The sequence below is a fragment of the Triticum dicoccoides genome, chromosome 7A, assembly GCF_002162155.2.
Source record: "Triticum dicoccoides isolate Atlit2015 ecotype Zavitan chromosome 7A, WEW_v2.0, whole genome shotgun sequence".
In the NCBI taxonomy this organism is placed as follows: domain Eukaryota; kingdom Viridiplantae; phylum Streptophyta; class Magnoliopsida; order Poales; family Poaceae; genus Triticum; species Triticum dicoccoides.
In genome coordinates, this window is record NC_041392.1 from 423,781,735 (window position 1) to 423,853,823 (window position 72,089).

Below are 72,089 nucleotides of genomic sequence, written 5' to 3' on the forward strand. Positions count from 1 at the left end.
TTGTACAAGTTATCCTGACCAAAGGTGGTCTTCGGCTGCCAAAAGCAATGGTGATGACGCCGTCTTGGGCTCCACGGTGACCTCCGTCCTGCCGCTCTGCAGGCCTTGGTCTCGTTGCACTGGAATGGTAACCTTTGCCCGATGCCTTGGCCTGTGCTTGATCCCTTTGCACCGAATGGGAAACAAGGACACTCCGCAGGCCGACGCCCGCCTGGCACCCGCCTAATCTCGATCGTCATGGCTTGCGTCACGGGCTCCTCACGAGGCACCCCTACCTTGATCTCTCCGCCTCCTCGCGAGCCTGCCTGATGAGGCTGCTCCCGAGGAAGCCTCCTATCGTCCGCCCCGCAAGGTTTGGCCCTTGCGAGGGTCTTGAGCTTGAGCTGATGAAGCTGGGCCGCACTGGGCCACCACTCGAGCCACGCCGCAGGCCGCAGGCAGGCAAGTGTAGGGACACCCGTTCCCAGAACGCCAACAGTAGCCCCAGGGCACGAGGCACGCCCAGGCTTGGCTTAGCAGGGAAGCGAAGGGGCAAGCGCGAAGCGCCGCGGGCCCCAATAGCCTGTGACCTTGGGTGCCGCATGGCGATTGATTGGATATGGGCGTCTGCGCTTCCCCACGATGCCTCAGCAACCGTCCATCTGACAAAGAGGTGCCCGGGCCAGGCTTACTTGCTTTGTTCTCATTCACCTTGCCCTAGATCCCCTTTCTCGCTCTTCTCCTTCCTTCTCCCGAAATCCTCCAGATCTGTCTCAATCCTTCCCATCTGGCACGCCATGGCGCCTCGCAAGTCCCCAACCGAGCCCTGGTACTCGCCGGCTCTGGACCCCCCGAACCTGTCATAGAATAACCTTGCCCTCACGCGCCTGATGACGGTCGCGCAGGGCAGCAAGGGGGCGACTGTGCTCAAGACCAGGTCCGACCAGCCTGAGGGCAAGGGGAGCACCTTCTATCCGTTCTTTGTGAGCGCCATCATCGCTGGTCTGGTGCCTCCTTGCTGTTCTCTGCCAATACAACTTGCAAGCTCTGCATCTCCGCCCCAACTCTGTTCTTCTCCTGGCGATTTTCCCTTACTATTGCGAGGCTCCCGTTGGGGTGAAGCCCTTGGTGGCCTTGTTGCGCCACTATTTTTCCCTCCGGTGTTCTCGTGCCCATGTCTCCGCATGCGCGAGCTTTATCACATACTCCAACTCCAATGCTATCTCGAGGCCTGGGAAGAGAATCGAAGGCTTCCGGAGCAAGTGGGTCATGGTGGACGTCGGGCGCCTCCACCCCCGACTGGTGTTGCCTACGGGGCAGCCCAAGGCCGTTGACGCGTGGTCCCACGCGGGGCTCGTCGACCCCCGTGCGAAGGCGGTACTGAAGAGGATGAACGCGGACCTGAGGCCAGGCAACTTGGGGGCGGCGAAGCTGACCAGGGCTACACTCCTGAGGGAGTTCTTGGAGCACCGGGTGGCTCCACTCTAGGAGCACTCTCTCCCATTGTGGAGGCTTTGGGAAGCGGACGCCGCCCTGCGCCTAAGCTCCGAGGCCCTGACCGACGAGGTTCTGGTAGCGGCCCTCCACTCCTTGGTTGGGGTAGACGTGGCGAGCCCGGTGGGCGCCCCGTCCCCTTGTTCCTCCGTGACGACTGGGAGCAGGTGGTGAACTCCATGCCCACCTTCAATGGTGAGGGGCTGGTGCCTGCGGAAGCTCCCGAGGATCTGGCGGCGCTGGCGATGGTGGACGTGTCCTCCGGCAGCTCCAGCGGGAGCGAAAGTGAAGAAGAGGCGGAGGAGGACGAGTCTGACTCTAAGGCGACTGGCGAGGAATCGGGGGAGTCCTTCCCTCGGCGCAGGTCCCGGGCCCTCAGCTCCATGCCGGACGACGACGAAGCTAGCGCCAGGTGAGGAGGGGAGGACTCTCCCTTGGTCACAAGGAAGGGCAGGTCGGGGCCGGTTCTCCCAGGGTCTGCTCTGGTCCCCGGGTGGTCTGAGGCCAGCCCTCCTGTCGTGCCTTCTGCTTCCGGGCCTCCCAAGGCTGACCCTAGCTACAGGCTCTCGGGCTTCAAGTTTGGCTCGAAGCTGCTTGAGTCCGTGAACGACGACCAGTAAGTGCTCAATCCGTGCTTCGCTTGGTTTCTGCCGCCGATGCTTGACATCTGCATTCTTTTGCCAGGCCGGCACCTGCAGCGAAGAGGTTGAGAGGGGCTTCTGCGGCCCTGCTTGGGGCGAGTCCATCTGCCGGGGCGGCGCCTTCATCTGCTGGGGAAGGAGACGGTGAGGCTCGCGCCTCCCCTGCCCGATCGTATTCATGAGGCAAACTGGGACGCTTAGGCGAGGAGTTAGCCCACGTGGCCCCGCTGACCCTCGAGGTGGCTGCGCTCGATGCTGTAGCCGGGGTAGCCAAGGCCCAGGGGGTTCCTTCCTGTCAAGCTGTGATCACGCTGCCGTCCTCTCTACCCGCTCCACTGGTTCCTGTCTCTTCTGATCCCTCTGCCGCCGTCATGGACCGGGTCGCCAACGAACTGAGCCAGCGGTGGGAGGATCTTTTGAGCGCGGACCCTCGCCTAGTGGCCGGACGCCTGGAGCTAGCTTCTGTCTGGGCCCGTTCTGTCGCCTCCGTCCGAGCAGCGCTGAGCCAGGCCATGTTGGCCTCCGATGGGGAGAAGCAGGCCACCAGCCAAGCCAAGGCCACTCGCGACGCTTCCCTGGGCGACGCCGCAGTTGCCCAGGACTGCTGCAAGGCGCTGGAGGTTGAGCTGCAAGGCCTGCGCGACGAGCTCTCCAAGGAGGTCCGCGGCCGCCGGGAGAAGGAGAAGGAGATGAAGGCTCGGGAGGCTGCCATCAAGGACCGGGGCGCCAAGCTTGATGACAGATGCAGCCGGTTGGAGACGCTGGAGCGATCGCTGAAGGCGGAGAGGACCAAGCTAGACGCCAAGGCGAAGGTGTTGGCCGAGGATCGGGTGGCCTTCATGCAGCTGGAGAAGAAAGCTCGCGCCGCGCTGAAGACGCTTTACTAAGGCGGCTTGGAGGAGCCGTTGGCTGGTGCGGAGGATGGCCCCGTCGAGCTACTTCCCTTCCTGGTCCGTGCGCTTGAAGATGTCGCAGACGGCCTCGGCCCCACGACCGGGGCCGAGGCGCGCGCCCTGTCTTCTGCAGCGCTGACGCATGTCCTCAGCCACGTCTACCTGCGCAACCCCAACGTCGACTTTGACAGCCTGCTGGAACCCGTGAGTGGCGACCTTGCCGCCGCTGCCGCTGAGGCCATGAAAGGCCGAGCCGAGGCTTTGCTGGGGAGGTTCCGCGCCTTCAGTACCTTACCCGGGCATGGTGCCGCCAGCTCTGCGGCCTCAGGAGGCGGAGTCGCCCAGTGTGACTCCACCACAGGCGGCAGCGCCACTGGAGAGTGATCCCTTCGCGGCTTCTGTCCTGTTTTTACTCCTGCAACATGCACCATGCCTCGCGGAGGCGTTTAAACTTGTGTTTGGCATCATGAAACAATCTATGGCTTGTAATATTTGCTTTAAATTCCCTGGAATTTGCATTTTCCCCTCCTATTTGCTTGCTCTCTACGTCGGCAGGGCCCGGCCCCGCGCATACCTCAACCGCCGTTAGCCCCGATCGGAAACCAGGACAGGACTAAGGAGTGAGGGGCTACGTGGCAAGTTAGGCTCCTGAGATGTGATGCTCAGGAGTCCCCCTTGACGCGCGAGCAACAAGTAGGGAAGGGGGAGCAAAGGAGTGGATTGGCCGTTCTGCGTCGGCAGGGCCCGACCCCGCGCATACCTCAACCGTCGTTAGCCCTGACCGGAAACCAGGACGGGACTAAGGAGTGAGGGGCTACGTGGCAAGTTAGGCTCCTGAGTCGCAATGCTCAGGAGTCCCCCTTGACATTTAAACGGGTTTTCATACCTTGGCTCTGCTTGGGGAGGGGGGCGCGACGACCAGGTTCGAGGGACCTGGCTGGGTGGCGTGCGCTCGGGCATGGCCCGGGCGTAGCCCCCTTGTCCAGCCCCCTCGTGCAGCACTCCCGAGGGGAGGCGTTGCGATGGTGCCAGACACTGAGCTCCGGGTTCCCTGAGGTTGGTACGGCCGTGGGCCGCCCTCAGTTGTTTATCACCAGCGCGGAGCATAGCGCTTGTGTATGTGTACGGGAATAGCCGCTCCTCGACAGTGTCGTCAGCCAGCGCGGAGCATGGTGCTTCCACTGGTACGTGGGAGAGGGGCTCCCCTCCGGGAGGAGCCCCCGGGGCATGTACAGCCCCGCCCTGACACGTGGCCGGCACAGTAGGGCTAGGAGAGGTCTATCTGGGCACTCGTGAGCCAGCGCGGGACTCACGAGGCTCTACCTCGAGGCGGGTTGCGCCTGGCTCTGGGCCTTTATCAATGGTGTGTTACTTCAAGGTGGTTAGAATGCAAATGCTCTACGTCCTCAGGTCCCGGCCCTCGAGCGAGCTCAGCCGCCGCTGGTATGACAGGTCACGATGCCGTGGGTCAAGGCCAGGGGGTGAGGGCTAGAGAGCCAGTAGGAGCCCATGAGTCGCGATGCTCAGGTACCCCCCCCTTTAACGTGCAAGATCTTTGCATGAGAGCAGAGAAGTCTGCGATAAGCAGTAGATGACGATCATGGCAACCAGATTAAGCGCGGAGGAGCAAATTCATTTCAAGTAGATGCAGGAAAAGCAAACGCCGTTGGGCCAGGCCCGAGCAGCTTGGGGATGATGCTGCCCGAGGGGCGCCCCCAACAAGGTAGGTAAAGAGCGTAAGCAAAACAGATACATGCCGTAGGGACGAACCCATGCGACCTGGGAACGACGCGGCCCTGTGAGCTCTCCCAGCTAAAAATGGAACTTGAAAGATGTCACCTGATGCCGTTGAAGATGAAGTGATGCCGAAGAAGTGGGCGACGCGCGGTGAAGACGTCGACCCTCACGAGCACCCAGGCCCAGGAGCCTCGAGAGGCTCCGGGGGCATGGGTAGGTCTTCGAGGGCCATCTTCACCTCCGCCAGGACTGCAGAATGCCTGACCTCCTGAGCCTCCAGAATGCTCCGCAGCAGGCGCTGATGAGCGGTGACCGTGTTCGGCAGGCCAAAAGGCATGCGAAGGTAGCTGTGAGGTGGACCCTTGCAACGCCCCATGCGCGAAGGCCAGAGGCGCTCCTGAGACGTGGCTCAGTTGAGCCCTGGCACGTCGATGCAGATGCGCATCCCACCATCCTCGCTTGGATGTGGGGCCACGGCGGGCAAGCGGCGGCTGCCGCGCATGACTCTCGACTCCTGTAGCTCCTAGGTGTTTCCTGCGATGAACTCCTGTCGGTTTAGTCTTCCTTGCCTCGTACCTTCCTGAGGGAAACGTGCCTGGAAGCACCACTCCAAGTGGTGCTCGAGCGCCTCCCTCATGACCTTGGCAAAGTCGGTGGCTCTCTAAGAAAGAGCCCCCGAGCCCTGCCTGAGGAGGGCGCCGGGCGCACTTTCCTATGCAACAGAGGGTGGCACTCCCTGAACGGGCACAAATCCTTACGCAACGCCTCCGGAGGCACCTGCCTCCTTATGGCTTGGGCCAGGCGAAGCCTTCTTCTTCTTAAGGGTCGCCTCGAGAAGTCTTCCACTCCTCTGATCTAGGTCTTCGATTGCTGCGGCTTGGAACGCACGCTCAAGTGAACACACCGCGTCCCTTTCCTCACAGGGTACGGTGATGACTCCACCGCTTCCTGGCATCTTGAGGACATTGTAGCCATGGTGAGTCACTACCATGAACTTGGCTAGGGCTGGGTACCCGAGGATGGCGTTGTATGGCAGGTGAATGTGGGCGACGTTGGTCGATGAGCTCGGTGTGGTAGTTGTTGCGCTGCTCGAAGGTGACTGGCAGGCGAACTTGCCCTATCGGAACAGTGGAACCATCAGTGACTCCTGAGAAAGGCTTGGTCGGCTGGAGCTGATCATACGGCACTTGGAGATTGTCGAACGTCTCGACAGACAGGATGTTGAGTCCTGCTCCGCCATCAACGAGGGTCCTGGTTACCTGGACATTGCTGATGACTAGGGAGCAAAGCATCGGGAGAACTCCGATCATAGCCGCGCACTTGAGCTGATCCGCTGAGCTAAACATGATGGTGCACTCAGGCCACCTGAGAGGGCGCATGGCCTCAAGCTTGGGGAGGACTGCATTCACCTCGCGAGCAAACTGCTTGAAGATGCGCTGTGATGCTGGGGCCTGGGCGCCACCCAAGATGCAAGCGATTCCGTGCGGCTCCTGGAAGCCCCCAGCCCCCTCGTCTTGATGTTGGTCTTCGTTCCTTCTTGGTGGTGGCGGTAGAGGAGGGAGGACTCCGTTGCCGTGTGGGTGATCCTCACGAGGCTGATCCCTCCAGCCTCCCTCGCGAGGCTGGTCCTACCAGTGATCCTCACGAGGTCGGTCATGCCACCCTTGGTGAGGGCCATGGTCTTCCCATCGTCCTCCACCTCTTCCTCCTCCTCGGCCATAGCCCCTGTCGTTGCGCTCGGGGCGTCGACCGATACGCCCATCTCGCATGACCCTGAGCTCTTGGCATTCATTGGTGTTGTGGGTGTGGAGGTCGTGGTACAGGTAGTATCGGCTGCCCATGGATGACTTAGGTTGATCCCTGCCTCGCTTGGTGTCTGGTTCCGCTGCGAGCACGGCAGCTCCCTTACGCTTCACGTCCTTGGCCTTGGGCTTTTTCTCTTCTGGGTCGGCAGCTGGGATGTCGAGGAGGGAGAGGCGTCCTTCCTCAGCCCTGGCGCACTTGGTCGCCAAGTTGAACAACTCCAGGGATGTGCACAGGTCTTCATTGATTGCCAGCTCCTCCTTCATCTTGATGTCGCGCACGCCATCGGAGAAGGCTGAGATAATGGCTTCCTCAGTCACCCTGGGGATCTTGAGGTGAGCGTTGTTGAAGCACTGGATGTATTTCTGTAGGGTTTCCCCTGGCCGTTGCTTGATGCAGCGCAGGTCGCTTATGGACAGGGGCCGGCGCGAGTGCCATGGAAGTTGGCGATGAAGCGAGTGCGCATCTCGTCCCAGGAGGAGATCGTGCTAGGAGCCAGGTTCAGGAGCCAGGTGCGGGCGCCGTCCTTGAGCACCATGGGAAACCAGTTTGCCATGACCTTTTCGTCTCCGTTTGCGGCTTCGATGCCCAGCTCGTAGAGCTGTAGGAATTCCACGGGGTCCGCCATGCCATCGTAGCGAGGGGACAGATCAGGCTTGAACTTGCCTGGCCATGTGACGCCGTCTAGCTCGAGGGTGAAGGCGTGACAGCCTGCCATGGCCATCGGCGCCCTTTGCTGGTGCTGGGCTTGCTCCTGGTGATTACCACGCGCCGCCGCTTGGAGCAGCGCGGGGTCTCGGCATGGAGGCGCAGGGACGCGATCTTGGCGCGCCGGTGTTGGGAGCGTGCGAGCACCTTCTTGGGGACAAGGGATCTCTTGGCAGCTCCCTTCTTGCCGCGCAGGCGCCGAACGTGGAGGGTCTTGCCCTGGGGCTGCGCGCCTTGGAGCCAGGGCACCTTCTTGGGGAGGAGGTGGTGGAGGCGCCTCCTGATCCTCGCCCCCTACGCGGAATGGAGGGAGAGGCAGCGAGAGGGACGGCAAGGGAGAGCCCCCTGCGGCGCTGACAAGCTCGGTGATGCGGGCGAGCCAGTCCTCGTAGAGGTCGTCGATGGGGAGGTAGTGCAGGAGCTCTCTTTCCAGGAGCAGCGCGGTGTGCACGTTCGTGGGGGCGCGACGGGCATTGGACGACGAATCGGCTGGAGTCAGTGACGGGGTTGCGGTGCGGCCCTCCAACCGCACCTAAGGATGCTGGGACGAGGCCTGCTGCTCGTTCCCCGCCGGGCCGGTGGCGGCGTTGGCGGCAGGCGACGGGGAACGACGAGGGCATCCACCGACGGGCACCGTCTGGGCGACGCGGGTGGCGAGAGCAGCCCGGTGCTCAGCGCGAGCCCGATGAGCGTCAGCCATGGACACGACGGAAGATCACACGCGAACAGCGGAAGAAATATTTCGGTGCACCCCTACCTGGCGCGCCAAATGTCGGATTTCGGGTTCCGGCCGACCCTTAAGGTTCGAACTCTGGGGTGCGCACGGAGATCTTTCCCCTACTGACTCGCGCTTCTATGGCTCGCAAGAAATCTAGGCTGGAAAGAAGAACACACAAAGGACACGAGGTTTATACTGGTTCGGGCCACCGATGTGGTGTAATACCCTACTCCAGTGTGTGGTGTGGTGGATTGCCTCAGGGGCTGATGATGAACAATACAGGGGGAAGAACGGCCTCGCGAGAGGTGTTCTTGAGCTGGGGCGTTGTGTTCTACTCCGTCTGGATCTCTCTCTTTGTTTCTTCTCTCTTTCCTTCTCTTTCTTTCTCTCTTCTTTTTTCCTCTCCCTCCTCTCTTCGGGGGCTAGTCCTATTTATAGAGGCCCTGGTTCTCTTCCCAAATAATGAGCGGGAAGGGCGCCCACAATTGACCATTTTGAAGGGGAACATCTAGTACAAGTTATCCTGACCAAAGGTGGTCTTCGGCTGCCAAAAGCACTGGTGATGACGCCGTCTTGGGCTCCACGGTGACCTCCATCCTGCCGCTTTGCTGGTCTTGGTCTTGTTGCACCGGAATGGTAACCTTTGCCCGATGCCTTGGCCTGTGCTTGCTCCCTTTGCACCGAAGGGGAATCAAGGAGACTACGCAGGCCGACACCCGCCTGGCGCCCGCCTAATCTCGATCATCATGGCTTGCGTCATGGGCTCCTCGCGAGGCACCCCTGCCTTGATCTCTCCGCCTCCTCGCGAGCCTGCCTGATGAGGCTGCTCCTAAGGAAGACTCCTGTCGTCCGCCCCGCAAGTCTTGGCCCCTTGCGAGGGTCTTGAGCTTGATCTGATGAAGCTGGGCCGCACTGGGCCCCCACTCGAGCCACGCCATAGGCCGCAGGCAGGCAAGTCTGGGGACCCCCGTTCCTAGAACGTCGACACTAGGAGTAGATGGATTGGAGTGGTGGGGCGCCTTTATATGAGCATCCAAACTCTGTTGCATTCACATCGTGCTGGCCCTATTCTGCTTATCCAATTAATTCCCTCTGCATGTAATTGAGGATGCATCATTGACCGTTCAACGTCTTGAGAACCGCTACCCTCTCCCTCCTTGGCAATGGCATTCAAGCACCTGTGGAGGTGACTGCCGCTCGCATGTATCGCGTGTCAGGAGACGTTCCTGTTGACGACGAGCTGCCTATGGTGACTTCGTAAATTTCAAGATGATAGTACTAGTATGCTAAATATTTTGCACAGCGACCAAGGCGGAGAGGAAAATGAGAGAACTACGTATTTATTTACGGTGTAGATTCACTCATTTTGCTCCTATGTACTCTGTCTCGGTGTAGTCTAGTCAATTGTTGAAATCTCTAGAAAGGCAAATACTCCTTCCTGGTTTATAGGGCTCCATATGTACTCCATCTCGGTGTAGTCTAGTCACTTGTTGTCTTTCTAGAGATTTCAACAAGTGACTACATAGGGAGCAAAATGTGTGAATCTACACTCTAAAATATGTATATATATACATCCGTATGTGGTAGTCCATTTGAAATATCTGAAAAGATAAATATTTAGGAATGGAGGGAGTATCATGCATGCCAAGTAGGCAAATTTGATGATGTGGCATAGAAGTAAATGAAGAAAGAGAGGGTTGAGTATCATATCATGATACCGTATCATATTAAATGTTGTGCTACTATGTGTCATGCATGCTAATAAATGAAGTCATCGATGATACTACATATGATACTATGCACTACGGATGTGTAGTATCATACACTAGTATCATATGCATGATACTACTATTCCATTACAACCAGCCTAAGCAAAAGCCCGTCCTCGTCTGCGAGCCACCGCGTGCATGGGCGAGGGAGAAGGCGCGTAGAAGTGAAATCACGCTTCTCCTTGTTGTACGAGTTGACGCGACACATCATAGAACTGGCCCCACATGGTTGCCTCTAAACTTGGTTGAAAGACCCGCAGTGTACAATACTCCATTTGCTGCAACCTCTAATATTTACCCCACCATAAATTAAAATATATATATTCCTGTGTTGACCAGATGAGCGTGCAAACTACAATCACCAGGACGACAGGTAGGGCCAGAAGATTATTTTAATCAAAAAAAAGCATGGAGCCGACCCCAATGATTTTAAGCTTACAGGCACGGTACATGCTATCCTAGACTACTCTACACATGAAACTGCCACATGAGCATCCGGGCTGCACTTGGCTCTTCGCCTCTTCGGGAAGTCGAACAATGATGGAGTACTACTACAGTGGAGGAGTCTACAGTATGGTTGTGGCCATCTGACACCGATTGAACTGCTGCATGTCCACCACGTGCGGGAGGGAGAGCGTGTAGTGAATGAAAGATTCTCCTAGTCCTGCCAGCCACCACGCTCATGGGAGAGGGAGGGATGCAGCTTCATTGACTTACTGCACCTGCCTTTGCGTGTATGAAAGGTGGGCCCAACAGATGGGTGGCCCACCTGTCATGCAGCCAAAGGCATGTGCGCGAGAGAGAGGGCGTTGTAGTAATCAAACTTCTCGGTCTTGTACGAGTTGACGTGACACATCAAAGCACTACACTCGATATATTTCAATAATTTCCGTTTACCGATGCATTAATTACAACGCATGCATGCATGCCGCGACTCTCCTTTTGATACTTGCATGTGTTGATTTAATGCATCTTAAAGTAGTATGAATATGTGACAGTAAAGCTTTGTAATGCCCCGACCCTAATAAAGCGAGAGATGGTTGTGCACGAGGAGGGCGAGATCATGCAGACGGAACAGGACCCAATGATGGAGCTCTCTATGGTCTCGATGGACCTCACCTTGCTCCACTGCCCCTTGTGCCTCCGCCCCTTGAAGCCTCCAGTGTATGAAGTTAGAATACACCTTGTCTGTTTGGCTGATCGAGCAAGGTGTAGGTTTCTTGATTGATGTGTTGTTCGATTGATTTGTGCAATGCAAGGGAGGGCACCTGGCTTGCTCGTACTGTCGTGTCAAGCGCCCCGAGAACCAGCGGCAGTGCCAGAAGTGCGAGCGCAGCGGTGGCTTCGACATGCGGAACACGGTGGTGGATGCCGTTCTCTCCTCGGTGAGGGTGGAGTGCCCGCATGAAGGCTGTGGGCTCTATGTCACTTACCACAAGCTCGCCGATAACCAGAGCCTGTGTCCGCTCGCGCCCTGCAAATGCCCCGTGCCCGTCTGCGGCTATGAAGGCCCGCCGCCGGCGCTCTCCCACCACATCAGCACTGTGCATCCCATGCCCATGCACAGGATCCAGTATGGCAAGGTGCTCCAGCTGCAAGTGCCACTGCCGGAGCCACGACTCTTGCTGTTCGCAGAGGAGCACAGCCGTGCATTTTTCTTGGTCGGCGGCGTGCTCGACGTCGGCGCTCCTATCGCTGTGTCGGTCGTCTGCATCAAAACGAGGTCGTCCCCACTGCCGCACTACATGGCCAAGCTGTGGGCAAACGGCCCGCCGGGGGAGCCCAAAGGCAGGACCAACGCTGTCAAGGTGGAAATGGAGGTGACAAGCAGCAAGGATCCCGGCGACGTCGCCGTGCGCGAGCTGACCTTCTTCATAGTTCCGCCTAAGCTGCTGGTCGGGGCTAAGCTGGTGTCCCTCCACATTCAGATTGACAAGCTCACGTCTTAAATGACTCTACAGTGCCTTCTGTTTATCTTAGTAGTATGCTAATATAGGGGTTAGCTCGGTCTACATTATCTTAAGAGATGGTGGGCTTTGGTGGCGATGCAGCAATTACTTTGACATCAGATAAGCAGTTAAAGTAATTTTCAATAGCCGAACGGATATTTTATGTCTCTTGGATATAAAGATCCTTTGGGTAAGAAGTATAACAGCTTATAAGAACTAAGTACAACACCTTATATTCTTCTTTGTTCAGGAAGTGTTTCATACTCATGTGAGTTGACGCAACACATCAAAGTAGTACTACTACTAGTAGTACTCCCTCCGATCCAAATTTCTCTGCGCATAAGGCTGGTCATAGTGGGAGTAACATAGGTGATAACATCACACTTATCTAGACAAAATAGATGATGTGTCATGTAATTAATGAAGAAAGAGAGGCATGTGGTAACATAGCTAGTTACTGTAACATCACACATATCAAAAAAATATGAGTCTACAACCTTATAAATGGAGTGATGCATGACACAACACATATGTTACTACCCAAAGTGGAGGTAGTAACATAGACTAGGAACATGTGCATGTTACTACTCTAAGTTACTCCACACTGTGACTAGTCTAAGTCGAGGCACGGATACCAAAGAGGGCATGGTTGTGTCTATACTTGGACAACTCACCCGACTGCAGGTGCACCAGGCTGACGAATCTCGTGTCGTGTTGGTGCCATGTGCGGCCCGCACATTAACCAAAACCTCACGCCTCCATCTTAGCCTCCGTGTTTTAAACTTCTCAATCTCAAGGCCAAGGAGCAACGTGAAACCTATGATAGAGCCAATCGGATGGTTGAGAACACTACAATTCGTAGCTACAGATGCGTGTGTGAGAGAGGACGAGTGTGTGCGTGCACCTCTTCTCTTCCTGTATAACGTACTAAACTCAGAGTACAAGTGTATGTGGGTGGCATCGACCTAGGGAGCTAGAGATGGTGCGTGCGAGAAGTTCCGAGAGATAGTTGTGTGCATGGAAAAAATGGAGAGAGATGATACGTGCGACAAGTCTATAGCTTGTGACGTGGCTATTGCTGTTGAACACCCGAATAACCATAAGATATGTATCCGACGGTGCCACTTATTGCATGTACACGGCAGTAGAAAAAGAAGTAGTACCATGGCATATGCTACGCCATGGCCGAGAACACATGCCCACATTACGCCATCCGGGGATAGTGCCGCACTTCAAAACTAGAACCGTCAATAAATTTTGAGCTTACGTCTCGTCACATTCCAAGTTACTACCATGCTATATTTAATTGCAAACCTTTTCACACCGATCACAACCTAAACGGTTTCCCACTTAGGAGCATATTAGTAGTACTCGGTTATAAATACTACTATGGCAAGATGACTGCACATTCCTCCTCAACTCCTCATCCACAAAAAACAATTAAGTCATTCAGCATCGTTCCTTTGCGTCTGCCACGGCCAGCGTGAGTTCTGGGTCGAGAGATTTCCACCAGGGAGAGGCGAGCATGGAAGAGGAAGCATGAGAGATGTCCTGCCTCGCTGCAAAAGCAGCCAACATGTCCAGCCGCGTGGCAGTAGCAGCACAGAGGTCCCGCCGCACCGTCTATGTAGCGACTGGTTCGGCCGCGCCGCGGAAGCGGCAGAGATGTCCCGCCGTGCCGCCAAAGCAGCACAGAGGTCCCGCCGCGCCACGGCCGCCTGGGAAAATTTCTTGCGAGCAGGCGAGGACTCTTACAGGCACATGCATGCGATCCTCCATAGCCTGATGGACCAGATCTCCGGCTGGGCGAGGTTGCAGGACGAGGCTACCGACGTCATCCGGCAACTGGGGGAGGGTAATGCGAAGCTCCGGGCCGAGCGCGACCTGCTAAGGGCGAAGATCGCCGGAAGGATGAAGCAGGCGGAGGAGACTGATGCCTTCTTACAGAGGACATGCGTCATTGTCAAGAAACTTATGGACGAGAATGCGATGCTCCACATCAAGCATGAAAGTCTGGTGGAGGAAGCACGGGATGCTACCAAGCAGTGTATTAAGGACATGAAACTGATGAAAGAGATCATCACCGCTCGCCGCGAGAACTAGTCTCCATGACCTACAGCACATTAAGGAAGTAGAGATCAACGAGCCATATCGTTGTATGTGTCTTCCTTCTTCTTTTGCCCTTGTGTATTTCGAGCGTAGCCGCATGTGGCTTTTTTAATTATCTTCCTAATTATGTAAGACAATTATTATCCACTCTAGTCGTCCTTATATATATTCATCAGTCTTGCCATAAGTCGCAGTAGATGCTATATAGGTCCATCGGATCTTACATCAAGATCCGTGCAAAATTTTCTTTTCAGGTTTTATTTTTTCTCTCTTGAATCTCAATCGAGTGGGACATAGCCATGCCATTAAACAGAGGCTCGAGCGCCATTAATGGAGACCTTGAGAGAGAGGTGGACGGTGGATGGAGGTCAAAGGGCTCTCCTCCCGATAAGCATGCGCAGGGGTCTGATCGCACGCCTCATGTACTCAAATAGCTACCCTGCACGGCGCCTCCTAGCTAATAAAAAAAGGGGACGTGTGGCGACACGTAAATGGTAAATAGAACGCCCACGTTTTCAATAATACATGTGTTTCCGATTGTAACGTGACAACACTTGTTCCAAAATGACTTTGTTGATTGTTAATGTGTGCGCCTTCGCAAATCGGACATCAAAATTACCACAACATGTTGGTGCCATGTCATGAGACCAATTCAAGTTTCATGATTTTCATGCGTGTTTTGGATTTACAAGAATTAAAAAACCAAGTTTCTCAATGTTTCCAGCCGAGCCATGACTCCCAAATATTTGAATTTCATTCCCATTTCTTGCATCGGACCTAGAAATATACCGGAGGACACACATGTGATTTTTCAACCAGCTTTGGTGTACTGGAGCATATGGTTGTATTTCAAATTTGAATTATGCACACAAAGGTGACACGTTCCCTCTCAGAACAACAAGCCATCTTGAGAGAAGCTCTGGTCTGCAGGAAACTTACACCGAAACTTATTCCTATTCTGCCAATTTTTTTACCACATCATGGTAGTACCATGACATGACACCATGCCAAGTTTCATGATTTTCAGGCGTGTTTGAGATTTACAAGAATTTTGAAACCAAGTTTCTCAATGTTCTCGGGCGAGCCACGATGCCAAGATGTTTGAATTTCATTCCCATTTCTTGCATGGAACCTAGAAATTCACCCGAGGACACACATGTGATTTTTCAACTAACTTTGGTGCACGGGAGCATGTGCTTGTAGTTCAAATTTGAATTATGCACATTAAATGACCAGAAACTCAATTACTGTATGAAAAGGCGAAAAGAACCCGGAATAATTGCAAAATTTAACAGGGCACACATGTAGTTCTATGTTGCCTCTATAAAGAAACTCAAGGGGGGCAGCGTATATTGTTTCGCACTAAAAGGTGACACGTTCCCTCTCAGAATCACGAGCCTTCTTGAGAGAAGCTCCGGTTTGCAAGAAGCTTATACCAAAACTTGTTCCTATTCGGCCAAAAAATTTACCACAGCATGGTAGTACCATGACATGACACCGTGCCAAGTTTCATGATTTTCTGGCGTGTTTTGGATTTACAAGATTTTAAAACCAAGTTTCTCAATGTTCTCGGGTGAGCCACGATGCCCAGATGTTTGAATTTCATTCCCATTTCTTGCATGGGACCTAGAAATTCACGCGAGGACACACATCTGATTTTTCAACTAACTTTGGTGCACGGGAGCATGTGCTAGTAGTTCAAATTTGAAGTATGCACATTAAATAACCATAAACTCGATTAATGTATAAAAAAGGCGAAACGAACCCGGAATAATTCCAAAATTTAACAGGGCAATCATGTAGTTCTATGTTGCCTCTATAAAGAAACTTAAGGGGGGGGCTGCGTATATTGTTTCGCACTCAAAGGTGACATGTTCCCTCTCAGAACCACGAGTAATCTTGAGAGAAGCTCCGGTTTGCAAGAAGCTTATACCAAAACTTGTTCCTATTCGGCCAATTTTTTACCACAGCATGGTAGTACCATGACATGACACCGTGCAAAGTTTCATGATTTTTAGGCATGTTTTGGATTTACAAGAATTTTAAAACCAAGTTTCTCAATGTTCTAGGCTGAGCCACGATGCCTAGATGTTTGAATTTCATTCCCATTTCTTGCATGGGACCTAGAAATTCACCCAAGGACACACATGTGATTTTTCAACCAACTTTGGTGCACGGGAGCTTGTGCTTCTAGTTCAAATTTTGATTATGCACATTAAATGACTCGAAACTCAACTAATGTATAAAAAGGGCCAAACGAACCCAGAATAATTCCAAAATTTAACAGGGCACTCATGTAGCTCTATGTTGCCTCTATAAAGAAACTCAAGGGGGCAGCGTATATTGTTTCGCACTCAAAAGTGTCACGTTCCCTCTCAGAACCACGAGACTTCTTGATAGAGGCTTCGGTTTGCAAGAAGCTTATACCAACATTTGTTCCAATTCGGTCAACTTTTTTACCATGACATGGTAGTACCATGATAGGACACCAAGCCACGTTTCATGATTTTCAGGCGTGTTTTGGATTAACATGAATTTTAAAACCAAGCTTCTCAATGTTCTCGGCCGAGTCACGACGCCAAGATGTTCGAATTTCATTCCCATTTCTCGCATGGGACCTAGAAATTCACCCAAGGACACACATGTGATTTTTGAACCGACTTTGGTGCACCGGAGCATGTGCTTGCAGTTCAAATTTTGATTATGCACATTACATATCCAAAAAATCAATTAATGTATAAAAAAGGCCAAACGAACCCGGAATAATTCCAAAATTTAACAGGGCACTCATATAGTTCTATGTTGCCTCTGTAAAGAAAATCAGGGGGAGGCAGCATATATCGTTTCGCACACAAAGGTGACACGTTCCCTCTCGGAAACACGAGGCTTGTTGAGAGAATCTTCGGTTTTGAAAGAAGCTTATACCAAAACTTGTCCCAATTTAGCCAAAAAATATACATATGAAAACCTGGTTTAGATTATCCCGAACATCTCGCTACCTACACCAATGTACTCTGATTTAAATTCAACATAAAATGGATACAAATATTTGAATTGGAGATCGTATGGTACATGTAGTTCATAGTGAAATATGATTACTGCTATATGCATGTTTTTTGTTAACAAGATAATATTTAAATTATTGTATAACTAGACAACAATCGTATTCAAATAAGGAAAATTGATTCAAATTTAGTCCATATGGTAGACAACAATATATATATATATATTCATAGGGTGGAGTAAAATGTTCGTATATGATGGAAGATCAAAATATACGACTACATCCATTATAAACCGCAAGGTCACCAAATGATATATTCGAATTCAATATAACGTGGATTCAAAAATTGAAATTCGAGATCCTGGCATTTGTAATCATATAAAAAGAGACATGACTCTTTCTTTTGGTGGGAATTGATTTGTTCTTTGGTGTTGTTGAGGAAAGTGTGAATCGATATGGTACTGTACAGGGTAATCTTGTTCTCCCAATTTTTTTTACATTTTTCTTGTAGTTTTTTCAATGACATCTATAGAAATATAGTAAAAGGGGACATGACTCTCTTGCGTCTTGTATGAATTGTTTTTTGTACACGTTAAGTTTGTTCCGCCGAACAAGGAATCCGCGCTTTGTTATCCCGAAATTTTCAAACTCAAATATCTTTTGTCTCATCTGCTTTGGAACTCCCGCCTCTTCAACCTGTGTCGCGCCTTGTTAGCCCGAAATTTTGACCCACGCGAAAACTCCCTCCTCATCCGGAATCGGTCCCGCAGGCCAGACATGCGAAATCCCCCTTCTACCCCTCCGCCGGAAATGCCAGCTCGATGTCGCGGTGTCAAAACCGGTGGGGGTACACTGGTAACTTACCCTACATTTCGGACAAGCGTGTCCCTAAGCCATGGCTCCCCCCTACCTTCCCCTTCGCCCCCATTCGTACACCGAGGCTGCCAAAACCCGTGAAACCCCACGCTCCTCTGTCTGCCTCCTGACTGCCGCCCAGCCGGAGAATCTCCCCCGATGACGTTGTCCACCGCAACATCTTGCCGTCCCTCATCGACCGCACCGGATGAGGATCCGTCGTCGATCTCGCCATCCCGCCGGATCATCCGCCCTGTCCTCCACCTCCAAGGAGCTGCCCCGATGTTCGCCTCGTCTATCGTGCCACCTCCATCCCCACAGCGTCGTCTTGACCTGCCCCACCGGAACCGCAACACCCTCCCCAATTCCTCCGATGAAGCTGAGGCCCACTCGGCGCCACCAAGGAGGTTCTGCACTCACTGTTGCATTTTATCTTTTCTTTGATCTCATGGGGCTGCCGGTGCTCGATACCGAGCAGCCATGGCAGGTCTCCATCGACGGCACAGTCGCCGGCCACTTCATCTACGGCGTCTCTCCCCCATGTTGTTGCTTCCTCGACGGCGACTTCCACACCGGCACTAGCTGCAGCTGCTACGGCTCTCGCTCGCGCTGTGGCTCTTTTCTTGCTATCGGTCGCATTGCTGCACTGCTCTTGCTTTCATTCGTGTTGCTGCTCTTCACTGCCATTGCTGTCAGTCGTGCTGCTGCTCCGCTCTTGCTCTCGTTCGTGTTGTTGCTCTGCTCTTGCTCTCGCTTGCGCTGTTGGTGCTGCACGACCTCTGGCAGCTACAGGAGTTGCTGCTTCAGCAATTGCTCACAGTGCTACTGCATGACTTGCTCTCAGCTAGTGTGTTCCCTGCTAGAGCGTCTGCTGATTTAGATCACTGCTTCTCTACTACTAGTGCTCGAACGCACTAAACATCTATTGCAATGCTCTGCTACTAGTTCAATCAGTTTCGACAGTAAAATTCAGTTTCGACTATAAAGTTCATTTTGTTCAGTTAAGTTCAGAGTGAATAGAATTTACAGCATCTGTCGGACTGGCCGTGGAGCGGCTGATGCATTTTACATCTAGCACTTTTTGGTGTTGTATTTTACATCATCTATTGTAGATGATATTAGAGTCCCACTTCAGATTAACATTGTATGTCTTGTCTTGCTTCAGCCTAACCGCCGTACACCTCATGGGAGCTACTCCAACAACGGAACCGTCCATCATAGCGGAGCAGTACCCTCGCCACCATTTCCAGAGCCCTCAGATCTTCTTCCCCGCCTCCGATAGTCACGCCAGCGTCACCATCCTCCACGTCCAACCCAATGATGTTGAGATCGACAAGGCTATGCCAAAGAGGTTGTACACTTATTGCATCACTTTGTTACTCTGCATTCATGTTGATCCCTCAGGGATCCTTTGCTATGGAACTACTATTTGTGCATTTGGTTAGAAGGAGTGGAGCAAAGCAAAACTGGAGGATTTTTTTCCTTTGGTGTCTCTTTGAAAGAAAAAAGTAGGAATTTTAATATCCACTTGGACGTCCTTTTCAAACTAATATGCATGAAGAACATGACTGATTGCATTACTGGCATAATAAGATTCTTATTTTTTTTCATTTTCATGTGGTTTGACTTTAATTTGACCATGTTTCTCCATTTCTGTGTTCTTCCAATTCATGTGAACCAAAACCTAGGTTGACAGAAAACCTATGTTTCCAAATGCTCTATTTTGCACGTGCATTCCTATCATATTCCTGTGTTTTTCCTGTCCCTGCGTTTATAGAATCCTCCAATTCTAATGAGCCCTTACAGATTTACTTCATTTCCAGATAGGCGTCAAAGAAAACTCTGCGTGTTATGTCCTGCTCCTGCCGTGCCGTTGTCCACCCCACCTGAGGTGCACCATCGACAAAAGCGTTCACTGCAGCAGAGATTCCCCCTGCAGACTTTCTTTCACCACCTTAGATCATCTTCCCCATTGCCGGTAGCCACGCCAACTGCATTACCATCATCGATTGAGCAGATGAACCTGAGGATTACACAGTTCCGAAAGAGAGGTAGCAGTCTTTTGTGTTTGCTTACGTTATACATCGGTTATTATTACCTGCTACTTCATCGTTCAAACTTGAGTTTTAAAATGCCCGTGGGTCTCATATCAAGGCAGCAACGAATAGTATCTGTCTACTATCTGGTTCATCTGGGGTCTTCTATGCGGTTCATGTTGGGTGGGCAACAAACAATAGATGATCCATTCTCTATCTTTTTAAAACTGAAGCTATAATCTACCTGCTGTCATTAGTTCTGGATCTATCCACTCGTTTGCTACCATCAGTCTTGATTTCTGCATGCATCGCTTAGGCCTTACAAAATCTAACTATCTTTTTATTATGCATGTCAGTTATTGTACACAATCTTACTGAACATGTAGAGAAAAAGATAAGACCGTTGTGTGGGAATATAATGTCATGCATACGCCGCTCCATGGTGGGCAAAGTGCCCCCCTCCCGCAATTCCAGATTGTATTCTAGAGGAAGATAACTGTTCAAATGGGGATTTAGATGGAGCCAACCACTCCTATTTACCACCTGAAGTGTTTGCTCTAACCTGGCATGATGATGTTGGCCATATCATGCATATGGCGCCTTGCATTGCTTACATTATACATCTTATATGTCATCAGCTTAGTTTAGATTTGCTTTCTGTGAATGCCACCTGTTTGGTTTCTATATCATACTCCCACTGTTCCTAAATATTTGACCTTTTTATAGATTTCAACAAGTGACTACATACAGAGCAAAATGAGTGAATCTACACTCTAAAATATGTCTATATACATCCGTATGTGGTTGTCCATTTGAAATCTCTAAAAAGACAAATATTTAGGAACGAAGGGAGTATATGGGAATTATGCAATGCCATCTTCTTTAGCCAGGCATCATATACGTGAATCATGCAATGCCATCCTGTTTAGCCAGTCATCATATATGTGAATTGTATTGTGCCATATTTTTTTCATAATGTATTCCATTTATCAACAATGTTTATACATTCATCTACTCTTCCTGTGTATCGGCCATTTGAGTCGGTCATGGGAAAATTTGGAGTGAAAACAAGGTCTTCTGAGTAGTTAGTGCTACCTGTCGATGCAAATTTCCTGCTGGTTACAGATAGCTCCTCAGAGAAGCATTCAGAGACAGATGACCAGTTGTATCCCCCCCCCCGAGGTGCATGCTCTCACTTGGCAGGGTTATACTGCTCATATTATGCATATGGTGTCTTGCATTGACATGCCATCTACTTAGATTAGACATGCTTTGTGTGAATGCCTCATGTTTGCTTTCTATATCAGATATGTGAATTATTCAATGCCATGTTTTTCAACCAGTTATCATATATGTGAATTATGCACCGCCATGTAGCCAGGCATCATATATGTGAATTATCTCATGCCATATTTTTTCATTAAGTATTCCATTTGTCAACAATCTGTGTATATTGAACTACTCTTCTTGTGTATCATCCATTTGAGCCGGTTATGGGAAAATCAGGAGTGAAAACAAGGTCTTCAGAGCAGGCAATGGTACCTGTTGAAGCATATATCTCGATGGTTAGAGGGAGCTCCTCAGAGGAGGATTCAGAGACAGATGACCAGTCCTATATCCCACCCGAGGTGTATGCTCTAAGTTGCAATGTTTATATTTCTCATATCATGCATATGGTGTCTTGTATTGCTTAGTTTAGACATCATATGCACAATATTGAATTCCATCTACTTAGTTTAGAGATCATACATGCGAGTGCCAGATGCTTAGTATATGAATCAATTATGTCAATTGTATCATGACATCCTCTATACTTAGACAACATGTATGGGAATTATTTCATCCCAACCTATTTTAGAAAGACATCATATAGTTTTGTCATGTCATCCTGTTTAGATACTCATCATATGTTGAATTATGCCATTATATCATGTTCAGTTATCCATCATATATCTGAAACTGTATCATGCTATCCTGTTTAGTTAGGCATCATATATGTGAAATTGTGTCATGCTGTCCTGTTTGGTTAGACAACATATATGTGAATTACCACATCTGTCTATCATACAATGTATGTACGTTCAATTTATTTTCTTGTTTACCAGCCATTTGAATTGGAGGGGGTGATGGCAGTATCTAAGGGAGCAAAAACCCGTTCTTCACAAACGACAGTGCTACTGGTCGATGCAGATAGAACCATGGTTGTACTGGCCCACAAACTAGCCCCACCACACATAATCAAGACTCTTCTAGATTGCACACTTACATCGTTGGGCAGAGAACCAGCTACAACCCATCTAACCCCAACCCCAGCGGATAGTAACCCACTTCTAGTTGACAAAGCACCATGTCCCCCACAGAGTACCCCCACACGAGCAGTTTGTAAAGCAACTGCAGTGCCCAAAGCACGAAGACCACCACAATGAACCCAGACTCCACGTTTAAAGCAGAAGAGCAACTGTTCTCAGGTCAGATTCCATAGCTATGGTCCATACTCCTTTGTTGTTGCATCATTGTATTTACTCATACCAACTACTTCGAATTTGAAGGATCCAATTGAAACTCCAATGGTGCAACAGGTATGTTTTCAACCTATTTCTTTAACTGGATTGCTGTTCTAACTTCTTGCTCTATGTTGATTTCAGTTTCAGTTGTATAAACAGTTATGTTCTCATGTGATGCACATTTCAAGTGTTGCCAATGATGTGTAGTTTCTCATACTTATATTTTGTCTATGTTGTTGTGTCTTAAAAATATATGACTTGAACTTTGTCTCTATCTTGATTTGGCAACATAAACTAGAATAATATGGACAATACAGTGACCATAGTATATAGATATATGTTTGTTTCATGTTGTTATCCTGTCCACCTTACTACTAGACCGGTTTACCAAAATGAGTTTCGTATACTACATGCTATACCTGTGATGTGTCTGCCTGTTTCTCTTGTAGTATGCGAAAATAATATTGGAGAAGAGCACCCCACTATGCAATGGTAGAGAAAGTAATAAAGATAAGGTTCAAGATAGTGAGACAACCCTGTTGGTCTCCAAGAAAGGTGATAAAAATGATCTTGTAGACAATGAGAAAACCCCACAGTCCTGCGTTGATGTAGTGTTCGAGTTACTGGCTAGTACCGCTGGCACAAGCTCTTCGAACTCACTGCCAGAATCACTTCAACTTATTTAGTCTCAACTACAAGCTGAAAGGCATCAGTCAGCTGTGTTGCGGCAAGAAGCCGAAGGACTGAGGAAGTCCCTGCAGAATTCAGATGCATACTTTCTTGTGCAACATCAAGTCTTGGAGGATTTAAGCGCCAAACGAGAGAAAGTTAAAAAGCTTGCTAAGCATCTAGCCATCATTATGGGTACCCAGGATATTGTTTCTTGAGATCTTCTAAAGTGTTTTCAGTTCTGGACTTGTTTTGCTGCAGCGTTTATTTGCACTAGTCGCCAAGTTTGACAACTAATGTATATGATATGTGGCTTTGTTCCCTATATTTGCACTGGTGGCGAACTTTGATGCCCAATGGATGTAATATGTGTAATAGCCGTGATAGCCTAGCATAAGTTGCTTTCTTATTTATTTCCTTGTTGTCTTGTTTATTTGTTTGCTTGTAGTCAGTGCAATTATTTTTCCGCGGTTTGCTAGTGGCCGCAATAACCTATTTTTTAAAACTAGTCCACAATAACCATGGGCTACATATTTACTGTAGTTACCATGGGCCTCCTACGGGTCGTAGAAACAATGGGCATTCTAAGGGTCGTAGAAATGATGGGCCTTCTACGGGCCGTAGCATCAATGGGCCTTCTACGAACCGTTTGATCGATCGGCAAAACATGGGCCAATAACAGACCACATTATGGGCCGTAAATGGGCTAAATTTGGAATCGTCCGTTCATGGGCCGACCATAACGGGCCGTCGTTAATCTGATGTATTTGATGACGCTACGAAAACAGCCCAACGGATTAACGGGCCGCAAACGGGTCGATTGTAACCACAGGCTGAATTTGGCCCACAAGCTGAAAAGGCCAGTAACGGGCCGTAAGTAACTGAATGCTGGAAATAAGCCCAAGAATAAATGGCCCTTAGAAGGCCAAAAGATAACACGGGTTGGAAACGGCCGAATGGAATAATGGGCTGTTAATGGGTATAAAGCGGTACACTATTCACTACAGGCCAGATTCACCACGGGCCGCTAATGGGCCAAGAGTTACAAATGGCCTCGTATGGGCCAAAAGACATCATGGGCCATATATGGGCCGGAAGTTACAACGGGCTGGAATCATATTGGACGGCCCAGATGAAGCTACTAGGCTTAATTCCGGTAGGCCATAACGGGCCGTGAGTTAGCGAGCCGTAAATGGGCTATATACGAACATGTCGTTAACAGGCTTTCTGTGGGCTGGCCCGTTACCGTTTGACCAAGTCAAACGGGTCGGCCTTTTCACCGGAATGGGCCTCTATTGGGCCATGCCACGTGTTGACATATCATAGGCGCCTCATGTCCAATGAATGGATGACATCTGTCCCAACGGTGAGCCAACACTTGTTTCCTCCGGCCAATGACAATTTTACACGTGGGAAATCCTCATTGGTCCAGGCTGTGAGCGGGTTATCAGATCCAGAACTGGACCCGATAGCTTAACGGCGACCCGTTACGGTGGATGCCATGTGTCGGTCACCCTTAACGAAAGCACTTCCATGACGCGCGATTTATTATCATGGAAGTGGACACTTCCGTGATGATAATTTTGGTAATGTCATGGAACACTTCTACGACAGCACAGGTATGACTATCTTGATTCTGTCATAAAATTGTCATGGATATACATGCATGAAAAAAAACGTGACCTACTGTGACAAACACGTATCATCACGGAAGTGTCTTTTTTTTGTAGTGGCTCGAGGCCTTGGCTTCTAATATGAAGCTTGTATTGTTTTAATTTGTGTCTAAAGTTGTGTTGTGTATCTTCCCATGAGTCCCTGATCTTGATCGTACACGTTTGCGTGTATGATTAGTGTACGATTGATTCAGGGGCGTCACACTTCTACTCAACGATCTACATGGTTGGGCTCTGGGCGAAGCCTCGTTTCAAGATTAGTTTTGAAACCAATGATGGTAGTAGCCCCGGGGACTAAGCATGGCTTCATTTTTGGAGTTGGGCTTGGTTCTTAGCAATATTACATTGACTACCCGAAACCCCATTATGCAACCATTTTGTCCATTATACACCCTCTTGCCCAATAGAACTGGGAGCTGGACACTAAGGTCGATAACCTAAAGAAGCAGCTGGATGGTCAATGGAAGGAGATGCGGGATCTGCAATGCCTTTATGAGACCGCAATCTATAAGTTGTGTTTCCAGGTTTGTGCGTCTGAGGTCTCCTTTGTGTTGCTTTTGTTTGACCTTATAGACTTTACTTGTTTGTCAGACACCGAAGAGGATACCATAATCCAACGCATTATTGAAGAGGCCACACAGACTCGTGAATAGGCTGAGCAGGCTATGAGGGTTGGTCAAAGCAACCTTGCCGGTCTCACAGGCGAAACACGGACTGGAGGCTAGCATAGCCGTGGAGCGGGATTCTTGTGGCATGTTGTGTTGTGAGCTATAGGAAATTAAGGAGGCGCATGGGAAGCTCAGCCATGAGGTCAGAACTCTGGACGCTGAGCTCAAGTGCCAGGTTGGGTTGTGAAAGGGGTACGAGGAAGAGGATGCATGACTCCAAAATCTCAATGAAGACTTGGCAGCCTAGCTGAGTGAGGCACAAAAGCATAGTGAAGACTTGGTGGTAGCTTATGAATGTGAGTATCTTGGTGTACACCCACCTCTTCGATCTTTTTTATTGTCTTCTTTCATGCCTGAGTCTTTTCAACGCCTTTTGTAGAGCCTACCCCAGAGATCCACAACGATGATGTTGAGACCAGTTGCAGGAGGTCACTGCCACCATGCAAAATCTGTGAGTGGTGCTAATTTGGGCTGTTGGAACCCTCTGGTACAAAGAACCAGAGCTCCTACGCAACCTTGATAGTGTTCTTGCTCTTCTAGGCAGGGCTTTGGGCTAGATGACTGACTTGCTCTTTTCTGTGGCCTTCGAAGGAGCTCATGAGGTGCTCGCTGGTGTGGGCCCATCATTCAAAGATGGATCTCAGTCTGCTCATGAGGGTTGTGCCCGGCGACCAAAACCCGGATGCCTTCTTTGAGGAGGTTAGGAAGGACCCCGAGTTTGTTGCTGGGGCCTGCGAGCTGCAAGCGATTGTCAAGAGAGCTCCAAAAGAGGTAGATATCTAGGCGTGAGTTTCTAACTTTATACAGTGTTTTTGGTTGTACAGTTGTATAAATATTGTGCAGTTTTAATTAGTGTCTTGCAAAGTCCTTTATGTGCCTTGAGAATGCCCTTCCTTCTACCAAGTTAGTTTCTGTTGCATTGGTATTGTGAAGTTAGAGCCCCTTATGTTGAGCCCGGTGTGTGTGATCCTGGATCATGTCCTATGCGCCCAATGGGCCTAGGATTTGATACGTCTCCAACGTATCTATACTTTTATATTGTTCCATGCTATTATATTATCTGTTTTGGATGTTTATATGCATTAATATTTTATATGATTTTTTGGACCAACCTATTAACCTAGAGCCTAGTGCCAGTTTTTGTTTTTTCCTTGTTTTAGAGTTTCGCAGAAAAGGAATACCAAACCGAGTCCAAACGGAATAAAACTTTCGTGATGATTTTTCTTGGACCAGAAGACACCCAGGGGATTTGGAGTGCAAGTTAGAAGAGCCATGAGGTGGCCACAAGGGTGGAGGGCGTGCCCAGGGGGTAGGGCACGCCCCCAACCTTGTGGGCCCCTCGCAGACCTCCTGACCTAGACCTTTCTCCTATACATACTCATATACCCCAAAAACATCCAGGGGAGCCACGAAACCACTTTTCCACCGCCGCAACCTTCTGTACCTGTCAGATCCCATCTTGGGGACTTTTCCGGCATCCTGCCAGAGGGGGATTCGATCATGGAGGGCTTCTACATCAACACCATTGCCTCTCTGATGAAGCGTGGGTAGTTTACCTCAGACCTACGAGTCCATAGCTAATAGCTAGATGGCTTCTTCTCTCTCTTTGATTCTCAATACAAAGTTCTCCCCGATGTTCTTGGAGATCTATTCGATGTAATACTCTTTTGTAGTGTGTTTGCCGAGATCCGATGAATTGTGGATTTATGATCAGTTTATCTATGAATATTATTTTGAATCTCCTTTGAATTCTTATATGCATGATTTGATATCTTTGCAAGTCTCTTCGAACTATCGATTTGGTTTCTCCAAATAGATCGGTTTTTCTTGCAATGGAAGAAGTGCTTAGCTTTGGGTTCAATCTTGCGGTGCTCGATCCTAGTGACAGAAGGGGAAACAACATGTATTGTATTGTTTCCATCGAGGATGGCAAGATGGGGTTTTCATCATATTGCTTGAGTTAATCCCGTTACATCATGTCATCTTACTTAATGTGTTACTCTATTCTTAGGAACTTAATACTCTAGATGCAGGCAGCAGTCGGTCGATGTGTGGAGTAATAGTACTAGATGCAGAATCTTTTCGGTCTACTTGACACGGACGTGATTCCTATATTCATGATCATTGCCTTAGGTATCGTCATAACTTTGCGCTTTTCTATTAATTGGTCGGCAGTAATTTGTTCACCCACAGTAATAATTCCTTTCTTGAGAGAAGGCTCTAGTGAAACCTATGGCCCTCGGGTCTATTTTACAATATATTGGTTTCCCGTCAACTTGCGAATTTCTGTTGCCATTCCCTTGCTTTTCAATCTTTTACTTTCCGTTCCATAAACCAAAAATCCCAAAAATATTACTTTACCGTTTATCCATCTCTATATGATCTCACTTTGTGACTAACCGTGAAGGGATTGACAACCCCTTTTGTCGCGTTGGTTGCAATTTGGTGTTTGTTTGTGCAAGTATTCGGTGGCTTGTCGCGTTGTCTCCTACTGGATTGATACCTTGCTTCTCAAAACTTAGGGAAATACTTACGCTACTTTGTTGCATTACCCTTTCCTCTTCAAGGGAAAATCCAACGCAAGCTTAAGAGGTAGCAAGAAGTTTTTGGTGCCATTGCCGGGGAGATCTACGCCAAGCCGAGACGTACCAAGTACCCATCATAAAATCTCGTACCTTGCATTACATTATTTGCCATTCGCCTCTCGTTTTCCTCTCCCCCACTTGTAAAATGATTTTCCCTTTTTCTTCACCCTTCTATCATTCGTCTTTTCGTTTGCCCTTATGTATTACTTGGTTTGTTTGCTTGTTTTCTTGGGATAATTGTGTGTTTATTGAAAATCAGAAGCAAAGAGTTTATGGATCCTCATCCACTTGCTAATCTTTTTAATAGATCCAATTATGATGAACCAATTTCTAGTGAGTTGAGTGCACTAGATTATCTTTATGAGGTTTTTCTTGAATTCATGAATCTGAAAATTGTGATGAAGTGTTGAAAGAAGAAATTTATGAAGTGATTCATGATAGCTCCTTTAATGTAAAGCATGAGTGCAATGATATTATTATAAATTCTATTAATGTCAATTGTGTTAATGATATGCAAAACCCTAAGCTTGGGGGTGCTAGTTTTGCTATGTCCACTACTTGTTGCAATGATCATGATTGGGGTGATTCTTCTTATAATCTTGAAAATTTATTTAAGCCCCATGATGAATATGAGATTGATAATATTGTTTGCAATAATACTGAAAGTGGGTTTGGAAGAGTGTCAACTTTAGATCCCACATATTTCGATAATGTTCAGTCTTATGAAGTTTTTGATAAAAGTGGGTTTGGAGAGGTCATGACTTTATTTTATGATAATCCCACCATTTCGGAAGAGTGTAAACTTTACATGCATGTGGATCATAAAGAGAAAATTTTATGTGATAGCTATATTGTTGAATTTTATTACGATCCTACATGTGATAATTATGAGAGAGGAAAATATGGTTGTAGAAATTTTCATGTCACTAAATTACCTCTCGTTATGTTGAGATTGCTATTGTTTCTTTCTCCTTCCTTGCATATGCTAGTTTTTGCTTGTCCTGTTAATTTGTTTTCTTAGAAAATACCTATGCATAGGAAGCATGTTAGACTTAAACTTGTGCGTCACATGTTTCATGACGATCTCTTCATATTTCAATGGCTATCTTTCGTGTGGGCATCATTGCAATATCAATGCCTAGCTAAAAGGGTGTTAAACAATAGCGCTTGTTGGGAGGCAACCCAATTTTATTTTTGTTTTTACTTTTCAGGTTCTATTTTGCATTAAATAATTCATCTAGCCTGTGGTTAGATGTGGTTTTGTGTTTTAGTTTGTGTTTGTGCCAAGTAAGACCTTTGGGATAGCTAACGGTGATAGTTGATTTGATCTTACTGAAAAACAGAAACTTTTGCGCCCAGGATATTAATTGTAGTTTTTAGCAGAAGCGCGATAAAATACTGAATCTTTTTGCAGAAGGTTAATAAACAAATTTCTTAGGACGTCCTAATTTTTCAGGATTTTTGGAGTTATAGAAGTAAACGAAATATCCATATTACTACATAATGTTCTGTTTTTGACAGATTCTGATTTCCGCGTGTTGTTTGCTTATTTTCATGCATCTATGGCTAGTATCGGGGGGTATGAACCATGTAAAAGTTGGAATACAGTAGATATTGCACCAATATAAATAAATAATGAGTTCACAACAGTATCAAATGTGGTGATTTATTTTCTTATACTAACGAAGCTTATGAGATTTTCTGTTGAGTTTTGTGTTGTGAAGTTTTCAAGTTTTGGGTAAGGAAGTGATGGACTATGGAATAAGGAGTGGCAAGATCCTAAGCATAGGGACGCCCAAGGCACCCCAACGTAATATTCACGGATAACCAAGAGCCTAAGCTTGGGGATGCCCCGGAAGGCATCCCCTCCTTCGTCTTCGTCTATCGATAAATTTACTTGAGGCTATATTTTTATTCACCACATTATATGTGTTTTACTGGGAGCGTCTTGTATGATTTGAGTCTTTGCTTTTTAGTTTGCCACAATCATCCTTGTTGTACACACCTTTTGAGAGAGACACGCATGAATCGTGATTTATTAGAATACTCTATGTGCTTCACTTATATCTTTTGAGCTAGGCAAATTCGCTCTAGTGCTTCGCTTATATCTTTTTAGAGCACGGCGGTGGTTTTATTTTATAGAAATTGATAAACTCTCGCACTTCACTTATATTATTTTGAGAGTCTTTAAAACAGCATGGTAATTTGTTTTAGTTATAAATTTAGTTCTAATATGATGGGCATCCAAGAGGGATATAATAAAAACTTTCATATAAAGTGCATTGAATACTATGAGAAGTTTGATTCCTTATGATTTTTTTGAGATATGAAGATGGTGATATTAAATTCATGCTAGTGAGTAGTTGTGAATTTGAGAAATACTTGTGTTAAAGTTTGTGTGTCCCGTAGCATGCACGTATGGTGAACCATTATATGATGAAGTCGGAGCATGATTTATTTATTGATTATCTTCCTTATGAGTGGCGGTCGGGGACAAGCGATGGTCTTTTCCTACCAATCTATCCCCCTAGGAGCATGCGCGTAGTACTTTGTCTCAATGACTAATAGATTTTTGCAATAAGTATGTGAGTTCTTTATGACTAATGTTGAGTCCATGGATTATACGCACTCTCACCTTTCCACCATTGCTAGCCTCTCTAGTACCGCGCAACTTTCGCCGGTGCCATAAACCCACCGTATACCTTCCTCAAAACAACCACCATACCTACCTATTATGGCATTTCCATAGCCATTCCGAGATATATTGACATGCAACTTTCCACCGTTTTGTTTATTATGACTCACATCATCATTGTCATATTTCTTTGCATGATCATGTAGTTGACCTCATATTTGTGGCTAAGCCACCATTCATCATTTTTATACATGTCACTCTTGATTCATTGCACATCCCGATACACCGCCGGAGGCATTCATATAGAGTCATATTTTGTTCTAAGTATCGAGTTGTAATTACTTAGTTGTAAGTAAATATAAGTGTGATGATCTTCATTATTAGAGCATTATCCCAAGTGAGGAAAGGATGATGGGGACTATGATTCCCCCACAAGTCAGGATGAGACTCCGGACGAAAAGTAAAAATAAAAATAAAAGAGGCCAAAAAAATGAGAGAAGGCCCAAAAAATGAGAGAAAAGAGAGAAGGGACAATGTTACTATGTTCTTTTGCCACACGTGTGCTTCAAAGTAGCACCATGATCTTCAAAATAGAGAGTCTCCTATGATATCACTTTCATATACTAGTGGGAATTTCTAATTATGGAACTTGGCTTGTATATTCCAATGATGGGCTTACTCAAATTGCCCTAGGTTTTCGTGAGCAAGTAAGTTGGATGCACACCCACTTAGTTTTCTTTTTGAGATTTCATAAACTTATAGCTCTAGTGCATCCGTTGCATGGCAATCCCTACTCACTCACATTGATGTCGGGGAAACTGATCCACGAACACCTATGGGGCCGGCGGACCGAGCCCCTTTCGGTTCGGCGGGGGGCGGAGATCGCACGAAGAGCAGATCGAGGCGAAGCACACGAGCAGTTTACCCAGCTTCGGAGCTCTCCGGAGAGATAACACTCCTACTGCTGCTTGTTTGATTATCTTGCGTTCTTGCTCCAGAGAGGGAGCGTAGTGTTTTTCTGGGTTCCGAACTAGTCGAACCTCGCCAACCCTCCGAACCCCCTCTACGTTGCGCATGGGCCTCCTTTTATACGCTAAAGGGGTCACCGACAGGTGGCAACACAGAGAAGGGTACAAATGTAAAAAGTGAGGTGGTTGGTACAGTTACTTGTACAGTGCACCCTACCCAACCCTGACGGCAGGGGACAAGGGCATTAAATGCCCGTCTGAGTCGCCCAAACAGTGCAGAAAAGGACCATTAGGGGCGCCACCGTTCGCCACTACGCACCGCTGGCTACACAGCCTCCTGCCACGCGCGCCTGGAGAGGCCCCCAGAGCGACACGTTGGTGGATGCGCTGGAGCGTGGGCACAGAGTGGCCGCCTGCCGCGGCAAGCGCCTTGCCGCTGCTGTTATCTTGTCCGGTCCGGAAGCTTGTCGCTCACCGGGCCTCGAGGTACCTTGGTTGGTCTTCCCGGCAAGCTCCTCTTGCCGGGTCCTTGTTGCCTTGCCAGAGCGCGTGGCGCGCCGCGGCAAGTTCCTTGGAGTGCCATGGTTGGCCTTCCCAGCAAGCTCCTCTTGCCGGGGCCTTGTCTCTTGAGCTTAAATACTTTGTTCTTGAATGGCTCCAAGGGAACCACGGAGGATCTTGGCGTTCGCCCGGCAAGCCTTGCCGCGGGGTGCTGTAACTGCCCGTGCACAAGTTCGGGGTACTAGGGTACCCCTATTCTAGTACACCGACAGGAGCCCCCGGGCCTGGGCCAGACACGGTGCCGAGCGCTGTTGGGCCAGGCCCAAGACAGGGCACGGGCACCCGCGGACTGGGCCACGCCGAATCTCGCTCCGTATCCACCGCGCTCTCCCCTAACGGCACGCGTCGAATGCGGCATCGTGGGAGAGATCGTGGGTGGTTCTTTATTCGGAAGGGCGAAACGTCCGCCCCGTCCCTCTTTATAAGCAGAGGAAACAGGGGCAGTTCGTTCCCCCTCGCTGGTTGCTACTACTCCATCTTCACGAACCTCCGCCGCTCCCCCCTTCTTCTCGAAGCCGAGAGAGCAGCGCTCCACCCCCCATTGCCACCAGCATCACCAACGCCGTCGACCTCCCCCACCACCTCTGCCATGGCTCCGAGAGCCGACAAGGGAAAGGGCGTGAAGTCGGCCGAGGCGCAGCGGCTCACGGCGCTGCGGAAGGAGCGGGCGATCTTCTCCCCCCAGCTCGGCGCGAAGGAGCTGAGGGAGTACTTCTACCTCTTTTGGGCGACGGAGACGCGGGCGCATCCGCGCACGAGGGTACTCCCGGCCGCTGCTTCGGGACTGGCTCCAAACGGGTACCCATTCTTCGCGCTGTTCTTCTATTGCGGGCTCTGCCCGCCCTTCTCGGAGTTCTTCTGCGATATCATGAACACCTACGGCCTCCACCTCCTTGATTTCACCCCAAACGCCGTTCTAACCATGGCAGTTTTCGCACATTTGTGCGAAAACTTTGTAGAAGTCCACCCCAATGTTGCCCTTTTCCGCCACTTCTTCATGCCTCGGGTAGAGAGAGGAGAGCCGCTTGCCGGAGGGATCGCCTAGATCTCGAGAGTCGGCAAGAAGGAGGCGTACTTGGAGAGTGAGCTCCGCAGCAAGTGGGAGGAGTGGAGAGCGGAGTGGTGCTGGATCGTCGAGGAGAATCCGCAGCCCTTCACCGCCGTGCGCCAAGCTCCAATAGTGCGCGGCAATGACTGGAGCAACGTGGCCCTGGAAGACGAGAGGCTGAAGATCGCCATTACTAGGATCCTTCGCCTCAGGCTTGCCGGGCTCACTGTAGGCGCTGTAGGCGCAGATTTCCTCCGCCGCCACATCGCCCCCCTGCAGGAGAGGGGGAGGCCCGCCTGGGAATTCAAGAACTCGGCGGACATCATGAGGCTACGGCCGGGACTCAACTACAACTTCACCGTCATGGAGCTGGATGCAATGCTCCTGGAGTTGTTCAAACGCGATCCCCAGCACCCATTCACGCTGCCGAGGGGCGTCGTCCCATTGTGCAATAATTCTTCGCTTGACCGGATCCGCGCCATGATGCCGTTGTGCAATTCACACGGAATCGTTCCAACTTGGCAAGAGCCTACGGATGACGTCGTGCAAGCGTTCTTCGACAACTTGGAAGAAGTGCCAGTCCACGCTCACGAGCAGAAGAGCCTCACCCGTGACACCACCGACGAGGAGCTGTAGCGCATCGCCACTAGGGCGGAAGAGGTTGCGGCCGCAGCTTCCGCGGGGGCGTTCGGGTTCACTGTGGAGGAGGCGGAGGTGGCAGAAGCGACAAACCTCGCCGAGCGCGCGGAGTTCATTGGCGAGGAAGAGCCTGCCGGCTCTGAAGCTGAGCCGAGCGAGGCCGGCGAGGAAGAGCCCGAGCCTTCAGAAAGCTTGCCGCAGGCGGAGCCCCCGGCCCCGCCAAGTAGGCGTCTTCGCAGGGCCGCGGACGTAGCGGGGCGGCAGCCGGGTCAACAGCCGCCGAGCCGTGCGACAAGCTCTACCGCGGCAAGCAATGTTGCCGCGGGAGCGCCTCACGCAGCAGCGGCAACTGGAGCGGGATCTTCCCGGGCCACCGCCACTGCCCCCACCAAGCGGGCAAGGGATCCTACTCCTCCGCCTCGCTGCACCGGAGGGGAGCGGGACTTTGATCTTTCCGCGCTCAGCTCCGACGAGGAGGAAGAAGAGTAAGTATCTTCGGTGCTCTTGTAGTTCTTCAATTTTGTTGTTTTTATCTTGTATCTGACTTGCTTCAATCTGGACTCCTTTCTTTTCAGGACGCTGGCTCAGAGAGCGGCGAAGAGGGCCAAGGCCGCGGTGATTGTCATCGAAGATGACCCCACCGTGTCAGCAGGGGGTGGGTCCGAGACCACCTTGACGGACCCGGCAACCACTCCTCAAAGCAGCCCCCAGCGAAGCCCCCAGCGTAAGTTCATAGTTAACTTTCTGCTATCAGGCGCGCATGAGTGCTTTTTCCTTTGTTGATATCTTGCTTGTTGATTTGTGTAGGAGCAGAGCAGCCATATCAGGAGCGCCCGGAAGCTGGTCCCGAAGTGCCATCTGCTTCGACTACGCCGCCAAGGGAGGAGTCCCCGGCAAGGGAGCGCTCTCCGGCAAGGGAGAATTCTCCGGCAAGGGGCAGCACCGTCGATCCTGCGGCGACCAAGACTGCAACTGCAGATCTTGGCACAGGTAATTCACTTGTCCAAAAACTTTCCCTTGGGTTCTTCTTCTTTTGATTTTCTTCTCTTGGATTTTTGATTGATTTTTCTCCCTTCTTCGTTCTTCAGACCCATCTGCTGCTGAGCCAATGGAGACAGAGGGCGCCGGCGAGGAAGGGGCTGGTGCTGATGAGACCGCCAGCGAGGAGGCCGCCAATGCTGCCGCCGCAGAAGCCGGCGAGGGGTCGGGCGATCGCACTGACGACCCTGAGGCCGCAGGAGCGCCAGGCACTGCGCCGACCGCCGATCCCTCTGCCGCTGCTGCGGAGCCAGGCTCCGAGGTGCCCCAGCCCGGCGCCTACTTGAAGGCCGGCGACGGTATCTTCATCAAGCTACCCTGGGCGTCGAGCTCTAGGGCGCCGATCGAGGGGGAAACTTTCGATGAGGAGGTGCTCGCCTCCGCTGGACTGTCGTTGGTCGACGCGCCCAGCAGCAGTAGTGGCGAGCCTGAGGAGGAGCAGCTGCTGCGGAAGCTGCTGTCAGTCTACCGTGCACGGCAAGCCAAGCTGGCTTCCCGGGAAGCGCTTGTCGCGAAGGCGGGAGTTGATATGGAGAAGCGCGCGGAGGAGCTCCGGGGCCACAATCAAGAAGCTCTCCGGTCCCTGGCACAGGAGCGGGAGCGACTCGACGAGGAGCGCACGGCCTTCCTTCTCGAGAAGGCCGAAGCTGAGGAGGAACAAAGGCTGGCCGCCGAGAAGCAGTCCGCGCGAGAAGGCGAATTGGTGCAGCGGAAGGCCAACCTCGACAGCTACGAGGAGGAGCTCGCCGAGCGCGAGCAAGCACTTGGCGGGGCGCTCAAGGAAGCAAAGGACGCTGCCGCAATCGCAGAGGCCGCCAAGAAAGAGCTGGAGGAGAAGGTGGCGCAGCTGGAGGCCAACATTGGGAAGAGCGGCGAGGAGCTTGCCGCGCTCAAGCGTGAGCGTGAGAAGGATGCTGCCGCCCACGGTGAGCTGCAAGGTCTTCTCGCTGAGAGGGGCAAGGAGCTCAGCGCCGCCAAGGATTCCAATGCAGACCTGGAGTTGAAGCTGGCCACGCTGACGCAGACGCTGGAGGCCGCCAAGGAGCGGGAGAAGACCTTGTCGGAGAAGGTCAAGGCTGACACGGCGCTGCTGGAGAGCATCGCAATTACCCAGAACTCATTCAGAGATACTGTGGAGCACTGGACCGAGGGTCTGGTGAATATTGCCGCAGTCATCGACGAGGAGCTGGCGCAGCTGGGGATGGAGGACTTTGGGTATCCCTCCGACGAGAATCTCCAACCCAGCGCCAAGCTCAGCATGTTCTTCAAGGGCGTGGCGACGGCACTCCAGCGGCTCCGGGAGAGGATCCCAAAGCAGCTGGCCGCTGAGTCGCGCAAAATTTGCGCCGGGGTTCTCCAGAAGGTGCTGATGAAGGTGGCCTTCCGCAATCCAGGCCTCAGCTTCACCAACGTCCTCAAGTCCATGCCGCCAGACGCCGATCAGGACGCACTCAAGGCCCTTGTCGCACCCATTGTGGACAAGGTGAGCGAGATCAAGAGGGTTGAGGGCGACCGCGTAGACTAGGCTGCTCATTTCTTCTTTTCCTTTGTCGCTGCTAATCATGTTATGAAAACAGTCTGTTAGAGCTGCGACAAGTTATCTTGTAATATAACTTTATTTCTGTTATCAATTGCTATGTTATTTCCTCTACTAGATTCCTTCCTTTGTATGTTTTTACCCTACGCTTCTAGGGAACTTGTCGGCGCAAGCACCCGAGCCGCGAGCGCTGAGTGCGGAACGTCAGCAGCCTGCTGGCGGTGCTGCTTCCGACAAGAAACCTTGTCGCGACTAGATGCAGCACACTTAAGTTGTTGAGCGGACTCGAAACAAAGTAAGGGCGCAACTAGCCACGAGTTGGTTCCTCCGCGCACAGGTTTTCCATACAAAACAGGGTCGTTCGAGGAAGATAACTCAGAAATTTAAAAACTGATTGCTCAAACTTTGGCAACTTAGCTTTTCTGTCGTTTGCTTCCCGGCAAGACAAAACTTTGCTTGAACGACGCCTGGTCCATACCACAATCTTCTCCTTCCCCCCGGCAAACTTGTGTGCGAGGGAACCTTCTTTTCCTTTGGTGAAAAGAAGAAAGAAGAGAAAATAATGATATGGAGCCCTTCGGCTCGTTATTGCTTACCGGATATAGGTGCTGCACAAAGTGTCAGATAACACATGCAAGAAAGAAACTAATGCATGGAATGGACAAGTTGTGCGGAGCACATGGGGTTCTATTTATGCACGGGATCTGCGCCCGGCTTTGTACAAAGGATTACATGCAACAGCGGCAAGACTTGTACAAAAGGTGGTTGCCGGAACGGGTTCCGGCAACCGCGCCCTACGGGAAAAACTTACGAAGATGTTCTATGTTCCAGGAGTTGCTCACCGAAATGCCATCTTCGGTCTCAAGGCGGACAGCGCCGGGCCTTGTGACTCGTTTCACCCGATAAGGGCCTTCCCACTTTGGCGTCAACTTGTTGGAATTCTTTGCGGACTGAACGCGCTGAAGAACAAGGTCACCTTCCTCGAAGCTTCTGGCCTTAACTTTGCAGCTATGGTAGCGGCGCAAAGCTTGCTGGTATCGAGCAGCTCGTACAGCAGCCTGAAGACGATCTTCCTCAAGGAGCAGCGCGTCGTCTTGTCGCAGCTGTTCTTGCTCAAGCTCATCATAAGCGAGCACTCGAGGCGATCCGTATACGAGTTCCGTGGGGAGAACTGGCTCTGCTCCATAGACTAGAGCGAAAGGCGTCTGGCCAGTGGCTCGATTTGGCGTCATTCTGATCGACCAAAGAACCACCGGCAGCTCCTCGATCCAGTTTCTTCCGCACTTGCGCAGCCTGTCGAAAGTTCTGGTCTTGAGCCCGCGCAGCACTTCAGCATTTGCCCTCTCTGCTTGACCGTTGCTTCTCGGATAAGCAACAGAAGCGAAGCAGACCTTGGCGCCAAGGTCTTGGACGTACTGCGTGAAGGTGCGGCTCATGAATTGCGTGCCATTGTCGGTGATGATCCTGTTAGGGATCCCAAAACGGCAAACAATTGACCTGAAGAACTTGACGGCTGACTGTGTTGTCACCTTCCTCACTGGCTGCACTTCCGGCCACTTTGTGAACTTGTCAATTGCGACGTACAAGTACTCAAAGCCCCCGACAGCTCGGGGGAAAGGGCCGAGGATATCGAGCCCCCAGACCGAAAATGGCCAGGATAAAGGGATCGTCTGGAGAGTTTGAGCTGGCTGGTGTATCTGTTTGGAGTGGAACTGGCACGCTTCACACTTGGTTACTTGTGCAGTTGCATCCTGGAGGGCTGTCGGCCAAAAGAAACCTTGCCGGAAAGCTTTGCCGGCAAGTGCTCTTGCGCCAATGTGGTGGCCACATATGCCTCCATGTATCTCTGCCAACAGCTTTTGTCCATCTTCCCGGCAAATACACTTCAATTTCACACCATTGAGTCTTCTTCTGTACAGTATGCTATCGACAAACTGGTACATACTTGACTGTCGGGCTACTTTTTCCGCTTCTTCTTGCTCTTCGGGAAGTTCTCCTGTTTGAAGGAAATGGACAATCTGCTGTGCCCATGCTGGAGCTTGTGGCTCGACAACAAGGACTAAAGGCACATCTGCTGCTGCGGGAACATCCGCTTCTACGGCAAGGACTTGCGGCCCTGCCGGAGCTTGATGTTCCCCGGCAAGCTTGCCGGAGCAAAACTTGCCGGGAGCGTCTGCTTCAACGGAACAAACCATAAGGCTTGCCGGAGCAGACTGCTCCTCAGCATCCTTGGTGTTGATCTTGGGGACTTTCTTGGCGGCGGCTTCGGGGAGCTCTGCCGGAAAGTAGTCACCAGAAACCAACTTCCTCTTCTTGCTTTGTCCATTTGATGGTGTTACGGATGGTTGAGTCAACTTGAGCACAAAGATCCCTGGTTCCACAGGTAACTTTAGTGCGGCACACTTTGACAGGCCATCAGCAACGACATTCTGAGCTCTTGGGATATGCTCCATCTGTAGGCCGTCAAAGTGCTCTTCTAGCTTCCTCACTTCATCAACATATGCTTCCATCAATGGACTCTGGTAGTTCTTGTTCACTTGGCGGATGACAAGCTGTGAGTCACCCCTGACAATGAGCTTCTTGATCCCAAGGTCTGCTGCGATTCTGAGACCGGCAAGCAATCCTTCATACTCTGCAGTATTGTTGGTTGCTTGCTCCTTGGGAAAGTGCATCTGGATTACGTACTTGAGGTGCTCTCCGGTGGGCGCGACAAGCAGCACGCCCGCACCGGCGCCTTGCAGCGAGAAAGCACCATCAAAGTACATCAGCCACTCTTTGCTTGCCTCTTTGACGGGGATGCTCGTCTCTGGAATTTCTTCATCTGGTGTTGGCGTCCATTCTGCTATGAACTCTGCCAATGCTCTGCTTTGGATAGTTGAAGTGCTCTCAAACTTGAGGCCAAAGCTTGATAGTTCCAGCGCCCACTCGACAATCCTGCCTGTCGCTTCTGGATTTTGCAGTATCCTCTTCAGTGGAAAGCGAGTGACGACTGTGATCTCATGTGCTTGGAAGTAATGGCGCAGCTTTCTCGAGGCCATGAGGAGGCCGAAAAGCAACTTCTGCACACCAGAGTACCTTGATCTAGCCCCCTGTAGAAGAGAACTGACAAAGTAAACTGGACGTTGCACCATTCTCTTCTGCATCTTATCATGCTCCTGCGCAGATCCATCTCTGTCGGGGCCAGAGCTTGTCGGCGAAGCCCCCTGCTTGTCGCTGGATGCATCTGCCGTGGATCTGCCTTCCTCTCCGCCACTAACGCAGCACTAACCACTTGATTGGTTGCTGCTATATACAGCAGCAACTTCTCTTGCGGCTTAGGTGCGACAAGTGTTGGAGTGGAGGACAGGTATCTCTTCAAGTCCTGCAGCGCAGCCTCCGCCTCCGGAGTCCATTTTATTGGACCTGCCTTTTTCAAAATTTTGAAAAATGGCAGGGCGCGCTCAGCAGATCTAGAGATAAACCTGCTGAGAGCAGCCACGCAACCGGCAAGCCTTCGTACATCCTTGACGCACTTTGGTGCTTCGATCTGCTCAATGGCCTTGATCTTTTCAGGATTGGCTTCAATTCCCCGCTGAGACACGAAGAACCCGAGAAGCTTGCCGGAAGGGACTCCAAACACGCACTTCTCGGGGTTAAGCTTGAGGTTGATCTTGCACAGATTTGCAAATGTCTCGTCTAAATCTTGAATCAGGGTCGCCCTGTTCTTGCTCTTGACCACTATGTCATCCATGTAGGCTTCCACATTTCTGTGCATCTGTGGCTCAAAAGTGTGGTGGACTACCCTTGCGAATGTTGAACCAGCATTCTTCAAACCGAAAGGCATCCGTACGAAGCAGTACGTGCCACACGGGGTGATAAATGCGGTTTTCTCTTCATCCTCTTCTGCCATGAAGATCTGATGGTATCCTGAGTATGCATCAAGAAATGAAAGCAAATCACATCCGGCTGTGGAGTCAACAATCTGGTCAATGCGCGGCAAGGGAAATGGGTCTTTGGGAAAAGCTTTATTAACATCAGTGAAGTCAATACAAAGCCTCCATTTCCCGTTAGCCTTGCGCACGACAACAGGATTGGCCAACCACGTGGGATGGAGCACTCCTCTGACAAGGCCTGCTGCTTCCAACTTCTTGATTTCTTCTGCGATGAATTCTTGGCGCTCCACTGCCTGTTTCCTGACTTTCTGCTTGACGGGCCGCGCATGAGGACAGACGGCAAGGTGGTGCTCAATTACTTTCCTGGGAACACCGGGGATATCAGACGGTTGCCACGCAAACACGTCGACATTCGCCCGCAGGAAAGCAACGAGCGCGCTTTCCTATTTGGGGTCAAGAGTGGCGCTGATGGTGAAGGTACCACCAGTGTCGTCCTCCTTGGCGGACACCTTCTTGGTCTCAGGTGGAGCTGCCATTGCCTTCTTACACTTGCCGGTGGAGCTCGATGGTGCGTCATCGATGGTAGCGCAGCACTCCGAAGAGGTGCGCTTGCCAGAGTGGGCATCAGAGCTCTTGCTGGACTTGGTCTTCTTCTTCCCCCCGGGAGCTTCAGCGGCAAGTGTCTTGCGTTCTGCTGCGGCTGCTGCTTCCCGGTAGATCTTGTCGGCACAGATAAGAGCATCCTTCTTGTCACCAGGGACAGAGATGACACTTAACGGGCCTGGCATTTTCAGTATGTTGTACGCATAGTGAGAGGCTGCCATGAACTTGGCGAGTGCCGGACGGCCAAGGATTCCATTGTAAGGTAATGGAAAGTCAGCAACATCAAATGTGACCCTCTCAGTCCTGAAGTTCAGCTCGCTGCCAAATGTTACCGGCAACGTGATCTTTCCCTTCGGCTTGCTCCTTCCCGGGTTGATTCCTTGAAATGTACCGGTCTCTTCAAGCTCGCTGTCAGGGATCTGGAGTTTCTGGAGCACCGCGGAGGAGATCAAGTTCAAGCCGGCCCCGCCGTCAACTAGCATCTTAGTGACCTTGAGGTTGCGGATTGTTGGTGAAACCAACATCGGCAAGCACCCGACCGCAGTTATGCGATCAGGGTGGTCCTCAATATCAAAGATGATAGGCGTGCTGGACCATTTCAGAGGCTTGCGTGACTCGACGGGTGGTTCTGCTGCATTAAGTTCCCGCACCCACTGCTTGAGCTGACGGTGCGAGGTATGCAGAGAAGCACCACCGTCAACGCATAGGACCTCTGTGGCTTTCTGGAACTCCTGCTCATCAGTCTCCTCATCATCCATGTCTTCGTCGTCGTCGTCATCTTCATCCTTATCGCGGCCGCGAGGAGGTCTGTCTCCTTGCCGCTGCTTGGCCTTGCCGCGGCGTCCTCCTCGGCCGAGACGTTTCTTGCCGGATCCCCCAGCACCTTCCTGGGCCTTCTCCTTGTCGCGCCGCTCGTATTCAGCTTTCTGTTGCTCAACAAGCTGCTCGACTTTCTTGCAACTCTGGAGATCATGGCCCTTGGTGCGGTGGATCTTGCAATACTGCTTGTTGGTGTCGTCCTGCTTGTCGGCGACCGCCACCTCCGCGGCAACCTCCTTGCCGGAGTCACTAGCTTTGGCTTTCTCGGCGCCACCACCGTTACCGGACTGCTCAACAACTAGCACCTCTTTGCCTTTCCTCCTCCTGTTGTTCCGCCGCCGGTTTTTCCTTGCCAGGGCAGCATCTTCACTGTCAGATCCTCCCGCTCCTACATTCTCTCCGGGGAGTCTCCTCCCTTCCTCAGCATGTGCACACTTGTCGGCCAGTGCATATAACTCACTGACGTCCCTGATCTTGCACATCACCATTTCCTCCCGCATCCTGCGGTTTCGCACGTTCTGATGGAACGCGCTGATCACTGCGGCAGGGTGGACGTCTGGGATGTTGTGCTGCACACTGCTGAATCTCTGAATGTACTTGCGCAGGGGCTCTCCTTCCTTCTGGGCGAGCAGATGAAGATCACTCTCCTGGCCATGAGGCTTGTGTCCGCCTGTGAAGGCGCCGACAAACTGATGGCACAGATCAGCCCAAGAGGATATGGAGTTGTCCGGCAAGTGCATGAGCCAGGATCTGACGTTGGGCTTGAGCACCAGCGGGAAGTAGTTGGCAAGGATCTTGTCATCCCGTCCCCCGGCAGCCTGCACCGCAATGGTGTAGATGCTGAGGAACTCAGACGGATGCGTCTTGCCGTCGTACTTCTCCGGTACGTCTGGCTTGAAGTTCTTTGTGCTGGGCCACTAGACTTGCCGCAGCTCACGAGTGAACGCAGGGCAACCTACCGCGTACGGCAGATCGCCTGGTTCCCCTGGCGCATGCATGTCAACAGAGGGCCCAGCGCGCTTGTCGGATTGACGTCGCGCTTCTCTTCGGCGCTCGATGCGAGTTCGAGCGTCTTCTTGTTGTCGATCATGAAGAACTTGGCGCTGATCGCGACGAGCTTGTGGATCCGATGATGCGGTGGAGTCGCTGTCGAGGTGGATCCGGCGAGTCGGCGATCTTGGCCTTCGGGGTGGTGATTGCATGGTAGTTGCACCTCCACCCGTTTCGTCGCCACCGGCTCGCGCCCGGCAACCCTGCCGCGGCGGCGACGCGCTCGGCCGCCGTGGAGTGTCGCCGTTGGCGTAGCCGTTGAGACTCTGACTGGTGGCCCTCCATTCGTCGATCTTGTCCGTCGTCGGAGGGTAATCTAGGAGCAGTTGAGCTCGCGCCAAAGCTTCTGCTGGAGTGGTGGGTAGCAGTGGCGGACGGCGCGAGGAACGGGACGTGCTCGGACTTCTAACTATGTTAGAAGGAGCAGTATCCCGTCCAGGCGACCGTGCCCCGCTCGTGCCAGCACGCTGGCGTGCATGCTGGTCTTGAGCACCCCGAGATCCACTAGCTTGGTCTTGGCCTATCATGCGTATGGCACTGCGAGTGTCATGACGCTGTTGGTCTTGCGCCTCCTGGGAGTGGCGTGGAACATGTACAGTCGCCGAGGTTTGTGCAGCCTTGTCCTTGGACCTGGCAGCATCATAAGCTTCCTCGTCGACGTCCATTCTTCCGCCGGCGTCCATTCCACCACCCGTTTGCTCCAACGGTGGCGGAAGTGACGTGGACGGAGCGGCCGCCGCCGAAGTCTTCTTCTTTGGTGGCATGTTGATGAAGGGAATGAAGATCTAGCTCATGTGAACGCTGGATCAGGTTCACACAATCTCGACGCCCCCTACCTGGCTCGCCGAAGATGTCGGGGAAACTGATCCACGAACACCTATGGGGCCGGCGGACCGAGCCCCTTTCGGTTCGGCGGGGGGCGGAGATCGCACGAAGAGCAGATCGAGGCGAAGCACACGAGCAGTTTACCCAGCTTCGGAGCTCTCCGGAGAGATAACACTCCTACTGCTGCTTGTTTGATTATCCTGTGTTCTTGCTCCAGAGAGGGAGCGTAGTGTTTTTCTGGGTTCCGAACTAGTCGAACCTCGCCAACCCTCCGAACCCCCTCTACGTTGCGCATGGGCCTCCTTTTATACGCTAAAGGGGTCACCGACAGGTGGCAACGCAGAGAAGGGTACAAATTTAAAAAGTGAGGTGGTTGGTATAGTTACTTGTACAGTGCACCCTACCTAACCCTGACGGCAGGGGACAAGGGCATTAAATGCCCGTTTGAGTCGCCCAAACAGTGCAGAAAAGGACCGTTAGGGGCGCCACCGTTCGCCATGATGGCGATCTTGTCAGCTTCGCATGCCACTGCGCACCGCTGGCTGCACAGCCTCCTGCCACGCGCGCCTGGAGAGGCCCCTAGAGCGACACGTTGGTGGATGCGCTGGAGCGTGGGCACAGAGTGGCCGCCTGCCGCGGCAAGCGCCTTGCCACTGCTATTATCTTGTCGGGTCCGGAAGCTTGTCGCTCACCGGGCCTCGAGGTACCTTGGTTGGTCTTCCCGGCAAGGTCCTCTTGCCGGGGCCTTGTTGCCTTACCCGAGCGCGTGGCGCGTCGCGGCAAGTTCCTTGGAGTGCCATGGTTGGCCTTCCCGGCAAGCTCCTCTTGCCGAGGCCTTGTCTCCTGAGCTTAAATACTTTGTTCTTGAATGGCTCCAAGGGAACCACGAAGGATCTTGGCGTTCGCCCAGCAAGCCTTGCCGCGGGGTGCTGCAACTGCCCGTGCACAAGTTCGGGGTACTAGGGTACCCCTATTCTAGTACACCGACAATTGATATCTATTAATGGGCATATCCCTAGCACATTGATATGCCTAGTTGATGTGAGACTATCTCCTTCTTTTTGTTTTCTCCACAACCACCGTCTATTCCACCTATAGTGCTATGCCCATGGCTCACGCTCATGTATTCCGTGAAAGTTGAAAAAGTTAGAGAACGTCAAAAGTATGAAACAATTGCTTGGCTTGTCATCGGGGTTGTGCATGATGTGAATATTTTGTGTGATGAAGATGGAGCATAGCCAGACTATATGATTTTGTAGGGATAAGCTTTCTTTGGCCATGTTATTTTGAGAAGACATAATTATTTTGTTAGTATGCCTGAAGTATTATTGTTTTTATGTCAATATTAAACTCTTGTTTTGAATCTTACGGATCTGAACATTCATCCTACAATTGAGAGAATTACATGGAAAAATATGTTAAGTAGCATTCCACATCAAAAATTCTGTTTTTATCATTTACCAACTCGAGGAGGAGCAGGAATTAAACTTGGGGATGCTTGATACGTCTCCAATGTATCTCTATTTATTGATTGTTCCATGCTATTATATTATCTGTTTTGGATGTTTTATATGCATTAATATGCTATTTTATAAGATTTTGGGAGTAACCTATTAACCTAGAGCCCAGTGCTAGTTTCTGTTTTTCCTTGTTTTAGAGTTTCGCAAAAAAGGAATACCAAACGGAGTCCAAATGGAATAAAACTTTCGCGATGATTTTTCTTGGACCAGAAGACACCCAGGGGAGTTGGAGTGCAAGTCAGAAGAGCCATGAGGCGGCCACAAGGGTGGAGGGCACGCCCCCAACCTTGTGGGCCCCTCGTAGACCTCCTGACCTAGATCTTCCTCCTATATATATTCATATACCCCCAAAACATCCAGGAGAGCCAGGAAACGACTTTTCCACCATCGCAACCTTCTATACCCGTGAGATCCCATCTTGGGGCCTTTTTTGGCATCCTATCGAAGGTGGATTCGATCACGGAGGGCTTCTACATCAACACCATTGCCTCTCTGATGAAACATGAGTAGTTTACCTCAGACCTACGGTTCCATAGCTAGTAGCTAGATGGCTTCTTCTCTCTCTTTGATTCTCAATACAAAGTTCTCCTCTGTGTTCTTGGAGATCTATTCGATATAATACTCTTTTGCGGTGTGTTTGCCGAGATCTGATGAATTGTGGATTTATGATCAGTTTATCTATGAATATTATTTGAATCTCCTCTAAATTCTTATATGCATGATTTGATATCTTTGCAAGTCTCTTCAAATTATTGATTTGGTCTGGCCAACTAGATTGGTTTTTCTTGCAATGGGAGAAGTGCTTAGCTTTGGGTTCAATTTTGCGGTGCTCGATCCTAGTGACAGAAGGGGAAACGACACGTATTGTATTGTTGCCATCGAGGATAGCAAGATGGGGTTTTCATCATATTGCTTGAGTTAATCGCGCTACATCATGTCATCTTACTTAATGTGTTACTTTGTTATTATGAACTTAATACTCTAGATGCAGGCAGGAGTCGGTCGATGTGTGGAGTAATAGTAGTAGATGCAGAATCATTTCGGTCTACTTGGCACGGACGTGATGCCTATATTCATGATCATTGCCTTAGATATCGTCATCACTTTGTGCTTTTCTATCAAGTGCTCGGTAGTAATTTTTTCACCCACCGCAACAATGCCTTTCTTGAGAGAAGCCTCTAGTGAAACCTATGGCCCCCGGGTCTATTTTACAATATATTAGTTTCCCTTCAACTTGCCAATTTCTGTTGTTGTTCCCTTACTTTGCAATCTTTTACTTTCCATTCCATAAACCAAAAATACCAAAAATATTACTTTACCGTTTATCTATCTCTATCAGATCTCACTTTGCGAATAACAGTGAAGGGATTGACAACCCCTTTGTCGCGTTGGTTGCAAGTTGGTGTTTGTTTGTGCAGGTATTCGGTGGCTTGTCGCATTGTCTCCTACTGGATTGATACCTTGGTTCTCAAAACTGAGGCAAATACTTACACTACTTTGCTGCATCACCCTTTCCTCTTCAACAGAAAAACCAATGCAAGCTCAAGAGGTAGCAGGATAGTATTCTCAGCTTGTTTTTAAGACTGTATATTGCGACACTAACGAAAAGGATGTCAGTCGTTAACCTTGTTGGAGGCCTATAGTCATATTTTGTATGACAAAGGTCGGTGTACCTTGATGCAACCCGGGGTATGGTTTTAGGGGTCGCCAGATGCATCACACTGACTACAAGGAGGTCCAAATAATGATGCAGCCCCCGAGTCTGGTAAATAGGTGGACCTCTTGTACTCTTCCTTAAACATTCCAAAGGGGGTTCAAACATTCGGGTGTGATCCTTAGCAATCATATTTGAAAACAAAGTGATATAAATTTATTTATTTCATTTATATGATTGAGCCAACTGAAAGAAAACATGAACGAGAAATCCAAATTGTTTTGCAATAAGTAAATGAAAACAAAAGCTACTAATTTGGGGAACAATGTAGCTTGTTTGATATTATGCGTTGGCCGTTGCCCATGCTTTGATATGCTTGTCGGTGGCGTTATTCCTTGAATGGTGCTTAGTTGATCTCAGCTATTGCTGTCTTGTTGGTGACGGTCGAAGGCTGGTAAGAGGGAGCCCTGTCTCCTACATGGTGTTGTCATACATTATATTGATTCCTGATCTGCCATCCATCAATACTTTGGAAGACGGACGATGGGGTCTTTGAAAGATCATGTTTACCCTGCGGACATCCTTTGGGAATGTTTTTTGGTTCCCGCGTCGGTGTTGTGGGCCTGTGACCCTGACCTGGCCAGCGGTGTTGTGTGTTGTGTCATCTTTGCCACCACCGTCCTCATGAGGTTTGCTGCTCTTATCTTTAGCAAGCTGATCATTAAGTTGGCATTCTCTTGTGGAGTCGCATGCTTTGTTGGTACCGTGGCTATGATATAGACATGGCCCGCTCATGATTTCCTCATAAGTCCAGGTTGGCCGTCTGGGCCTTTCGCCCAACCTTTGTTTCTTCGTGCCAGCCTGGCCAGCCTCATCCGCCGTGGCCATTAGCTTAGAGTCTTGTTATTCTTTTCGTTTACGGTCTCTGTTCTGGTTTCCACGAGAACCCTCGCCTCTGGTGGGCTCTGCCTTCTCTTGGGTTGACATAGGTCAGTAGCCAGCTTGTGATGTCTCCTCGCGTGTGGCATAGTACATAAAAATGAAAAATAAAAAATAGTTTGTGTATTAGAAAAAAATGAAGAAGTTCATGAATTACAAAAAATCATTAATTTGATTTTTTTAAAGTACTTCATAAGTTTGAAAAGCATCAATAATTTGAAAATTTTCATGAGTTCCAGTTTTTTTCACAAATTTGAAAAAAGTTTATGTTTTTAATAAAAAGTTCACAAATTTGAAAAAAATCATGTATAGGAAAAATTCATAAGTTGGAAAAAGTAACAAAAATGGAAAAAATGTTCTTAAATTTAAAAATAAGTTCAAACAAGATTTGAAAAAAAATCTTAATAAAAAAATGTTAATGAATTCGAGAACAAGCTCATAGATTTGAAAAAAAAGTTCACACAATTTGAAAAAGGAATAAACGAATTTGAAAAGGTTCACAAAATTGCAAAAAAACCATGAATTTGCTGAAAATGAATAGAGGAAAAATAAGAAATCTAAAACCGAACAAGAAAAAAGAAAAAAAGAAAACCTGCATAAAACCATGTTGGAGAAAATCAGAAGAAAAAACCGAAATAAAAAATGCCCAGAAAAACCCTACAGAATATGAACCTATGAAAAAAACTACTTGGGCCGGTCCATACAGTAACTAGTGAAGTGGGGCTGAGGGTGCGCCGGTTTGCCAAATGGCTTAAAACTAGTGCTTAACTAGCTTAAATTCTGCGCGGGTCGCTTGATAGTGATCATGCGCGCAACTCAGCCCCCCTGCCCATGTGTGCTTTTGGGTCAGACCACATGGCGGACGATGCGCCTCTAGTTTTTTGTTGCATTTATTTTCTGTTTTTCTTTTACTAAATTCTTTGGATTTAAAAACAATTCAAAATTTCAAAATAATGGTCGGGATTACAAAATAAAAGTCGAATTTCCAAAAAAGTTCACAAGTTTGAAAATTTGTTCTTGAATTCAAAATGACCACGAGTTCAAAAAATGTTCGTGATTTCAAAACATGTTCATGAATTTTAAAAATAATCACATTTTTGAACAAATGCTCATGGATTAAAAAACGTTCGTTGAAAAATGTTCAGCAAAATAAAAAAATCTTGAATTACAAAAAATACACACAAAAAAATATACATGAATTACCAAACAAATTAAATTGATTCCAAAAAGTGTTCACTAATTCAAAAAATATTCATGAATTCAGAAAAATCTTGATGCATTACAAACAAAAATTTGTCAACAGAAAATATCCAATAATGAAAACAAATGTGTCCGGAAATGATTGTCATCTAAAAATGTACAAGAAATTTTTAATGAGTTTTTAAAAAATATACACAATTGTTTAAAAATGTTCATGAATTTAAGAAAAAATGATCGCGAATTTTGGAAATGTTAACCATTTTTAAAAATGTTATCAATTTTTTACCAAATGTTCATGAAAAATGTTGAGGAATTCGAAAAAAGTTGATGACTACAAAAACTATTAGTGATTTTAAAAAAATGTTCATAATTGGGGGCTTTGTAAGCATCATTGTTTTGCTCTGGGAGTGTGTCAAGTGGGTACATCTAGCCACCGCCACATGTCGCTTACTAGGCACTCCCTTTAGGTTGCTATTTTCATTTATTTTTATGTATGCATTTTTTGGGTTTTAGATGGGGTTTTTGCGACTTTTCAGATTCCGCTTGGCGTCTATTTTTTTGGTGAAACAAAAAATTATTATTTTTTGTTTTGAAGCACAATTGTGTTTCTCGAAAAGGGGAAAAGGACATCATGTGCTTCTACAAGAAGCACAGTCTGGCCTCTGCGAGACATGTGCTTCCCAAAAAAGGGAAAAGCACAACATGTGCTTCTACTAGAAGGCACAACTGTGCTTCCACGAGAAGAACAGTCTTGCTCCCTCAAGAAGCACACCCTCTTATTTCCCCCAAAAAGGAAAAGGACAATGTGTGCTTTCAAATGAGTAAAAACGGAACCGTGCTTTTGGTCTCTATGTTTTTTGTATTCATCTTTTTGTTACCAATTTTTTTTGTTTTTTTTCAGTTTTTGGAGGATTTGGGTTTTTGTGTTAAAAAGTGTTCTTCGAAAACTATTAACACGGGATCTAGTTTCAAAGATCGTGACTTGAGAAATCCAATTTTGAAAATGTTTGGTATTCGAATGCATGGTTCAAGAGATAAAACGGTTTAAATAAACAAATCTACAAAGAAAAACTCTGAGGTTGCGACAAGTGGTGCACATGAAGTGCGCCACTTGTTAGCACCTCAGAAGGTGGTGAGTGACATTTGGAAGAGGTAACCCTATGTAGTGATTTCGGGAGTTTATTCATGTTTATTTAATTTCAATTCATTTGCTAGCATATGAATTTGTTTCAAAAACAAACAAGCACAATTGAACTCGAAACCTCTCATGTGGCATATTGGGGTTATACCAACTCCACATAATTATTTCATAACATTGAACTAAGATTTTATGTTGTTGTAAATATAAATCCAAATTACTTAATTTAAAGGTTATAAATTGAAAGTGTGTTATTGTTAATTCCAAATTAACATGATAATTTATTTCAGCCCCTAATAGTAATGGGAGGCTTTTTATGTTTTTAAAGAGAAATCACCATGTGCATTTCCCCCAACTTAAATAGATCAATGATCCATTCAATTTATTTATAATTGAAATTTAATTTGGGTTAGCAATTTTAAATACTAGCGAGGGTTTAATAAACCTCATTTCTAAGTACAACATAATGACATGATTGGATGATGCAAAAATAAAATAACAAATAATTTCTAATTTGGGAAAAACCCCAGGTTGTTATAGCAACTTCTAAGATACTTTTCCATCGAAACCTACACATGTGGCATCTAGTATTGAAGCTATCACCAAGACAAAACTGTCAACGGTCAAGACGGGTCGTAAAGTAGATACACGGTTGGGAACTTAAACATTTTGAAGTTTCTAAAATAGCATTTATGATACCAATGTCACTATTGACCTTCTTTGCATGCATTCATGCATGTGTCATGCTCTATTACATCGAGCGAATGTTTTCTCCCAATAGGGTAATAAGACTATACCATCCAACTCGGCACCTCTGCCAAATTAAACTTCGGAATTGCATTTGAATTGACTTTATTGTTTGAAATGTTGTTGAACTAAAGCATGGAAAGTTTGAATTATTTTGACTCAAAGCTAGAGATGAAATAGATTTTATATGCACATATAAAGAAGAAACAAAAGAGAGACAATTATATAAGTTCTAGTTTAGTAAATCTCAGTTTGCACACCTATTATACTCTTTAATAATTTGAGATTGACTCGAGCATTTGAATTTAATGGACGGTGTAAACAAGTTTTAAAGTTTATAGTTTAATGAATCTGCTAGAGTTACTCTAAGTTCATTAATTATATTTGTAGTTTTCTCTATGAAAATTAACAAGTGTCTTGTGTTATGGTGAAAGAATTGAAGTAACCATTAGTTACTATCAACATTACTAATGAGAGAGCTCAGTAACTGGCAAATATTTTCAATTACAAAAAGGAATCAATGCCCTTCACATATTAGGGACTGCTCATGGGATCTACCAGACCCAAAGTCATTGATCTAATGACTATGGTAGCTAGATTGGATAATAGGTTATCTGGCATTGCATCCATGATGACCTACTCTGGTAGACTTACACACTTAAAAGCAATTGTCTCTTCTCTACCCATTTTTGCCATGTTCTACGTAAGAGTACCATTCACTATTCTGGACCACTTTGAGAAATCTGGTAGAAGTTTTCTTTGGTATGGAAAAGGAATTAACAAGCATGGTAATTGCCTGGTTAAATAGGATAAGGTATGTCTTCCCAAAAAAGCTGGAGGTCTAGGGGGTACTTGATCTCAGAATGCAAAACAAAGCTCTGCTCACCAATTTCCTATACAAACTCTTCAATAATCATGAAATCCCCTAGGTTAGACAGATTTGGAACAATTACTATGCTGTGGGTGATTTACCAAGTTTCCCTACAAGACTGGGATCATTTTTGTGGAGGGACTGCTGCTCCATCGTAGATAATTTTAAAGATATGACTGTCTGATCAGTTGGTTCTGGTAATACCATTAAACTATGGTCTGACAAATGGTGCTCTCAACCATTGATTAGCATGATGGCTCAATTATTTTCCTATGCTAAAAATGCACACACTACACTAGAGGAGGCTAGTAACTTGAACTATGATAATTTCTATGAGATGTTCCATTTGCCAATGTCAATCATTGTTGTTCAGCAAAGCATTCAGTTAAGAGCCCTAATCAAGGACAGAGAGAATCACGATCAACCAGACTCTTGGCAATTCTATTGGGGTGGCTCAAAATATTCTAACAAAAGAATTTATCTGGAATACATTGGCAATCATGTGGATGCCCAAAAACCTTTCCAATGGATATGGAAATCATGTACATTGCCAAAGCAAAAAAAAATCATGGCTGCTCCTGTAGGATAGGCTTAATACTAGAGATCTCCTTACCCGGAAAAACTTTCATATCCAATCAACCACATGTGTTCTATGTGAAGATGAGCCCAATGAACATTTGATGCACCTTTTTTCAGCTGTGACTTCAGTCAGAATTTCTGGATGAATATTGGTATCCAATGGAATACAGATTATGATCTTCTACAAATGTTGCTGGATGGTAGGAGGCACAACAATATTAACTACTATAAGGAATGCCTAATTGCTGGCTGCTGGAGCTTATGGAAGCACAAGAACAATATCATATTTGATCACAAGGAAAAGAATATGGCATCTCTATAAGCACCTTCAAAGAACACTTTGATATAATTATCAAAAAAGGAAAATCTAGTTTGAAAGAGGGCATGCAGAGCTGGCAGACTATTTGTAGATTATTCCATCTTTCAGATTCTTTGTACAATTGATGTAACATTATACCCTTATTAATGAAAATCAGAGTTATAGTGGGGGTTTCCCCCACTGTGTTTGCTCAAAAAAAATTGAAGTAACCAAAAACAGAAAAATTTACACATGAATCGTGACCAAGAAAAGAAAAAGAAATAAGGACATCTCCAACACGAATCACCAGAATGCCCGCAAAATTCTAGACCAGACACTTTTCGCCATCCAATGCGACTCACCAAAACAGGTTAGACAGTTTCGGTCGTCCGAAATCCCGCAGGCTAGCCCCAAATCGGGGGGAGGGGGCTCTGGGGCAGACCAGACGTCTGCCACTTCAGACTCCGACACCTCGGACCCACCCAAATCTCTACCAGGTGCCCACACTTTTTGACAATCCCCTCACCACTCCCGCACAAAATCTCGAGATCCTTGCCCGTTCCGTCCCTTTACTCCGTGGTGGATCCACCGAAGCCCAACACGATGTTCTTTGTCCTGCAGGATCTTCCGCTGGTGAACTCGAAAACTACCAACCGACAAGCCCAATGCGTGAGGGAGAGGACAACCAAGAAGGCGGCGGTTGTCGCGCCCAGAACTTCTTAGGCTCGAGTGATTGCTTGAGAATTTATGATTATTTACAAGGAGTTTTCTTTTGGTTTTGACTGGATTTATGTCGCTTCTCGATTATTTCTAATGCTAATTGAGAGAAAGAAGAAAAATATTTTTAATGTTTGGTAGGAAATATCACATATGGATGGAAACCAAGGAGAGAACTACTACAAATCAAGCCAAATGGAGCAACTTCTATGTTGTGGGCTCACCCATCTAGCACCAAAGTGAAAGACGACCTTCCATATGAGCACGAGCGCTCATATAGATAGTCGTATGAAGTGCATGAGGCTCCACCTTATTAGTACAAGACACTTTATTGAAGGACATATCATCAGAAGGAGTAACCTAGCTACCTCCACCACGCCGGAAGAAAGAGAGAAGAGATCTGGAGAACCACTAGAGATTTCTTCTAGTTTTTTCTTCTGGAGTGGAGAAGACTAGTAAACCTCCATACCCAACAAGAGGTGAGAGTAGTCAAGCTACGTGAAACAAAGATAAGGGTAAGGAGAAAGAGAAAGAAAATGGTAAATCAAAGAAAACTCTTCCTTACCCTAAAGCAGTCAGGCCACCTTCAATTGATTAAATGTATTCGTCCTTATTGCAGGCTATTTTGAATCTTAGAGTTTCTTTTCATGTGACCGACATATTGAAGATTCCTACTTCTGCTAAGTTTGTGCGATACATTATACATAATAAAATAAGTATGAATCTAAAAGAAGAGGTGGCCATGATAACGAAGTACCCATTTGAGGACGAGATACTGGCAAAGCTTGGAGACCCAGGTATACCAACAATATATTGTTCTTTATGTAACATCGATATAAATAATGATCTTTATGATATTGGAGCCGGAGTCCGTGTTATGCCGCTAAATCTTTATTTTAATTTGAATTTAGGAGAACTTATTCCTATAGGTATAACTTTGCAGATGGCTGGAAATTTACAAAGAAACCGATAGGAGTAGCAGAGGATGTGCTCTTGAGATGGGACGAACATGTTATTCCTACTGATTTCATTATACTTGATATGCCTAAAGATGAAAAATTATCTATATTCCTAGAGAGAAAAAAATTGAATACCGCAGGTGCAGCTTTGGAATGTGCTGAAGGGAGGGTCACTTTCAGACGCTATGACAAAGAAATAGTAAGATACTTCCCAAAGAAGCCTAGAGAGAGAGAGAGAGGAGAGATAGAGAGAGGTATATTCCACCTCCAAAACAAATATGTGCGATAAGTAAAGAAAAACTTAGGCCACCAGAGACCTAAGGCAACATCAAAGGTACCCATCATCTCTTTAAAATCCATGGAAAATCATAGTTGAGATGCTCTCATAAAAGTACTTGACCAAATAACACTCGAGGAAGTCAATTTTGACTTTCTGTTTTGTGAGAATTACCAAAAAGAAAGAAAAAGGAGAAGAATGTAGCAGAGAGAGCAGGACAACAAAAGATTGCCTAATGTAAAAGCGTCCTCACTCGTATGGATGCTGGCATAAATGGGAGGAGAGGACGTCAAAATGACCATAGCAAAAGATAGCCTACCATACGAGCATCGATGCTCGTATGTTTGGTCGTATGAAGCCCCGGCCAAATAGCATCAAAAGAATAGAGTAGACCACAGCCTTTCACACGAGCATTCGCGCTCATATGAAGCTCTTCCTCAAAAGGCATTGAGCGTCCATAGCAAACAATGACCTTCCTTACGAGTAGTCGCGCTCGTATGGATGAGCATCCCAGGTGCGCAAACACTAGATCACGAGATTTGATGAGATGGCGTTCCATACGAGCGGGTCATATATCGACAATATCGGTGCAATGGGATCAATTTCTTTTTCCTCATTGCGCCTCCAACACATCTCTCTCTCTCTCAAACCCTCAAAAAATCCTACAAATCCCTCGGTTCTTATGGATTTCGTTCATTTGATCTGTGCATCTTCATCACCGGTGAGCTTCTCCTTTGATCCATGGTTTATTTTCAAGTTTCCATGGTTGTTTTGTCCTAGTTCTTGCCCTAGATGGGATGAAAATTGTCGGGTTCAGGGCTCCGCAGACCCAAGAAAGGTTGAACTCTGGGCGTGTGTGAAGAACTCAACCTCTTCAGCCAACCAGTTCATCACCCCATGGCCTAGCTCGATGAACAAGGAAGAAGATGGACTTGGCAGACTACCCAGGTTCAGGCCACCTGGCGGTGTAAGACCCTACTCCTTCTTTAGAGTGGATTAGCCTCACGAGGGTATGAGTATGAACTAGTACAAGGGAAGAGGTCTGCTCTGGTGTGGGTGCGAGCAGGTGAGGTGTGAATTTGATCTGGAGAGTGCTCTCTTTTCTACGGTGGTGGCTAACCTATATTTATAGTGGCCTTGGTCCTCTTCCTTCAAAACATAGGCGGCAAGGGATCCCACAATGGCCAATTTGAAAGGGGACAAGTATTATATCTTATCCTAACAAAAGGTGGTCTTCGCCTGCAAAGCTTCTGGTCGTGACGCTGCGGTGGGCTCGGTGATGACATCCGTCCTGCTGTCCTGGCGGTCTTGGTCTTGTTGCACGGGAATGGAAACCTTAGCACCAAAGAGGAAACCTGCTCCTCTACGCCCGCTGGCGCCCGCCTGGCCTCGGTTGCCATGGCTTGCGTCAGCTTAACCTTAGGAAGTGGGCGGATGCATAGAAATCTCCACTCGTTAGGAGGCAGCCAGGGGAGGCCGCTCCCTCCAGAGGTCTTGATGTCACCCACCTCGCGAGGGTCTTGTCTTGAAGGTGATGTAGATGGAGCCACGCCATGGCCGCAGGAAGGCACTACCCTTGTTCCTAGAACGCCGATTGTAGCTCCCAAGCCCAAGGCACGCTCGGGCTTGGCTTCGAGGTGAAGCAAATGGGCAAGGGCGAAGCGTTGTGGGCCCCAATTGCCTGCAGACCGAGTCGGCGCATGGCACTTGATGGGACGTGGGAGTGTCCACTTCCCCATGCTGCCTTGGTAACTGCCCAACTTGACAACTTCCTGGCGCATGCAAAAAGGCCATCATTGCTCGGGGCGTGAGTGGCCGGCGGTTGGCCTTCCTCCGGCTATAAATGGGGCGGGGGAGGAACCCCCGGCCTATCTTCGTCTTCTCGCCACCCACTCCTTCTTCCTCTTCATCCCACCATCCCTTGGCCTTGTCCGCAATTCCTCCAACAGAAGAACGCTTCATCCGGACCAGGTTCGGGCGACGACGAGAGCTACGAGCTTCCGCGTCGCCGCGCCCGGGCCTAGTGGGAGGAGGAGCACCATCCCGATGTCATTGGCGATGCCACCAGGGCCATGGTTCTTAGGAGGGTTTTCCTTTTGCTTCGTTCCTGCACAAAAATTATGACGGGCCCCGTGGGGGTATGTAAAAAATGGTGACGCTCGCATTTTAATGTTATTATTCCTGATTTGATGTTGTGTTTGTGTTTCTCGCTTTGGCATGGTTCCCCTTTCATTCTTGCGGTAGCTTAGTGCTCTACGCCGGCAGGACCCAGTCCCTAGGCAAGCTTTGGTCATCGCTGGTATGCCAGGTTGTGATGTCGTGGTCAAGGCCAGGAGGTGAGTGGCCCGAGGTCCGGTAAGAGCCCCTGAGGCGCGATGCTCAGGAGGTCCACTTTAGCGTGTAAGCAGCCCCCGAAGGACTGAAAGGGAAGTTTCCTTGCCCGATCGAGATCGTGAGGGACAGAACGATTGTCATGAGGTCCACGCCTACGCGTGCGAGGTGACTTATCTTAACGGGCCTACAATGGTTCCTTTGCTATGTGGACGAGCTTCTCATGCGATGTTAGGCCATGCCCTTCTCCTGATGACGCACCTGGGCAAGACTCGTGCCGACCCCATCTTTCTTGCTTGTTTGGATGCTCTACATCCTCGGGTCTCGGCCGTCGAGCGAGGCTTAGCCACCGTTGTTATGCCAGGTCGCGATGTCGTGGTCAAGGACAAGGGGTGAGGGCTCGAGAGCCAGTAGGAGCCCCTGAGGCGCAGTGCTCAAGCCCCCCCCCCTTTAACATGCAAGCAACTTGCATGAGAAAAGAGTGGTTGGCTTCGAGAGGGTACCTATGAGGGGTTGTGCCCCGAGGTGCTAGCGAGGCCGTTCCTGTTCCCGACTGTGGAGGTTCCTACGAGTTAGCCGAAGAAAGAAAACATAGCATAGAATTGCGCTTGCTATCCTGCCGGTGACCTTTCTGCAAGAAGACGAAGGCACTAAGGACCCAGTGAGGTGACGTGAGCGGGGCCCGCAGCGAGCCAGAGCTCGGTCCCTTTGGTATATCAGCGTTGTAGGGATGGACCCAAGCACATGCGTCGTGCCAGCAGCCCCCATTGCGGGATGAGCGAGTGGCGGGTTAGCAACGTGCGGAGGCCACGAAGGGCAACTCCATGGATAACGAGACGGCAGGAGTAATGTCAACAACCATGATAACTTGAGCATGCATAACTGGTCCAGAGTACATGAATCAAAATGGTGCAGCTGTAGGGACGGGCCCTAACAGCTTGAGGTTTCGGCACCTCCTCTGTCGGGACTGCTTGGCTCCTGGCCTCATGAGCCGCCAGGACGCCCTGCATGCAGCATTGGCGCGAGGCTATCGCGTTCAACAGGCCGAATGGCATGCGAACGGAGCTGTAAGGGGAGCCCCCACTCCAGCCGACACAAGACGGCCAAAAGAGCTCTTGAGAAGCAGCCCTTTTGAGGCCTTGGATGTTGACACAGACGCGCAGCTCGCCTCCCATTTCAGGGGCGGCAACTGCACTGGATGCTGTGGGGAGATGCTTGCCACGCATGGCTCGTGCCTCCTGAAGGTCTTTGATCGCTTTGGTGATGAACTCCTGAGCACCTAGTGCCTTGCGCCCTGCTCATGGAAGCGTGCGGTGAAGAACGCCTCCACGTGGTGCCCGAACGCCTCCGTCGTGATGTTGGCCAGGTCAGAGGCCCTCCAGACGAGAGCCCCCAAGCCCTTCCTGAGGGGAGCTCCGGGCGCGCCTTCCTATGGGAGAGAGAAAGGTGCCCCAACAGTGGGCGCGGGGCCTGATGCATGATCGTCGGACGCCCAGGCTCCTAATGGTCCTTGAGGAGGAGCTTCTTATTCTTCTTGGGGACGGCCTCAGGAGGACGGATGGCACCCTCATCATCTGAGTTCTCGATCACTGCGGCCTGATAGGCGTGCTTGAGGGATCACACCGCATCCTTCTCATCGCAAGCAATTGTGATGATGATGCCACTTCCTGGCATCTTGAAGACATTATAGCCGTGGTGAGTCGCTGCTATGAACTTGGCAAGGGCCAAGTATCCAAGGATGGCATTGTACGGGAGGCGGATGTGGGTGACGTCGAAGTCGATGAGCTCGGTGCGGTAGTTATCGCACTTGCCAAAGGTGACTCAGAGACAAATCTGCCCTATGCATTACAAAAAAAGACAAATCCGTGACATTTTGGGCCAAACGAATTTTTTTCTATCATGCTTATGACACTTCTATGACGATAATTACGACAAAACCCGGTATCATCATAGATGTGGTGGGCTCCTACTTCTATGACAAAAAGTCATGATAGAAAATGGGGTTTTCGTCCTGAGCAGGATGGAGACGCAGCTGCATGATATTCTTTGGGCCGTCCATGACGGAAAAAAACGTGGTAGAAGCGAGGGCGAGGAAAATATCAGGGAGTTCCCGGTTACGGTGGGATCGGGGGCCGAGCGATGCGCATTTCTCTCGTACACGTACGCGCGTGGGTGCGAGGCGTTGGGCTGTAACTGAACTCGAGCGAGGCGTTCGCCTACTAAACCCAAGTGATTGCACTGCAGGCTACGTGTTGCTGAACCTGAGCAATCGATCGATCTGGCTGTTAACTGAACCGATCAAGCGATTCCTTCACTACTGCTGCTAACTGAAGCCGATCGAACCTGCTGCCTCTCGATGAACAGTGAGTATTGTTGGGGGGTGGATGAACAGTTCCCGGTGGGGGTTAGATGAACAGGACCCCATGGTAGTAGAGGCCATTACCGCTTGACGAACAGGACCCCGATCGATCGAGCCGGTTGGGGGTGGATGAACATGACCCCGTGTAGGGCTGGATGAATAGGATCTCGTGGAGGGTTGGTTGAACAGTAGCCAGTGGAGGGCTGGATGAATAGTAGCCCATGGAGGGGTGGTTGAACAGGACCCCGTGGAGAGGGCTGGTTGAATAGTAGCCGGTGGAGGAGTGGTGGAGGCTAGATGAACAGGAGCCCATGGATGAACAGTCGCAGGTGGAGGCTGGAGGACATGCAATCATGTAAATATAGAGTATAAGAGTAGGTGAGTGCAAAAGCATGATAGAGCAAGCAATGAGTTACATGTATCTTGGCTATATGCATCAGAGCAAATGATGTGAATATAGAGATTGTAACTTCATGTTCATGATTCCTTCTTGCAAACAATATGTACATCAGCAAGAAATCATCATGCACATGAATGTGATGCATATACTTACCTTGTGGTCTTAAGCTGGCTTAGGAAGAGATGAACCTGAGTAAACAAGGTTAGATAACACAGATACATCTACTGAACAGAGCAAGAACTACAAACCACAAGAGTACCAAGACTGGGATGACATGTAGAGAATGAGTACTAGGTACTCTTATGGGATATAGACATGTCCCCAAAGGTAAAGATATGCAATGAATTCAAAGATTTCCTTCACTAGAAGTCTTTCTCCCCCTGAATCTTATATTGGGTAATGGGAGAATATAGGGAACAGAAAATCAGAGCAAAACAGATCAGATCACAAAATCAAAAACTAACATGGCTTTCCCCTCTTAAAGACATGTGACTTCTCTCCTCTTGAATACCAAGCATCTGGGGTCTCTCTCTCCGTTTGATGTGATCAAGCATTTCTCCCCTTTGAAGTACTCTCCCCCTTTTGAAGTAAGTAAGCTTTGATGTGATCTCTCGCTCCCCCTTTGACCTCAATTTCCAAGAAGGATTTTCTGGAGTGTGAGTCAAGATAGGTTTGGTCAATGGTCATAGAGCAAAGTAGCATATAGAATGTGATGCTGGTAGAGGACAAGAATCATTGAGTGGATGCTACCTCTTGAGCAATACGTTGGTTTTCTCTCGAAGAGGTAAGGGTGATGCAGTAGAGCAGCGTAAGTATTTCCCTCGGTTTTTGAGAACCAAGGTACCAATCCAGTACGAGACCACGCGTGAGTCACCTCGTACCTACACAAACAGATAAGAACCTCGCAACCAAAGCGATAAAGGGGTTGTCAATCCCTTCATGGCCACTTGCAAGAGTGAGATCTGATAGAGATGATAATAATAAGATAAATATTTTTGGTATTTTTATGATATAGATTGAAAGTAGATAAAGCAAAATAAACGGCGCCAGAAATAGCTTGTTGACAGGAGATTAATATGATGGAAAATAGACCCCGGGGCCATAGGTTTCACTAGTGGCTTCTCTCAAGATAGCATTAGTATTATGGTGGGTGAACAAATTACTATCGAGCAATTGATATAAAAGCGAATAATTATGAGAATATCTAGGCATGATCATGTATATAGGCATCACGTCTGCGACAAGTAGACTCAAACGATTCTGCATCTACTACTATTACTCCACACATCGATCGCTATCCACCACGCATCTAGAGTATTAAGTTCATAAGAACAGAGTAACGCCTTAAGCAAGATGACATGATGTAGAGGGATAAATTCATGCAATATGATATAAACCCCATCTTTTTATCCTCGATGGCAACAATACAATACGTGTAGTTTCCCTTTCTATCACTCGGATCGAGCACCGCAAGATTGAACCCAAAGCTAAGCACTTCTCCCATTGCAAGAAAGATCAATCTAGTAGGCCAAACCAAATTGATAATTCGAAGAGACTTGCAAAGATAAACTAATCATACATAAAAGAATTCAGAGAAAATTCAAATATTGTTCATAGATAGACTTGATCATAAACCCACAATTCATCGGATCTCGACAAACACACCGCAAAAGAAGATTACATCGAATAGATCTCCAAGAGAATCGAGGAGAACTTTGTATTGAGATCCAAAGAGAGAGAAGAAGCCATCTAGCTACTAGCTATGGACCCGAAGGTCTGAAGTAAACTACTCACATATCATTGGAGAGGCCATGGAGTTGATGTAGAGGCCCTCCGTGATCAATGCCCCCTCCGGCGGAGCTCCGGGAAAGGCCCCAAGATGGGATCCTTCAACATGTTGATCTTGCCTTTCCCCCTCATGCTTGCCTTCAACCAGTTTTGCCATGAGAGTCCACCATATCTACCTATGGATTGAGTAAGATCATTCAAGTAAGTTGTCATCAGTGCAAAGCAATAAGAATTGCTCTAAATATGTATGATTAGTGTGGGAGAAATAAGCTTTATACGATCTTGTGATGTGGAAATAATAAAAGAGACGGACTGCATAATAAAGGTTCATATCACAAGGGGCAATATAAAGTGATGTTCTTTCGAATTAAGATTTTGTGCGTCCAACCATAAAAGCGCATGGCAACCTCAGCTTCCCTCTGCGAAGGGCCTATCTTTTATTATTATCTTCTACCTTATGTAAGTGTCATGGTGATCTTCACCTCTCCCTTTTTCATTTTATCCTTTGGCAAGCCCAACATGTTGGATGTAGGGGGGCATGAGTTATTATTGTTGACATTACCTCGAGGTAAAAGGTTGTGGGGCGAAACTATAAGCCCCTATCTTTCTCTATGTCTGATTAAAACTCCGTAACCACAAGTATTGCGTGAGTGTTAGCAATTATGAAGGACTAGATGATAGTTGAGTATGTGGACTTGCTTTTTTTAGCTCTGACATAGACTCTTTCTGATGTTATGATAAATTGCAATTTCTCCAATGACTGAGATTATAGTTTGTTGGTTCTCAATAAGGTTTCTGATTCATACTTTTGCACTGTGAATAGATCATCACTTGAACATAAGTAATCATATGACAATGTCTATATATGTTGCTATTATGAGAATAATCATGATGCCTTCATGTCCGTATTTTATTTTTTTCGACACCTCTACCTCTAAACATGGGGACATATTTATTGTTATCGTCTTTCGCTTGAGGACAAGCAAGGTCTAAGCTTGGGGGAGTTGATACGTCCATTTTCCATCATGCTTTTATATCGATATTTATTGCATTATGGGCTGCTATTTCACATTATGTCACAATATGTATGGCTATTCTATCTTATTTTACAAGGTTTACATAAGGAGGGAGAATGCCCGCAGCTGGAATTCTGGGCTGGAAAAGGAGCAAATATTAGAGACCTATTCTGCACAACTCCAAAAGTCCTGAAACTCCACATTATACCTTATAATAAATAATGAAAAATCCTCACCAAAGATGAAGACCAGGGGGCCCACACCCTGTCCACGAGGGTGGGGGCGCGCCCCCCTAGGGCGCGCCCCTACCTCGTGGGCCCCCTGGTGGCTCTCTGATGACCATCTTCTGCTATATGAAGTCTTTCATCGAGAAAAAAAACCCAGAAGCAACCTTTCGGGATGAAACTCCGCCGCCACGAGGCGGAACCTTGGCGGAACCAATCTAGGGCTCCGACAGAGCAGTTCTGCCGAGGAAACTTCCCTCCCGGAGGGGGAAATCATCGCTATCGTCATCACCAATGCTCCTCTCATCGGGAGAGGGCAATCTCCATCAACATCTTCATCAGCACCATCTCATCTCAAAACCCTAGTTCATCTCTTGTATCCAATTCTTGTCTCCAAGTCCGGGATTGGTGCTAGTAGGTTGCTAGTAGTGTTAATTACTCCTTGTAGTTGATGCTAGTTGGTTTAATTGGTGGAAGATCATATGTTCAGATCCTTTATGCATATTATTACCCCTCTAATTATGAACATGAATATGCTTTGTGAGTAGTTATGTTTGTTCCTGAGGACAAGGGAGAAGTCTTGCTATTAGTAGTCATGTGAATTTGGTATTCGTTCGATATTTTGATGAGATGTATGCTGTCTAGCCTCTGGTGGTGTTATGTGAACGTCGACTACATAACACTTCACCATTATTTGGGCCTAGAGGAAGGCATTGGGAAGTAATAAGTAGATGATGGGTTGCTAGAGTGACAGAAGCTTAAACCCTAGTTTATGCATTGCTTCATAAGGGGCTGATTTGGATCAAAATGTTTCATGCTATGGTTAGGTTTACCTTAATACTTTTGTTGTAGTTGCGGATGCTTGCAATAGAGGTTAATCATAAGTGGGATGCTTGTTGAAGTAGGAACATCACCCAAGCACCGATCCACCCACATGTCAAATTATCAAAGTACCGAACGCGAATCATATGAACGTGATGAAAACTAGCTTGACGATATTCCCATGTGTCCTCGGGAGCGCTTTTCCTTATATAAGAGTTTGTCCAGGCTTGTCCTTTGCTACAAAAAGGATTGGCCACCTTGCTGCACTTTATTTACTTTTGTTACTTGTTGCTCGTTGCAAATTACCTTATCACAAAACTATCTTTTACCACTTATTTCAGTACTTGTAGAGAATACCTTGCTGAAAACCGCTTATCATTTCCTTCTGCTCCTCGTTGGGTTCGACACTCTTACTTATGGAAAGGACTACGATAGATCCCCTATACTTGTGGGTCATCACTTCTTCAACCTTCATAGGTTCAATGCTAGAGATGAATGAATAACATTCAAAAAAAATTAGCCAAACGAGTTTTAGAGCAAGTGATTCTCCCGGTTTGGATATCATTTAAGATTTGTTCGACGGGATGGTCTGTTGAGACTCTTGCTCGACCTCGTGAGAGGCTTTGCTTGGGTCAGGGTGGAACATCTTCTTCATCATCTTGTTCTTCTCCTTGGCATTCTTCATTGCTGGCATTGTCGTTCTCTTGTCTAGGTGGAGAAGGAGGTTGATGAGGTCCATATTGGTGTACTACCTCGTTTTCTTCATCTTGGCGTGTCACACTTGTGGATGCTTCCATGCTAACTCTTGGTTCACCTTCTCATGATGTAGAAGCTTCCACTTGGACGGATGAGGTACTCTCCTTCACCTTCGTTTGACGAATATTGCCAATAGACAAGTCTTGGATTGCTTCCAAAGGGTCTTTGTATCCTACATAAATTGGCAATTGCTTTACTTGCAAGCCGTTAGATTCATCAAACTTCACATCTACTGTCTCTTCAACCTTTCGGGTGAAATTGTTGTAGACATGGTAAGTGTGTGAGTTTGAGCCGAGCCATAACCAAGTAGGAAACCCTAATGATATTTAGGAGCAAATTTAGAAGGATGACACTTATCAACAATGTAGCACTTTGAGCCAAATACCCGAAAATATCCAACTTGGGGTTTGTTACCGGTGAGAAGCTCGTATGTCGTCTTGCCTAGTAGCTTGTGAAGATACAAGCGATTTGTTGCATGACAAGCTGTCTCAACCGCTTCTGCCCAAAAGTGTTTTGGCGTCTTGTACTCATCAAGCATCGTTCTTGCCATCTCAATAAGAGTCCGGTTCTTCCTATGAACAACTCCATTTTTGTTGAGGCATGTACGTAACCGAGAACTCATGTGAAATCCCTTCTTCATCAAGAAAGGTATCCACAATTGCGTTCTTGAACTCCATTCCATTGTCTCTTCGAACCTTCTTGATCTTCACTTCAAATTGATTTTGGGCCTTTCTAGCAAAATTCTTGAAGATCTTTTGGACCTGTGATTTATCATCAAGAAAGAACACCCACATAGATCTTGAAAAATCATCGACTATGACTAGACCAAATGAGTTACCACCGAGACTTTTATAGGCATTGGCACCAAAGAGATCCATATGAAGTAGCTCGAGCGGTCTTCTCGTGGTCATGATGTTCTTTGCGGGGTGACTCCCTACAACTTGTTTTCCTGCTTGACAAGCACTGCACAATCTATCCTTGTCAAATATAACATCTTTCACTCCAAGGATATGATCACATTTAATTAGCTTATCAAGATTTCGCATGCCCACATGACCTAACCTTCTATGCCACAGCCAACCTTTGGAAGATTTAGAAATTAAGCAAGTTCTAGGTTGAGCCTTTTTAGTGAAATCAACAATATATAGATCACCTCTATGTATACCGCTAAAGACCATATTATGATTATCTCTACGAAACACTTGGCAATCTACTTCAGTAAATAGGACATTGAAGCCAAAGTCAGCAAGTCTAGATACAGAAAGTAAATTGTAGCCAAGAGATTCAACGAGCATAACATTTTGTATGGAGCTATCATGTGAGATGGCCAGCTTACCAAGGCCAACCACCTTACCCTTTGAGTTATCACCCAAAGTGACATACTTTCGAGGGTCGTCGTTTTCAGCAAGCTCACGAAACATACCGTTATCTCCGGTCTTGTGAGCGGTACGTCCACTATCAAGGACCCATTCCTTTCCTCCAACCATGTAGCCATGAAGATTAGCCATGAGGCCAAAGTGTCTCATAGACTCGTTGAGATCAAAGTCACTATCATCATCCTCTTCATAATATCCATGTTCAACATCGTCTTTTGATGGATCAATTCATAGAGAGAGTGATTCATTAGATAAATGATCATCACAATAATCATCTTTATGAATTCTAATGGCTTCAGAGATGATATTGCTAATGATTCCAACATCTCCTTTGGCATGCATGAGGTTAGTAAGCTCAAATAGACAATCACCAAACTTAGGATCTTTGGAATTCATCTTACTCAAGGCAATAGACTTATGAAGAATTTCATCTAGATTTTGCAAGGAATATTTCGGGAATCGTTCCTCAAGAAATCTCCATATAGTGTAGGGACAATCAAGAGTAGTAAAGCAACCAATCAAGTTTCCAGGCAAACCTCTAGTGATAAGATTAACAGTTCTAAGGTTTCGAATCATGTCAATAGACTCATCAAGGGTAGGATGCAAAGGATCAACATGGGGTGCACAAGGGCTAGTAATGTACTTGTTCAAATGATATTTATTAAAAATCTCAAGCATCTCAATTTTCCACTCATGAAAGAACTCTCCATCAAGTATAGGCACTCTATGTCTAAGACTCCCCAACGTAGACTCATCCATCTTCCTCCAATGGTGATTAAACCAAAGCAATGGAGACCAATGCTCTGATACCAATTGAAAGGGTCGAGAAGAGGTGTCTAGAGGGGGGTGAATAGACTCTTTACAAAGAAAAGTAGCAGTTTTTAATTTGTTCAAGTTAAGGTGGAGTTTTAGTACAAGTTTAAACATTCACAATACATTCAAGCAAGCATGGCAAGAGTATATGAGTAGCGAAAAGTAAAGCATGCAAGTTGCAAGAATGTAAAGGGATGGGATTGGAGTATGCAAACACTACAAAAAAATACACTTCCGTGATGATACGTGTTTGTCACAGTAGGTCGCGTTTTTCGTCATGCTTGTACATCCATGACGATTTTATGACAGAATTAAGATAGTCATACCTGTGCTGTCGTGGAAGTGTTCCATGACATTACCAAAATTATCATCACGGAAGTGTCCACTTCCATGACGAAAAATCGCGCGTCACATAAGTGCTTTCGTCAAGGGTGACCGACACGTGGCATCCATCGTAATGGAACGCCGTTAAGCTATCAGGTCGGATTTTGGATCCGATAACCCATTAACAGCCCTGACCAATGGGAAATTTCTGCGTGTAAAATTCTGATTGGCCGAAGGTAACACCTGTTAGCTCGTCAGTGGGCCAGATGTCGCCCGTCCACTGGAGGAGACATGCCTATGATACGTCGACACATGGCTGGGCCCAATAGAGGCCCATTGAGGGAGTCCTGGATTAGGGGGTATCTGGACAGCCGGATTATATCCTTTGGCCGGACTGTTGGACTATGAAGATACAAGATTGAAGACTTCGTCCCGTGTCCGGATGGGACTCTACTTGGCGTGGAAGGCAAGCTAGGCAGTACAGATATATATATCTCCTCCTTTGTAACCGACCTTGTGTAACCCTAGCCCCCTCCGGTGTCTATATAAAACGGAGGGTTTTAGTCCGTAGGACAACATACAGTCATACCATAGGCTAGCTTCTAGGGTTTAGCCTCTCTGATCTCGTGGTAGATCAACTCTTGCACTACTCATATTATCAAGAATAATCAAGCAGGACGTAGGGTTTTACCTCCATCAAGAGGGCCCGAACTTGGGTAGAACATCGTGTCCCCTGCCTCCTGTTACCATCCGCCTTAGACGCACAGTTCGGGTCCCCCTACCCGAGATCCGCCGGTTTTGACACCGACATTGGTGCTTTCATTGAGAGTTCCTCTGTATCGTCACCGTTAGGCTTGATGGCTCCTTCGATCATCGATAGCGATGCGGTCCAGGGTGAGACTTTTCTCCCCGGACAGATCTTTGTATTCGGCGGCTTCGCACTACGGGCCAACTCGCTTGGCCATCTGGAGCAGATCGAGAGTTACGCCCCTGGCCACCAGGTCAGGTTTGGAAGCTTAAACTACACGACCGACATCAGCGGAGACTTGATCTTCGATGGATTTGAGCCCCTGCTGAGTGCGCCGCACGGTCATGATGAGCATGATTTAGCTCTACCATCGGACAGTGTTCAGGAGACCGCACCGGCGACCGCTCCGACCCTCGATTCGGAGCCAATTGCGCCATCCATGGAGGGGTGGATAGACCCCGCCATGAAGGCCGTATTCTCCGCGGCGATTGAGCCGAATATCGACCTTACCCTTCACGAGAGCTGTGACGCTGAACTGCCGGATTCTTCCCCGGCCACGGACTCCGAACCGCCTGCGCCCGTGCCTATCGAATCTGACTGGGCGCCGATCATGGAGTTCTACTCCGCGGATATCTTTCAGCACTCGCCCTTCGGCAACGTACTGAACTCATTAAGGTCCCTCTCCCTATCAGGAGAGTTCTGGCCGAACTATGCTCGGCAGGATTGGGATGCGGATGACGAATAAATTCGCCGCCCACCCACCACCCACTTAGTAGCCACTGTCGACTATTTGACCGACATGCTCAACTTCGACTCCGAAGACATCGACGGTATGGACGATGATGCGGGAGACGAAGAGGAACCACTGCCCACAGGGCACTAGACAACCACCTCATCATATGATATATACATGGTGGACACACCCAAACAAGGCAATGGCGACGAGACAACGGAGGATGACCCCTCCAAGAAACAACCCAAGCGACGACGTCAGCGGCACTGCTCTAAGTATCGCCAAAGCAAAAGCGGTGACACCGGCACAGGAGATAATAGCACTCCGGATAGTGCCGAAGACGACAACAATCCCCTCCAGCAAGATTTAGAGCAGGAGGATGGAGAAGCCAGCCCTCCCGAGAGAGCGGCAGATGGAGAGGCGGAGGATGATAATTACATGCCTCCCTCCGAAGATGAGACAAGCCTCGATGATGACGAATTTGCCGCCCGAGGATCTCGTCGAGCAAGAGCACTTCAAGCGTCGGCTTATAGCCATGGCAAATAGCCTTAAGAAAAAGCAGCAGCAGCTTCAAGCTGATCAAGATTTGCTAGCTGACAGATGGACTGATGTCCTTGTGGCTGAGGAATATGAACTCAAACGCCCCTCCAAGAGTTACCCAAAGGGCAGGTTGCTACCCTGACTAGAGGAGGAAGCATTAAAACCTACATCGCCAGCGTATGAAGCGGCTGATCGGCCACCTCGTGGCCGCGACAGAGAGGCATTTCAGCCAAAAGCTCAGCCCACACCCCGACGCCACTCAAATAAAAATGTCAAGGCACGGGGAAACACGCTAGACCTACGAGACGTATTGGAGGACAAAGTAAAACACGCAAGATCGATCTACGGATCACGAGGGCGCACTACCACGCGAGACGATAACCGTCACGCCAGATACAGTAAAAGTAAATCCGGCTGGGCCAAACACAACGGACAAGACTCATTTGAGCTGCGTCGCGACATACCCCAGTACAGAGGTGCCGCACACCCCCTATGCTTTACAGATGAAGTAATTGATCACCAAATCCCAGAGGGTTTCAAACCCGTAAATATAGAATCATACGACGACACAACAGATCCTGTGGTATGGATCGAGGACTTCCTCCTGCACATCCACACGCCATCAAATACCTCCGACTTAAACTCAAAGGACCAGCTCGACATTGTCTCAATAGCCTGCCAGCAGAATCCATTGGCTGTTGGGAAGATCTGGAAGCCACATTCCTCGACAACTTCCAGGGCACTTATGTGCGACCACCAGATGCCGATGACTTGAGACACATAATTCAATAACCAGAGGAATCAGCTAGGCAATTCTGGACACGGTTCCTGACAAAGAAAAATCAAATCGTTGATTGTCCGGATGCAGAGGCCCTAGCAGCTTTTAAGCACAACATCCGCGATGAGTGGCTTGCCCAGCACCTTGGCCAGGAAAAGCCGAAATCCATAGCAGCCCTCATGACACTCATGACCCGCTTTTGCGCGGGAGAAGACAGCTGGCTGGCTCGCAGCAATAACATATCAAAGAACCGCGGTACCTCAGATACCAAAGATAGCAACGGTAGGTCACGTCGCAACAAACATAAGCGTTGCGTCAATAGCGACAATACCGACGATACGACAGTCAATGCCGGATTCAGAGGCTCTAAACCCGGTCAGCGGAAAAAGCCATTCAAAAGAAGCCCTCCGGGCCCGTCCAGTTTGGACCGTATACTCGATCGCTCGTGCCAAATACATGGCACCCCGACAAGCCAGCCAACCACACCAACAGGGAATGTTGGGTGTTCAACCAGGCCAGCAAGTTAAGCGCCACAGAAAAAGATAAGGGGCTACATAGCGATGACGAGGAGGAGCCCCGGCAGCCGAACACCGGAGGGCGGAAGAGGTTCCCCCCACAAGTGCGGATGGTGAACATGATATACGCAACCCACATCCCCAAGACGGAGCGGAAGCATGCGTTAAGGGATGCGCGTTGGAGCTAGTCGCCCCAAAGTTCAACCCATGGTCCTCCTGTCCGATGACCTTCGATCGCAGGGACCATCCCACTAGTATCCGTCATGGCGGATTCGCCGCACTGGTCCTAGATCCAATCATTGACGGATTTCACCTCACTTGAGTCCTTATGGACGGCGGCGGCCGCCTGAACCTGCTTTGTCAGGACACAGTGCGCAAAATGGGTATAGACCCCTCAAGGATCAAACCCAAAAAACGACCTTCAAAGGCGTCATACCAGGTGTAGAGCCCATTGCACAGGCTCAGTCACACTGTAAGTGGTCTTCGGATCACCGGATAACTTCCGAAGCGAGGAGTTAATCTTTGATATAGTCCTGTTCCGCAGTGGCTATCATGCACTACTCGGGCGAACCGCATTTGTGAGATTCAATGCGGTACCACATTATGAATACCTCAATCTCAAGATGCCAGGACCTTGGGGGGTCATCACAGTCAATGGAAACACAGAGCGCTCTCTCCGCACGGAGGAGCACACTGCGGCCCTCGCAGCAGAAGCACAAAGCAGCCTCTTAAGGCAATCCACCAGTTCGGCGAGTAAAGACCCGGACACCTTCAAGTGCGCCCGGAGTAATCGGCAACAAGACCACCTGGCACGTTCCGAGCTGGCATAGCAATGCGGCCCCCGCCCCAGTCCCAGCCAAACAGCGAAATCCGTGCCACGCGTACATAACTATGCATTGAAAATACCATGGGCACAGGTGGGGAGGGGGGCACGGCTACGGTACGCCCAAAGACACGGGTCAACCGCACTAGGGGCTTCCTACTTTGTTACTTTTCTCTCTTTCAGGACTTTAATCTTTGGAAACCCCCGTCCGGCAGTACGACTGCCGGACACACGATGCAACAACCAAGGAGGCAAAAAGCCACGTCGCACCATGGAATTCCCAGGTGGTCTCTGATAACGAGTGAAATACTTGCTTTAAATACCATTCCTCAGCTTGCCCTTGGAGGGGACATGTCAAATAGTCCTACTTTTTGCTTATCGCACTACTTGTATCATTCTGCTTCGACGCACCTTTTTGAATAAACAATGCATAGCACTAGACTATTACCGCATTCTCTATTCTTTCTTATATATATATATATATATATATATATATATATATTCATTCATGACATTCAGCACCTGTACACTCTGGTACGGCCAGTACGCCAGGGGCTTAAGCGTACCCCATAATACGGCGTGAGAAGTCCGTACACTTTCGACAGTGCGGCACCCCGAACTTATAGCACTATATGCATCAGCTCCGAATCATGTCTTGGGTCAATAGTTGGGTTTGCCCGGCTGCCATGTTTTGGTACCTTACGTTTCGCTATATCTGCTAAGGTAGCACTGGGAGAACTACTGCGATTGTGCCCCGGTTCATCTAGGCTAAGCACCTCAGTAGAGAAAGCTAAAACTGACTGTCATGATAAGGCGAGAGCTGGTCGCTGTTCGAGAGGTCTCGAGTCCCTAAAGACTTATGCCGCTTCGAGCGAGGAGTCGGCTTTGTCCGGCTTAAGGTGTGTATAGCGCCACGAATTCGGCCTTCCGAATACTAGGGGCTTTGCCAAAATTTAAAGTTGTAGACTTCTATGGCTAAGTGAGAGTGATAAAGCATTATAGTCTGATTGCCTTGTTCATAGTGCTGAGCACCTCCCTCGAAGGACCCAACAATGGGGAAAAGAGTGCTCAGATTTATCCCGAACACCCCAGCACTCATGGCATGGGGGAAGAAGCCGACGACTGGCCATCTCTTAGATTTAACAAACAGCCGCACAGAAGGTAATATTTTAAATTCAAACAAGCGTTGCATAACGCATATGAACAAGTTTTCATTATACAGGATCACACAGGCAAGTTTATTCAAAAATTACATCTTCGCACACTCATCCGCCACAAGACAGGCACCCTTCAGGACACCCTCATAATACATCTCAGGGTGGCGATGCTCCTTGCCCTGCGGCGGCCCCTCCTTCACCAGCTTCTCGGCGTCCATCTTGGCCCAGTGCACCTTTGCACGGGCAAAGGCCCGACGTGCACCTTCAATGAAGATGGACCACTTTATGGCCTCCAGCC